Here is a 68809-nt window from a genome sequence, read left to right as displayed (position 1 = left end):
TTTTGTTGTTCTGGGACGTAAAACGTTGCACCAGCAGGTCTATCATGGCCTCGTTGGCGCAGTAGGTAGCGCGTCAGTCTCATACTCTGAAGGTCGTGAGCTCGACCCTCACACGGGCACTTCTTTTGACACTATGCTGACGTCCAGTGAGGTTATTGTAGCTTGTTATTTGTGGGTGGTAGCCTCTGACAGTTATGACCTATACAAGCTCCCCTTAGTTTTACTTCATGTTGCTTTTAACTTTAAAATTGATCACAAAATCAAATAGCACAAGTCTTTACTCACTACAGAGACCATGGCTCATGATCCAGATAACTGTCAAACATAGTGCTTGTTTCAAATTAAACACATACCAAGTCTTGCGACTTATGGGACATATTTTTGTGATAAATGGCCAAAGCTTCTCACTCTATGTTCCCATCATTTCCATTTTCAGCCAAACTATCATGATTCTGGAGATTGTGCATTATGGTCTCAATTCATTGCTCACATAGGGCCAGTGGCGCAATGGATAAGGCGTCTCACTACAGATCAGAAGATTCTAGGTTCAACTCCTGGCTGGCTCGATGTACCCTATGGTGACTCCTGCTTACCATAGCTGGTTCAATGCAAGCCTGACATTGCATTGTAACTTCAAACCATTGTTGTGGTCTTGACTGGAAGCTGTTTTTGTTCATGGAAATGCTTCATTCTTTCAATTTTTAAAATAATTACTCTTTTGTTTTTGACTGTCTAGAAAAATGCAAATGAAAGCCAAATACAAAGCTGAAAGATTGCATCGTAGCCTAGAGACATTGGGTCGGGATGTGTTTCACTGACTTTTGGAAATAACCAGTAACGTGATCACAAGAAGCCCACCCAGGCACATTGAACGATGCATAATATTTTGTTGTTCTGGGACGTAAAACGTTGCACCAGCAGGTCTATCCTGGCCTCGTTGGCGCAGTAGGTAGCGCGTCAGTCTCATAATCTGAAGGTCGTGAGTTCGATCCTCACACGGGGCACTTCTTTTGACACTATGCTGACGTCCAGTGAGGTTATTGTAGCTTGTTATTTGTGGGTGGTAGCCTCTGACAGTTATGACCTATACAAGCTCCCCTTAGTTTTACTTCATGTTGCTTTTAACTTTAAAATTGATCACAAAATCAAATAGCACAAGTCTTTACTCACTACAGAGACCATGGCTCATGATCCAGATAACTGTCAAACATAGTGCTTGTTTCAAATTAAACACATACCAAGTCTTGTGACTTATGGGACATCTTTTTGTGATAAATGGCCAAAGCTTCTCACTCTATGTTCCCATCATTTCCATTTTCAACCAAACTATCATGATTCTGGAGACTGTGCATTATGGTCTCAATGGATTGCTGACATAGGGCCAGTGGCGCAATGGATAACGCGTCTGACTACGGATCAGAAGATTCTAGGTTCAACTCCTGGCTGGCTCGATGTAACCTATATTGACTCCGTCTTACCATAGCTGGTTTAATTCAAGCCTGACATTGCATTGTAGCTTCAAACCATTGTTGTGGTCTTGACTGGAAGCCGCTTTTGTATTTGTTCATGGAAATCCTTCATTCTTTCAATTTTCAAAAGAATTACTCTTTTGTTTTTGACTGTCTAGAAAAACGCAAATGAAAGCCAAATACAAAGCTGAAAGATTGCATCGTAGCCTAGAGACCTTGGGTCGGGATGTGTTTCACTGACTTTTGGAAATAACCAGTAACGTGATCACAAGAAGCCCACCCAGGCACATTGAACGATGCATAATATTTTGTTGTTCTGGGACGTAAAACGTTGCACCAGCAGGTCTATCATGGCCTCGTTGGCGCAGTAGGTAGCGCGTCAGTCTCATACTCTGAAGGTCGTGAGCTCGACCCTCACACGGGCACTTCTTTTGACACTATGCTGACGTCCAGTGAGGTTATTGTAGCTTGTTATTTGTGGGTGGTAGCCTCTGACAGTTATGACCTATACAAGCTCCCCTTAGTTTTACTTCATGTTGCTTTTAACTTTAAAATTGATCACAAAATCAAATAGCACAAGTCTTTACTCACTACAGAGACCATGGCTCATGATCCAGATAACTGTCAAACATAGTGCTTGTTTCAAATTAAACACATACCAAGTCTTGCGACTTATGGGACATATTTTTGTGATAAATGGCCAAAGCTTCTCACTCTATGTTCCCATCATTTCCATTTTCAGCCAAACTATCATGATTCTGGAGATTGTGCATTATGGTCTCAATTCATTGCTCACATAGGGCCAGTGGCGCAATGGATAAGGCGTCTGACTACAGATCAGAAGATTCTAGGTTCAACTCCTGGCTGGCTCGATGTACCCTATGGTGACTCCTGCTTACCATAGCTGGTTCAATGCAAGCCTGACATTGCATTGTAACTTCAAACCATTGTTGTGGTCTTGACTGGAAGCTATTTTTGTTCATGGAAATGCTTCATTCTTTCAATTTTTAAAATAATTACTCTTTTGTTTTTGACTGTCTAGAAAAATGCAAATGAAAGCCAAATACAAAGCTGAAAGATTGCATCGTAGCCTAGAGACATTGGGTCGGGATGTGTTTCACTGACTTTTGGAAATAACCAGTAACGTGATCACAAGAAGCCCACCCAGGCACATTGAACGATGCATAATATTTTGTTGTTCTGGGACGTAAAACGTTGCACCAGCAGGTCTATCCTGGCCTCGTTGGCGCAGTAGGTAGCGCGTCAGTCTCATAATCTGAAGGTCGTGAGTTCGACCCTCACACGGGGCACTTCTTTTGACACTATGCTGACGTCCAGTGAGGTTATTGTAGCTTGTTATTTGTGGGTGGTAGCCTCTGACAGTTATGACCTATACAAGCTCCCCTTATTTTTACTTCATGTTGCTTTTAACTTTAAAATTGATCACAAAATCAAATAGCACAAGTCTTTACTCACTACAGAGACCATGGCTCATGATCCAGATAACTGTCAAACATAGTGCTTGTTTCAAATTAAACACATACCAAGTCTTGTGACTTATGGGACATCTTTTTGTGATAAATGGCCAAAGCTTCTCACTCTATGTTCCCATCATTTCCATTTTCAACCAAACTATCATGATTCTGGAGACTGTGCATTATGGTCTCAATTGATTGCTCACATAGGGCCAGTGGCGCAATGGATAACGCGTCTGACTACGGATCAGAAGATTCTAGGTTAAACTCCTGGCTGGCTCGATGTAACCTATATTGACTCCGTCTTACCATAGCTGGTTCAATTCAAGCCTGACATTGCATCGTAACTTCAAACCATTGTTGTGGTCTTGACTGGAAGCCGCTTTTGTTTTTGTTCATGGAAATCCTTCATTCTTTCAATTTTTAAAAGAATTACTCTTTTGTTTTTGACTGTCTAGAAAAATGCAAATGAAAGCCAAATACAAAGCTGAAAGATTGCATCGTAGCCTAGAGACATTGGGTCGGGATGTGTTTCACTGACTTTTGGAAATAACCAGTAACGTGATCACAAGAAGCCCACCCAGGCACATTGAACGTTGCATAATATTTTGTTGTTCTGGGACGTAAAACGTTGCACCAGCAGGTCTATCCTGGCCTCGTTGGCGCAGTAGGTGGCGCGTCAGTCTCATAATCTGAAGGTCGTGAGTTCGACCCTCACACGGGGCACTTCTTTTGACACTATGCTGACGTCCAGTGAGGTTATTGTAGCTTGTTATTTGTGGGTGGTAGCCTCTGACAGTTATGACCTATACAAGCTCCCCTTAATTTTACTTCATGTTGCTTTTAACTTTAAAATTGATCACAAAATCAAATAGCACAAGTCTTTACTCACTACAGAGACCATGGCCCATGATCCAGATAACTGTCAAACATAGTGCTTGTTTCAAATTAAACACATACCAAGTCTTGTGACTTATGGGACATCTTTTTGTGATAAATGGCCAAGGCTTCTCACTCTATGTTCCCATCATTTCCATTTTCAACCAAACTATCATGATTCTGGAGACTGTGCATTATGGTCTCAATGGATTGCTGACATAGGGCCAGTGGCGCAATGGATAACGCGTCTGACTACGGATCAGAAGATTCTAGGTTCAACTCCTGGCTGGCTCAATGTAACCTATATTGACTCCGTCTTACCATAGCTGGTTTAATTCAAGCCTGACATTGCATTGTAGCTTCAAACCATTGTTGTGGTCTTGACTGGAAGCCGCTTTTGTTTTTGTTCATGGAAATCCTTCATTCTTTCAATTTTCAAAAGAATTACTCTTTTGTTTTTGACTGTCTAGAAAAACACAAATGAAAGCCAAATACAAAGCTGAAAGATTGCATCGTAGCCTAGAGACATTGGGTCGGGATGTGTTTCACTGACTTTTGGAAATAACCAGTAACGTGATCACAAGAAGCCCACCCAGGCACATTGAACGATGCATAATATTTTGTTGTTCTGGGACGTAAAACGTTGCACCAGCAGGTCTATCCTGGCCTCGTTGGCGCAGTAGGTAGCGCGTCAGTCTCATAGTCTGAAGGTCGTGAGCTCGACCCTCACACGGGCACTTCTTTTGACACTATGCTGACGTCCAGTGAGGTTATTGTAGCTTGTTATTTGTGGGTGGTAGCCTCTGACAGTTATGACCTATACAAGCTCCCCTTAGTTTTACTTCATGTTGCTTTTAACTTTAAAATTGATCACAAAATCAAATAGCACAAGTCTTTACTCACTACAGAGACCATGGCTCATGATCCAGATAACTGTCAAACATAGTGCTTGTTTCAAATTAAACACATACCAAGTCTTGCGACTTATGGGACATATTTTTGTGATAAATGGCCAAAGCTTCTCACTCTATGTTCCCATCATTTCCATTTTCAGCCAAACTATCATGATTCTGGAGATTGTGCATTATGGTCTCAATTGATTGCTCACATAGGGCCAGTGGCGCAATGGATAACGCGTCAGAAAATTCTAGGTTCAACTCCTGGCTGGCTCGATGTAACCTATGGTGACTCTGTCTTACCATAGCTGGTTCAATGCAAGCCTGACATTGCATTGTAACTTCAAACCATTGTTGTGGTCTTGACTGGAGGCCGCTTTTGTTCATGGAAATGCTTCATTCTTTCAATTTTTAAAAGAATTACTCTTTTGTTTTTGACTGTCTAGAAAAATGCAAATGAAAGCCAAATACAAAGCTGAAAGATTGCATCGTAGCCTAGAGACATTGGGTCGGGATGTGTTTCACTGACTTTTGGAAATAACCAGTAACGTGATCACAAGAAGCCCACCCAGGCACATTGAACGATGCATAATATTTTGTTGTTCTGGGACGTAAAACGTTGCACCAGCAGGTCTATCCTGGCCTCGTTGGCGCAGTAGGTAGCGCGTCAGTCTCATAATCTGAAGGTCGTGAGTTTGACCCTCACACGGGGCACTTCTTTTGACACTATGCTGACGTCCAGTGAGGTTATTGTAGCTTGTTATTTGTGGGTGGTAGCCTCTGACAGTTATGACCTATACAAGCTCCCCTTATTTTTACTTCATGTTGCTTTTAACTTTAAAATTGATCACAAAATCAAATAGCACAAGTCTTTACTCACTACAGAGACCATGGCTCATGATCCAGATAACTGTCAAACATAGTGCTTGTTTCAAATTAAACATATACCAAGTCTTGTGACTTATGGAACATCTTTTTGTGATAAATGGCCAAAGCTTCTCACTCTATGTTCCCATCATTTCCATTTTCAACCAAACTATCATGATTCTGGAGACTGTGCATTATGGTCTCAATTGATTGCTCACATAGGGCCAGTGGCGCAATGGATAACGTGTCTGACTACGGATCAGAAGATTCTAGGTTCAACTCCTGGCTGGCTCCATATAACCTATATTGACTCCGTCTTACCAAAGCTGGTTCAATTCAAGCCTGACATTGCATTGTAACTTCAAACCTTTGTTGTGGTCTTGACTGGAAGCCGCTTTTGTTTTTGTTCATGGAAATCCTTCATTCTTTCAATTTTCAAAAGAATTACTCTTTTGTTTTTGACTGTCTAGAAAAATGCAAATGAAAGCCAAATACAAAGCTGAAAGATTGCATCGTAGCCTAGAGACATTGGGTCGGGATGTGTTTCACTGACTTTTGGAAATAACCAGTAACGTGATCACAAGAAGCCCACCCAGGCACATTGAACGATGCATAATATTTTGTTGTTCTGGGACGTAAAACGTTGCACCAGCAGCTCTATCCTGGCCTCGTTGGCGCAGTAGGTAGCGCGTCAGTCTCATAATCTGAAGGTCGTGAGTTCGACCCTCACACGGGGCACTTCTTTTGACACTATGCTGATGTCCAGTGAGGTTATTGTAGCTTGTTATTTGTGGGTTGTAGCCTCTGACAGTTATGACCTATACAAGCTCCCCTTAGTTTTACTTCATGTTGCTTTTAACTTTAAAATTGATCACAAAATCAAATAGCACAAGTCTTTACTCACTACAGAGACCATGGCTCATGATCCAGATAACTGTCAAACATAGTGCTTGTTTCAAATTAAACACATACCAAGTCTTGTGACTTATGGGACATCTTTTTGTGATAAATGGCCAAAGCTTCTCACTCTATGTTCCCATCATTTCCATTTTCAACCAAACTATCATGATTCTGGAGACTGTGCATTATGGTCTCAATTGATTGCTCACATAGGGCCAGTGGCGCAATGGATAACGCGTCTGACTACGGATCAGAAGATTCTAGGTTAACTCCTGGCTGGCTCGATGTATCCTATGGTGACTCTGTCTTACCATAGCTGGTTCAATGCAAGCCTGACAATGAATTGTAACTTCAAACCATTGTTGTGGTCTTGACTGGAAGCCGCTTTTGTTTTTTTTCTTGGAAATCCTTCATTCTTTCAATTTTCAAAAGAATTACTCTTTTGTTTTTGACTGTCTAGAAAAATGCAAATGAAAGCCAAATACAAAGCTGAAAGATTGCATCGTAGCCTAGAGACATTGGGTCGGGATGTGTTTCACTGACTTTTGGAAATAACCAGTAACGTGATCACAAGAAGCCCACCCAGGCACATTGAACGATGCATAAAATTTTGTTGTTCTGGGACGTAAAACGTTGCACCAGCAGGTCTATCCTGGCCTCGGTGGCGCAGTAGGTAGCCCGTCAGTCTCATAATCTGAAGGTCGTGAGTTCGACCCTCACACGGGGCACTTCTTTTGACACTATGCTGATGTCCAGTGAGGTTATTGTAGCTTGTTATTTGTGGGTGGTAGCCTCTGACAGTTATGACCTATACAAGCTCCCCTTAGTTTTACTTCATGTTGCTTTTAACTTTAAAATTGATCACAAAATCAAATAGCACAAGCCTTTACTCACTACAGAGACCATGGCTCATGATCCAGATAACTGTCAAACATAGTGCTTGTTTCAAATTAAACACATACCAAGTCTTGTGACTTATGGGACATCTTTTTGTGATAAATGTCCAAAGCTTCTCACTCTATGTTCCCATCATTTCCATTTTCAACCAAACTATCATGATTCTGGAGACTGTGCATTATGGTCTCAATTGATTGCTCACATAGGGCCAGTGGCGCAATGTATAATGCATCTGACTACAGATCAGAAGATTCTAGGTTCAACTCCTGGCTGGCTCGATGTAACCTATGGTGACTTTGTCTTACCATAGCTGGTTCAATGCAAGCCTTATATTGCATTGTAACTTCAAAACCATTGTTGTGGTCTTGACTGGAAGCTGTTTTTGTTCATGGAAATGCTTCATTCTTTCAATTTTTAAAAGAATTACTCTTTTGTTTTTGACTGTCTAGAAAAATGCAAATGAAAGCCAAATACAAAGCTGAAAGATTGCATCGTAGCCTAGAGACATTGGGTCGGGATGTGTTTCACTGACTTTTGGAAATAACCAGTAACGTGGTCACAAGAAGCCCACCCAGGCACACTGAATGATGCATAATATTTTGTTATTCTGGGACGTAAAACGTTGCACCAGCAGGTCTATCCTGGCCAATGGATAACGCGTCTGACTACAGATCAGAAGATTCTAGGTTCAACTCCTGGCTGGCTTGATGTAACCTATGGTGATCCCGTCGTATCATAGCTGGTTCAATGCAAGCCTGACTTTGCATGGTAACTTCAAACAAATGTTGTGGTCTTGACTGGAAGCTGCTTTTGTTTTTGTTCATGGAAATCCTTCATTCTTTCAATTTTTAAAAGAATTACTCTTTTGTTTTTGGCTGTCTAGAAAAATGCAAATGAAAGCCAAATACAAAGCTGAAAGATTGCATCGTAGCCTAGAGACATTGGGTCGGGATGTGTTTCACTGACTTTTGGAAATAACCAGTAACGTGATCACAAGAAGCCCACCCAGGCACACTGAACGATGCATAATATTTTGTTGTTCTGGGACGTAAAACGTTGCACCGGCAGGTCTATCCTGCCCTCGTTGGCGCAGTAGGTAGCGCGTCAGTCTCATAATCTGAAGGTCGTGAGTTCGACCCTCACACGGGGCACTTCTTTTGACACTATGCTGATGTCCAGTGAGGTTATTGTACGTTGTTATTTGTGGGTGGTAGCCTCTGACAGTTATGACCTATACAAGCCCCCCTTATTTTTACTTCATGTTGCATTTAACTTTAAAATTGATCACAAAATCAAATAGCACAAGTCTTTACTCACTACAGAGACCATGGCTTATGATCCAGATAACTGTCAAACATAGGCTGTGTCTCAATTCAGGGTCTGCATCCTTCGAAGGACCCAGCCTACTCGGCCGACGTGGGCTGGATCCTCCGTCGGCCGGGTAGACCGGATGTTAACAGCTGTGAATTTGGACAGGCCTAGCCTTCATGAATTCCCGCCTCTCCCTCGGCGAACGTTCCGTTGCCTAGCAACCGTGGAACCGCTGAGCAGAAGGGAGAAGGAACTTTAAACGATGGAGCTCGAAGTTTTATTTAGATCTTTAATCATTTCCTTGACTGTTGGAGAGCTAATTCGGAGAAAATACTTTCGACAAGCTGAGCCTGAGCAAAGATGTGATAATAGTTTTTAATACTTTCTAAGGGTCTTTATTTGACCAAAACCGATTTATTACCTTTTAAGACTTTTCAGACCCAGCGGGATACCCTCTAGTAAACAATTTTCATTTGTAAACCAAAATAAAATTCAAGAGTTTAATGCAGAACTGATTTTATTTAGATATTTCTTTTATATGTACATGTTTAATCTTTATTAACCATTTCTTTATAGCAAAGTAAAAAGCTGTCAAAGGTCTCCCTTCTCTCCTGTGCCCTCTGCTGCTCTGCCTCCCTCTGCAGCCTCATGTCCTCCCTGATCAGCTCCAGAAGCTAGTCATCGCTGTCACCTTCCCCTGGATGCCCATTTTCTCCGGAATACAAACATGTAAGAAAAGAAACAGAGAAAAGAGGACAACGGGTTATTCCTTTCATGTTTTCGCAGAAAAAAAAAACTCAAACGAGTTTTTAAAACATGAGATGTTATTGTACCTCCATGCCACAGCCGCCGAATACTTTGCTCCAGTGATCATGTGGTCCATCTCCGCCCTAAGCTTAATAAATTCCCTGGTTTTCTCTTGTACCTAAAATACAAACTTCTATTAAAATCAGGGGGAAAACGTAGCGGGAGAAGTGCGACACCGAGCGGCCGAACATACGAGCCGAGACCGCAATACAAGCACTTTTACTGTAACATTTCTAACTAAAATAACGTTCATGTATCACCAAAAGTCCTTAACCTAACAGTTTTCAAGTTTATACTGACATTTATATGCGCAATCCTCTCCGCCAGCTCCCGCTTCACTGTCTGCCGTTTTTCTGCCGGCCGGCCCGCAAGGCATCTTGGGAAATGCTACCCATTGAAGGATACACCGGACCCATCCATTCAGGCGAAAAGAAGGCCGCATTCGTCGACCGCATTTGAAGGAGTCTTCGAATTTGGACAGGCCTAGTTGCGGCGCTGTGACGTAACCGGCCGACGAATCCGGCCGACGTAGGATGCAGACCCTGAATTGAGACACAGCCATAGTGCTTGTTTCAAATTAAACACATACCAGGTCTTGTGACTTATGGGACATCTTTTTGTGATAAATGGCCAAAGCTTCTCACTCTATGTTCCCATCATTTCCATTTTCAACCAAACTATCATGATTCTGGAGATTGTGCATTATGGTCTCAATTAATTGCACACATAGGGCCAGTGGCGTAATGGATAACGCGTCTGACTACGGATCAGAAGTTTCTAGGTTCATCTCCTGGCTGGCTCGATGTAACCTATGGTGACTCCGTCTTACTGGTTCAATGCAAGCCTGACATTGCATTTTAACTTCAAACCATTGTTGTGGTCTTGACTGGAAGCCACCTTTGTTTTTGTTCATTGAAATGCTTCATTCTTTCAATTTTGAAAAGAATTACTCTTTTGTTTTTGACTGTCTAGAAAAAAGCAAATGAAAGCTGTTGGGTAATTTCTATATTTCTCCCAAATTACCTCAGAAAAGTCAGAGCATAAACAGAGGGATTCGATCTTTGGAAATTGTAATCATCAAACTACAATCAATAAACGAACTTTGCAAAGGGTGAAAAACATACACACCAGAGCCAGAGGCTTTTTGTTCTCACCCAGAATTAAAGCTGCGGAGAGCTTTTATTAGGAACCACACCAAGTCAGAGATAACCACACCTACACATCACAGAAGACAACAGGAATTCTTCAAAGAGGTCATCATAGCAGGATGCTACAGACACAGACCAAGGAGTCTCATAAGCCCCCTTCAGACAGGCCATGAAAAACGGAAATGTTCCGGACTCTGTCCGTAAGACCTTTGTGTCTGAATACAAACATCCGGATAACGTGTTCCGGAATTTAACCGGACGAAGCCCCTAGTAACAGGTCCGGACTTGTTACAGACAGGGTGGCTGCTTCAGACTGGTGAGATAGTGTTCCGGACAAGGGGGAGGGGGAGGGGGAGGAGGAGGGGACCGGGGGACGCCGTGCGCACCTAGATAGCCAGCTGCTGTAGCATTCGGCAAACCACGGCAGCTCGCCTCCTACTGTACCGCCTAGACGCGCGACGGAGAGCTTCACACCGCTTCAGTGATTCCTTTAACCATTGAGCTTCATCATCCAGGTCTCTTATGCGTCTTCGTGTGCGCAGAATTATCCTTAAGTGCCTCGTGATTTTTATCTTGAGAGGCGCTATAGAAATGATATTTTCTTCTTCTTCTTCTTCTTCTTAACATAAGTCCGATTCTAATTGAGTCTGAATGGGCCCTGTTCTGTGCCACCATTGTTGAGGTGGCCGACCAGAGTTGTGGCCACAGGATCGTCGATGCCTGTCGTGGTGGCAACCCCCGACCCAGCAGTTAGGGATGCTGTCAAGCTGAAGAAAGAGTTCTATCAGGTCTTTTTGGCCCGTGGGACTCCAGAGGCAGCTGATAGATACTGGCAGTCCAAGTGGAATGTGGCTTGGGTGGTCGCGGAGGCAAAAACCTGGGTGTGGGAGGAGTCCCGTGAAACCATTGAGCAAGACTTCCGTACAACTTTGAGGAAATTCTGGTCCACCATCCAGCACCTCAGGAAGGGACAGCAGTGTACTACCAACACTATTTATTTTGGGGACAGTGTGCTGCTGACCTCTACTCAGGACATTGTGGATCGGTGGGCAGAATACTTCGAAGACCTCCTCAATTCCACCAGCACGTCTTCCAGTGAGGAAGCAGAGTCTGGGGACTTTGAGTTGGGCTCTCAAATCTCTGGTGCTGAAGTCATTGAGGTGGTCAAAAAGCTCCTCTGTGGCAAGGCTCCAGGGGTAGATGAAATCCTTAAGGCTCTGGATGTTGTGGGGCTGTGTTGGCTGACGCGGCTCTGCAATATCACGTGGACATCGGGGGCAGTCCCACTGGACCGGCAGCCCGGAGTGGGGGTTCCCCTATTTAAAAAGGGGGACCACAGGTTGTCTTCCAACTACAGAGGGGATCACACTCCTGAGCCTCCCTGGTAAGGTCTATTCAGGGGTTCTGGAGAGGAGGGTCCATCGGATTGTCAAACCTCAGATTTAGGAGGAACAATGTGGTTTTCGTCTTGGCCGTGGAACAGTGGACCAGCTATATACCCTCAGGGGGATCTTGGAGGGTGCGTGGGAATTCACCCAATCAATCTACATGTGTTTTGTGGATTTGGAGATGACGTTTGACCAAATCCCTCTGGGGGCCCTGTGGGGGGTGCTCCAGTAGTATAGGGTACCAGGCCCTCTGATACGGGCTGTTAGGTCCCAGGGCCTGAAATTCACTTCTAAAAACAGGGGGGAATTCCCCCTTCACATATGTCTGTACAGGGGGAATTTATATATATGGGGGGGGGGGGGTGATTACCAAATGTGCAGTCTTATGTTGTACTAATCATACCTTACATCACGTTTATAAGCAGCTTTCATTGGACTCCTGCAGCATTCTCATCTTCGTTGCTCTTGTCCCTTTCTTTGTTTCATCTCCTCTGCCTGATTTCTTTCCTCACACAGAAGTTAAAAAAATAAATATAAACTTTCCAGGAACTACTTGTGGGATTAACAACAGGCCTTAACATTGTTGTATTCTTACCTCAGATTGATGCATTTATTAACTTTTTTTAATCTTGCTTAGTGGTCCTCATAGCTGCATCTGTGGCCTTCTTTTCTTTTGTCCGAATGTTGTCTTTTTCTTGGCCTCTAACACTGCATCTTTCTCCATTGTAATAACTTTGAAGTATAAAAATCAAATAAAAATGCTCCTTTTTGCTGCACTGGTATTAGAAATTATCTTAACAATTTTCATTGCTGAAGTTTGTTGTCCAACTCTCTGGGCTGCATCTTTGCTCTTGTTTGTGCTTCTTTATCTGTTGTCTCCATCTTCGCTTCTTACTCTGATTTCTTTCTCTGAATTCCTCTATCTCAAACTGATGAATTTTCATTAACTTAACTTTTAACACAAACAGTTTCGTTGATGTGGCATCAAACACGATTGCAACTATGTACATTAATGTATCTGTTAGCTCACAGTACTAATTAGTTTTGGAGCGGGGTTCTCCCACGCTCCGCTTGGTCCTCTGTCCTCTCTGTCTTCTGTCTCCTCTGCTTCATCTCTTTCCATTTGATGAAAGCTCTGTTGAAATCAAACTGCTCTTGCGGAGGGCCAAGCTCTGAAATCAGCATCAGATTGGTGAGGTTTGCGTTATTCAGAGAATTTCTGAATCTTGTTTTTATCCTGTTTTGTGTGCTGAATCCGCGTTCACATGACATCACTGGCAATTGGGATGACTAAAGCGATCTTAATGAGCTTCTCCATTTCAGTGAACACACCCCGATGGCCACTCAAAACAGCCTCTGCAAACTGCTGGAAGGTCAATGAGGCGTACGAGTCACTGGAAACCATAGTTTGCTTCAGCAAGGCAAACTCCGAGCGTCCATCCACTGCACTTACATAGTTTGAGAAGTGTGCAAGAAGGTTGTCGAGTTTTTCAAGGCCATAATGAGAAAAGTTATCGGACTTTTTTGCCATAATGGCTTTTTTTGGCTCCAAAATCGTAAACCATGACAGAACATCCAGTGTCTCACAGGGGAATCTTCTCTCAATCTCTGTCATTAAAGATCCCACGTACCTGCTCTTCATGTCATCAAAGGCTGGTTTTTGGGTGTGGCAGTCAAAAATTTTGTCTCCTTTAAACTTGTTTCCATCAAGAGAGCTGAAGAATTCAGTTTCTGCAGGGCCAGGGTGGACGATTATTTCCTTCAGGGCTTCTTTGGTACTTTCAACCATTGGCTGTGCTGTGGAGAAGTCCAGATCTTCTCTTTGAAAATGTTTTGAGAGAAGGACTACATGCATCAGTACGTCCTTCATCATGTGACAAAGAGCCACAAAGTTAAACTGTCTCACAGCTAGTAGCAGACCTTTAGCTTTGTCAGCATCTTGTGCATTAGAGGAAGCCATGTGCTCCAGGACATCTCTCAGGGATTTCAGTGATCTACACACTACCGACACTGCATTGTGAATTGACAGCCACCTTACTGCATGCGGCTGGGTGAACTTCAGTTGGGGTTCATCCAGCTGTTTCTGCAATTCATGCAGCTTGTTGCTTCTGACAGCAGAATTACTGAAAAAAATAAAAATTGATCTCAAATCCTGCTGAAACCGTTTCACCTGTGGCACAGAGTTGGCTGCATCACTGGCAGCAAGTGCGAGAGGATGAGCCGTACAGTGGATTCCTACCAGGTCTGGATTGTATAGCTCTCTGAGCTTTTTAATAACTCCTTGTCTGCATCCTGTCATTACAGCAGCTCCATCAGTGCAAACTGCAGCAAGTTTTTTTCCATCCAGTTTTTTTTCTGTCAATAGCTGTTTTACATCTTCAACAATAGTGTCTGCTCTTCCATCAGCAATTTCAGAATTCCTTATCAGTTTTGTTTTGACGTTGTTGTCATCTATGAACCTGACATAGATAATCAGTCGTTTGGTGTTACTAATGTCAGTAGATTCATCCAATATTAATGAAAACACGGGACTTCTTTCAACAGCTTTGTCAATATCTTCCACAAGTGTGCTTGCAATAGCTTGCTGCATTTCTGACAGTCCTTTTTCATTGATGTAGCTACCATAGCTTGATGTTTCTGTAAGTTTTTTGAAAGCAGGACACTCCATTTCTTTCAGGAATTTAACCACATGGCAAAATTTAGCTTTTGCCATTTCATTTTTTGCAATAAAATATGCAGTTTTCAGGAGCCCCTTCATTTCTGCAGCAGACTGTAAATGTGCATCTTCGATAGCTTTGGTCATTACACTTTTAGCTGAATCCGCCTCACGTTTTCTTTTTATTGCTGCAGTGTGAGACACACCATCAGCGTGACGACGTAAAGTTGATGTTTTGTAGCATCGACTTGCAAAAGGCACAGCGCCGTACATTTTACAAATGGAGCAGTTCATTTCACCATTGTTATTTTCAAGCCAGGGATACAGTCTGAGCCAGTTAGCCTGAAACTTATCTTTAGGCTGCTTGCTAACGTTACGTTCAGTGGCACTACCTTTTTGAAAGTCCGGAGGATCCGTCTCATTCACAGCATCGCTGGAATCGGCGCTGCCACCCGCCCTGCCTCCAACGCCTCCTCCCTCGCTGCCTTCCGTGCTGGGGATTTCTTGTACAGTTTTTTTGGGAGCAGGTTCCCCTTCGTTGTTAGATTTCCGTTTTAACCAGCGGTCCATGTCTGCATGCAGGCGTTAAATCCGCCAACCGAAGCACTGCTTTGCTGCTAGCAAGGGACTGAGCTCGTATTTTGATAAGTGGGGAGAAAAAAAAATCCAGCGCGCCGCCAATCACCAAGATGAAGAACGGGTTCGATGTTGTGGGATTTTAATGGCTCCGATACAAACGTCCACATTCGCTGCAGGCTGTGCGGGACTTTCCCGCATTATAAAACTGGATTTGCGAGAAGCAACTATATAACGCGCAATACCCGCAATCCTGCAGTGAATTTCAGGCCCTGGGTCCCTATATGACCAGTGTCAGAGCTTGGTCCGCATTGCCGGCAGTAAGTTGGGCTCATTCCCAGTGAGAGTTGGACTCTGCCAAGGCTGCCCTTTGTCACCGATTCTGTTCATAACCTTTATGGACAGGATTTCTAGGTCCAGCCAAGGTGTTGAGGGCATCCGTTTTGGTGGCCTGAGGATCAGGTCTCTGCTTTTTGCAGATGATGTGGTCCTGTTGGCTTCATCAGAACGTGATCTTCGGCTATCGCTGGAGCGGTTTGCAGTCGAGTGTGAAGCAGCTGGGATGAAGATCAGCTCCTCTAAATCTGAGACCATGGTCTTGATTCAGAAAAGGGTAGAAGGCCTTCTGCAGGTCAGGGATGAGGTCCTGCCCCAAGTAAAGGAGTTTAACTATCTCAGGGTCTTGTTCTCGAGTGAGGGAAAGCTGGAGCGCAAGATCGATAGGCGGATTTGTGCTGCATCTGCAGTGATGTGGGCGTTGTACCCGTCTGTCGTGGTGAAGAGAAAGCTGAGCTAGAAGGCGAAGCTCTTGATTTACCGGGTGAAAATGAAGAAAATGGATGGATAGATGGATTTTCCCCCCAAAAAGTCAAAGATGTAGTATGTAGAGCAGGTAAGTGTTGATCAGCAGACATGATTTTGTGTCAATAGAGTTTATAGTGTAGAAGCTATTGAAATGACAAAGTTTTATAAATTCGTGAAAAATCAGAGAAGTTTTTTTTTCTTCAAAAAAGTAAGCCCCCACTCTCTGCACTTCCGCCCCTGACTCTGGGTGTGTATGTGGCCCCTGCCCTGCCCCCGCTAGCCCCCCTCTCTGCACTCAGTTCTGTGGAACAAACTGACTGGGTCCAACGGAACCAAGATGCCAAAGGTGTGAATGTGTGAGATGCCAAAGGTGTGAAGGTGTGAAACCAGAGCATGAGGTCCAAAAAAGGACTGCATGTGTGACAAAAACAGAAAAAGAAGATGGGGCCATGCGCATGAAAGGGAGGACAGGAAACCACAAAAAGTCACACTGCAGAAGAATGAGCCTGCAAGAGATGCGAGGAGCTGCAAAAATAAAGATGTGACTCTTTTCCTCTCAACAGGTGTTTAAAAACTTGACCTTTGATTCTAGACAGTAATAAAACAAGAAACAGCCCGGAAGAATGAAAAAATATCGTAATGCATGACGGTGGGAGGGGTTAAATAAAAAGTGTTGGCTGGGTATGATTGGGAGTTGGGTTGTGGGTTGATTTTTGGAAGTTGTTGGTGGTAGAGAAGTGTGTTGACACAAAGATCTGTTTTTCTCCTCAGATCTGCTAGAATCTCGGGTTTTTAATAAGAGCTTTTCCTATTTAGCCTACGCTATTGTTCCTTATTTGGAGTACCTTTTTTCCTTTTTGTGTGTGGAATAAGCATTTCCCTCTTACGGGAAGGAATTAAAAAAACAACATGTGGGGGCCTCCTTCTCTGGCACAGCAAAAGGCGAGTTTGCTGGTTGCTTCATTCCATCCCAAGTTTGTTACATCAGCGTTCTCCTGTTAAGGGGGAAGGCTGACCAGGGTCTGTGATTGAGCCTGTATAAGCTCATGCAGTGTGTTTTGGTACAGCAGAGTCTTCCTACAGCAAAATAAAGGTAATTTTACCAGATTTAAAGCCTAGGAATACACAAGGTTGCACATCTCTCCACAGAATAAGGGTGTTTCATCAAGAGGGGTCAGAGGTCAAGCCCACCATCCAGTACCATGAGTCAGGGCCTTAAGACTTAACACCTAGAGCTAGCCCGGTGGCCTGACTCACGACACAGTGTATGAGCTATTGAAAAATCTAAGTTTGAAAGATTCACCCAACATTGGAGAAGTAAAAAAACTAAAGGTGTAGTATGTAGATTAAGGTAAGTGGTAATGTGTTGGTGTCAATTTGGTGTCACTAGATGTTTCAGTGTAGTACGATCGGCATCCAATGATAATTTGCTGTGTGAATTTTGTGTCACCACGATTCAAAATGGACATTTCTAAATTTACATCATTTAAATTTTCACCCAAAGTAAAAAATGTGTTACTGGGTTAAACTAACCAGTGTAGTTTGAACAACACTGTGTAGTGCTATATTTTGTAAGTTTGGTGACACTGCAGCGTTCAGGTGTGCTGTTTTTTTTTAAAGATCTGATTATGAGTCGTTTCTGGTTATTCTATTTTCACACGGTCCCTGATCGCTCAAGGTTCATAGGCTCACAGGGCACAATTTAGCTGATGACGTTTAAAAAAACATATTTTTCACTACCTTGCCACGACTCCAACGATGTATATTATGTTTCGAAATATTAATCTGTTCAGAAGTTATTGAGCCGCAAAAGTCGAATCTGTGAATATCTTGCTAACTTTACTGAAGTGACATAATACAGGTTACGAGGAAGCACCGTCAGGTACTCTGGAAAACTGTCAGAGTGGGAGCTCTTCGTAGTACACGTGATCTTTTCGCCTACCGGTTGGAGCTGTTGGGAGCAGCTGGCTAACCACTGAGCTACCCCCTCTTCCGTCTCCCTGAAGGCAGCTGAACGGAGCCGTGAACGAACCCCGCACATTCATGCCTCTCCCGTGGCCCCGGTGGCAGCGACATAGACGGTCTGAGCTTTAGCTGTTAGCCATGGAGCTAGTGTGTAGATGTTAGTGTGGTTCATCCTCTTTAGCCGTAGCTAGCTCTTTTTCTGTCCTAGACAAGACGGCCCCCTTTCTCGTCGCCACAGGAGGATGCTGAAGCTGTTTGGTTCGCTTGTCATCCTCGGACTGGTCCTGGCTGGTATCGCCTCCTGGATGCTGGATAGGTATGACACCACTTGGCATCCGAAACGCAGCGTTCGGAACCCGGTTGTCGGCGATGGAGGTGGATTAAGGGGGAGTACACCACCATTTCCCGGCGGCGAGTTGAACAACGTATTCTGGTTTATACAGGTGCGCTGTCATTCTGCACTTCTAGCTGTATATTGAGCTAGAGGAGTATAACATGATTATAGCAACCAATGTAGCCTGTGTGTAACGTAGTAATCATTGGCTTTAGAGTTTGGGGAACTGGATGAATGATTGACAGAAAAGGGTCACTGTTATATGCAGGTTGCAGACAGATCGTGCTCAAGTGTTTTACAGCCCTCACACTGCTGCATTGTTTGTTTTATACGTGTAATTGAAGGTATCTGACATTCACATAAGTCGATTTCACGACCCAAAGCGGATTCCAGACTTTGAGAAGTTCTGCACCGACACCATCCAGGTGATCAACCCAGCTCTTGTGCTGGCAACAGGTACAGTCGAGTTATTTCAAATCTGACCAAATAAAGTGTTAAGGCAGGATGCCAGTGTTTTAAATATCAGATCCAAGTTGAAGGCAATTTGTGTCATTTTGAAAAAGAAATACAGAATATATTCATTCTGAAATGTGTATCATTTAGATTTGTGAACACCCATGGTTTACTGATTATTAGTTTTATTGAATGAATGTGTTGCTCTTCTTCTTCAGCCCCTTGAAGCTCATCAAGGGTCTTGGACCACTGTTTTCTATCTACGTGCTTCCTTCATGCTCCATTTTTAGAAAGATTCACTCCTCAGTTCATTCTCAGATCGATTTTTAGTCAAAAGTGCAATGATTCTCTCTTACTGAAACCACAGCCACGCTGAGGTTAAAGCTTCCTATTGGTTTCAGTGCGTCAAAGTACCCCTCGGCAGCTGTGGCTACATTTCAGCTCATCACCATCAATCTGTGAATGTGTGTGGGAATGGACGAATGATACACTTTAGTATAAAAGCACTTTGGAGTTCTCTGACTCTGAAAGGTGTTATACAAGTGCTGGTCATTTATCCTTTTATTGTTCAGTTTTACTGTTGACCAATAATGAGCTACTCTCTCAGTATCTGTCAGGAAAAGTCACATAAAAGAAATGTAAGCACATAATAACTAAAGCTCTGATTAAAGCCGCATCCTGACATTTTGTGAGTCCATCAATATTTGGAATCAGGTTAAAGCTGTGGATGTGCTCCACAATAGATATGTCCTGTTTTGATTTTGTTTCCTGATTGAATTGTTTTTCTCGACAGGTGACTTAACAGATGCAAAAACAGAGAGTAAGGTAGGTTCCCTTCAGCACGAGGTGGAGTGGCAAGCCTACCACAACGTCCTGAAGAGGTCACGGGTGATGGAGCGCACCAAATGGATTGACATTCGAGGAAATCATGGTAATCAATTTTGCCATGTTGAAGCACAAAAACGCCGAAGTTCGGTCGTTTTCCGACAGTGTCCTTCTGAGGATTTTTGAGTCAGTTAACGTCACACAGGAAGTGGTCACACCTTTCCTTTTCTGCTTTGCAGTTGGTCTTTGTCAGATGACATATTGGGTGCTGTAGCGCATTGCATGATGGGATAGCTGAGTGTATAAACAACAGAAGTATCGGTCGCTTTGTGTGTTGTAAGCTTATAAACCTGCAGAAAATGGTACACCCCTGTTGTGTGAAGAGCTGCCATGCTGTCTTCACAAGAAGGCAAAAAGAGTTAAATTTATTTTGATGGCCGTTGGTCATTTTGACAGACTACAGTTACCCTGACACATGCAGGTGTGCAGACATTTTAAACATTACGCACAGAAGACATTGCGGAGGTAACAAAATCCATTCAAAAATGATTCCCATCAGAACATCTGAGCATTTTCTCAGACTAGGACACCATGCTCGGTGCAGCTCGCTATGGGTCACAGGCCAGCAGCAGAACCAGAACACAGCAGGTGAAATGTTCCTACTTGAGGTGAAATTGTTCAACAATAATATGTTGCTGGACATGCTGGTCAGCTTGTTTAGACTAAATATTAATGAAAATTAAATAGTGAGATTTTATTTATTATTATCTGATAAATGAAAATCACAACAAAATGTCCAGCGTAACCTCTGAATGTAGGTATTGTTTTTGTACCTACTTGTAACTTATATTGATAATTATTTTTTTCAAACATTAACAATTAAAAATAAAGTCTTCGTCTTCGTTCGTCTTCGTCTTCCTCCGCTTATCCGGGTCCGGGTCGCGGGGTGTGATCCCCCTATAGTTGGAACACACCCTCAGGTCACCCTTCTTAAAGATGGGGACCACCACCCCGGTCTGCCACTCCCTAGGAACTGCCCCCGATGACCACGCAATGTTGTAGAGACGTGTCAACCATGACAGCCCTACAACATCCAGAGCCTTGAGATACCCAGGACGAACCTCATCCGCCCCCGGGACTCCGCCGCTGTGTAGTTGTTTGACTACCTCAGCAACTTCTGCCCCCGAGATCGGACAGTCCATCCCCAGGCCTCCCAGCTCTGGTTCCTCCTCGGAATGCGCATTGGTGGGATTGAGGAGCTCCTCAAAGTATTCCTTCCACCGTCTGACTATAGCCTCAGTTGACGTCAGCAGCTCCCCATCCCCACTGTAAACAGTGTGAGCGAGTTGCTTCCTTCCTCTCCTGAGGCGCCGGACAGTTTGCCAGAACCTCTTTGGAGCCGATCGATAGTCTTTCTCCATGGCCTCACCAAACTCCTCCCACGCCCGAGATTTTGCCTCGGCAACTGCCACTGCTGCACCCCGCTTGGCTATCCGGTACCTGTCTGCTGCCTCCGGAGACCCACAGACCAGCCACGCCCTGTAGGCCTCCTTCTTCAGCCTGACGGCTCCCCGAACCTCTGGTGTCCACCAGCGGGTACGGGGGTTGCCACCACGACTGGCACCGGCCACCTTACGATAAAAATAATAAAGTAAATAAGATAATTTGTAACACTCAACATTGTTTGAAACGGAGGTAGGTTGAAGTATGCACTTTTAAGGCCCTACCCCCTTTAAATATTTAATGTTTCAAAAGAGATAAAAATAAATCCAGTTTAAACTAAGAGTATCCATTCATTTTAACAAATTTACACCTTTTAAAAAAAAAAACATGGAAAGGAAAAAAGAAATGCAACAAAGTCACTGTTGCAACTTTGCGGCCCAACAAAACAAGGCTCTCATCTATACAGTATCAATAATTTATAAACTTTTCTAGGTTTTTACTGCTCTTCATTTCTATATGAATTAAAAGTTTGTTCTTTGAATTTTCTTTTGAATTGGCTGATGTGTTTACTTTGCTTTATGTCATCTGTCAGACCGTTCCTTATTTGAAAACCTGCCACTGAGATGCACCAGCTTTTAATGTTGTTCTGAAAGACTGTGTTTTAAAATTCAAATGGGCTCTTAGGTTGTACCCTCCATCCTTGACATGAAACAGTTTCATTGTTATTTTTAGGTGAAGTTGGTTGTTTTTTTTTGCCTTATATTTGTGCTGTTTTAAATTGAACCAGATCTGGAAATGTCAGTAGTCCGGTCTCTAATAATGACTTGTTTATTTAAGGCCCATCCAGAAAAGAAAACCTGGCCTGTGTTAGTGGAGTAATGTTATTTTTATTTTTACTTGATTATAAATATGTTGAAGTTGTGCTACGTGATATATTTTCGGCGATAATGAAACATCTGAGTTCTATTTGTTTGCTTTGAGGTCGTAAGGATCTACGCTGTCGATTGTAGGCCATTTATGAAAATATCGATCCTACCTCACTTCAGAAGTTTATCACTGTAAGGGATTAAAGATTAAAGTCCCATAGTTGTCACACACACACACACACACACACACACACACACACACACACACACTGGTGGTGTATGGTGAAAATTGTCTTCCACATTTGACCCATCCCTGTGGGGAGCGGTGAGCTGCAGCAGTGGCTGCGCTCGGGAACTTTTTGGTTGTTTAACCCCCCCCAATCCAACCTCTTAAAGCTGAGTGTCAAGCATTGGGTCCCATTTTTAGAAAGTCTTTTGTATGACCTGACCGGGATTTTTCACCTCGATCTCTCAGGGCGTACACTCTACCACTAGGCCGGTTAGATTCGTCCCTGTTGTTTTTAACCATCCTTTTCACTCGTGTGCTGCTTGACCTTTGGCCACGGCTTATCCTAGCAACGCGAGTCTTACACCCAAGGTGGCGCTAAGGGGTTGTGGTTGACATGCAGGTCGTGTGTCTGGCAAAGACCAATTGAATCCAAATGATTTTGCTGTTCACATTTATCTACAATCATCCATTAATTTTATTAATAAGGCTGCACTGTAACACCAGTTTTATAATAATTCATGTAATCCTCCTATGTTCCTAATGAAATCTTTTTATTGATTCAATGGATGACTTGGTCTCACTGTTTCATGTTTCCATCAGATGCTTTCAACATAATTTCACTGGACAGCATCAACAATTATTACAGGTCAGTATCCAGATAAAGAGTATGCTCAAGGATTCAGAGTTCTGCTCTTTTGAAACTGGAGTTGTGACTGGTTTGGAGAGAAAAGTTGGCAAAAGCTTCACAAAGACCAGAACAGAAGTTGGATCTCTGCTGTTCTTTGTCTGATAGAATATTTATAATATTTTAATTAATCCTCTAATTTTCTCAGTGCTGTCTCTAGGGTTCTCTAGCATTCATTTATATATCGAAGTATCTTCACTCCAGACAAGACCAGTGTATTGTGTCCTGCTGCTCTGATTGACATTTACTCTTTGCTTTGTTCCTTTTTTATTTTTTTAGAAAATATTCAGCTAATCAGAAAGTTGGATCTTTCCACTATGTTCACAAAACTCCATTTGGAAACTACTCGTTCGTCTGCGTCGATGCCACCCTGACCCCGGGACCAAAGAGACCGTATAACTTTGTTGGTATTCTCGATCAGGTAAATTCCAGTTTTGTGAGTCTCTGTCAGACTTAAGAGCTACAACCTACCAAGTTTATGGCATTAAACTGATATGTACAGTTGTTTGGATATGATAAAAATCAATCATAATAATTTGTTCAATGTTGAAATCAATATGGCCGCATGGTGGCTCAGTTGGTAGTCTCACAGTGAGAAGGTTGCAGGTTTAAATCCTGACTGTGGTTCAGATAATGGATGGATGGACTGAAATCGGTCTCACCGAGCTAGGAAATGCCATCCAGAGTTCACGTTTTAAGGAGAGTGCTGGCACGTCTTTGTGTCAGCAGGTGGCAGAGTTGAGCTTTTTAGCAGGGATTATAATTTATGAGTATAAATTATGAAACCAAAATTTATTGGAAACTGAAGTTTTTTTAAGTTAAGTTTAATATATTTCAAAAGTGGTTAAAGTTTAGGTGTTTTAGCTGCAAGGCAGCATCTGAAAGTTTTACATAATTGGAAATGCATATGTAAACTGTTCTGCATGTAATTTTCCAATCACAGCTCTTTGCATTTGTTGTCTAAAAATTGGCCAGATGACCTAAGAATCATCTTATTTAATCATAAATTTACTCATTTATTTGTTTATTTTATATTTTAGAGCCAGATGGAATTGCTGGACACATTCAGAGCTGAGAGTCTGAGGAGCAACCAGTCGATCTGGTTTGGCCACTACACCACCTCTACTATTGTCTCCCCATCTCCAGGAGTCAGAGACGCGATGAGGTGCTAAATGTTGTACCAGTTTTTAAACAATCAAATAATGCAAACGGTTATTTTCTCCAACTGGTTTTGTTGCAGACATTTTGCTTATATACGTGTCTGGGCTTTTATTTTGAAGGTCTGCAGCTGCGTATCTGTGTGGCCACCTGCACACACTCGGTGGCTTGATGCCCGTCCTTCACAGCCGACATCCACAAGGCACCTTAGAGTTGGAGCTGGGTGACTGGATGGAAAACCGGAGGTGTGTAAGATTCTCCTCCCTCTCCTGACTTTGTTTGTTTAGTAACATCTCCTCCCATCTTTGCGCAGGTACAGAGTCTTGGCTTTTGACCATGACCTGTTGAGCTTCTCTGACCTGCGGTTTGAGCAGTGGCCTGCAGTTCTCATCACAAACCCGAAGGACGCCCAGTACCTCCACCCCGGGGTTGAACCGTTAGGGCGGATAAGGAAATCGACACACGTCAGGTATCTGTGCAGACTCCTCCTTATTGTTTTAGATGTATTTCCCCCGGTTGCACTTGTACTGATGTTTTATTTCCACCATGCAACCTCCTGAAGGATCTTAGCCTTCTCAGAAGTCCCGATCACTGTTGTGCACGTGAGCATCGACGGGGAAGCTCTGGGGAATGGCCACTCTGCTGGAGGCCCTCTTTATGTCCTGCAGTGGGATCCATCTCTGTACCTCACTGGGCTGCACACAATCAGAGTTAAAGTGGAGGTCAGTGATTTCATTTTAAATAATCATGGATCTTATTAGTACTGTTGCTTCTGTAATTATTTTGATAAAATTATAATTGAAGTTTTGTTCTACTGTTGCACCTGTTGCCATTTATCTTCTGGTATCCACTTTTGGATCAGGACTCTGCCGGCCGCTCATTGGTGCGAGAGCAGCACTTTACTCTGGAGGATGGTCTGACTCCCAGTTTTGGTTTTGCACAGTCCTTCATCCTCCTCACAGACCACTACATTCTGGGCCGAGTCCTCTTTATATCCGCTGTGCTGCTGAATGTCAGTGTGCTGCTCGCCTCCAGGTTCCTACAACTTCCTTCTGGCAGAGGTGAGAGGTGTTGCTTTCTGAGGGGCACCTGGATAATAACTTCATCCCAGTGAGCTGCAGACAGACGTATGGCTGTGAACAAACCTGAAACTATGGCGTAAACAGAGAATGTTTGGATTTGTTTTATTTTACAGGACATTTCTCCACGGCGTGTACGTCTCTTCACCTGATTAGTAAAATGAACACCTTCTACTACTCTCTGCTGCTGTTCAACCTGTACACGGCTTTAGGTAGGGGAACTTCTGTCCTCTATTTTGAACCTTAAAAGGCCTCTATCATGCTAATATTCACCTTCCAGAACACGTGTCAGTCACAAGGCCCTGGCCCGCGAGAGCTTCAAGTGTCTAAAATAGGCTGTGCCCTTCAAAGCATACATTGACTATAAACTACATTTCCCATAATGCATCGCGATCATATTCCCAGTGCAGTGGCAGTATTTCACCACTAGGTCGCAGTGTATCCAAATTTGTGTTTACTTAATGCAACGAGTGAAAATAATTATCCCAGGGTACCCGCGGGTCTTTCAAATGTCTTAAATTTGCTTTTCCAAATTTAAGGCCTTAAAATGGCAAATGATCCTTAAATACAGTTTCCAATGGTCTTGAATGACCAAAGACCCAATTATTTCTATAAAATTTCATGAATTTCTAGTTAGTGTGCAGCATTTTTTGTGTATGATATTGGCATATGCTGAACTGTACACATTCAGTTGCTTGTGAAAGGGGGCTATTTTTAGATGAGCACATTAGCTGGTTAAGCTAGTGGGAGCTTGTGCCATGGGGAAGTGCAAGTTTAATGGTAACTGGATGGTTAACCCCACGTTCGCGACGTGGTTAGCACCGGTTCCAGGCAATAGCTGGAAATTATAGCTTAAATTTAATTTTAAAAAATTGCTTAAATTTGGTCTAAGTGGCCTTAGAAAAGGTTTTCAAAAGTCTTAAATTTGGCTCCCTTAAACCTGCAGTTACCCTGTATCCACAAATTATCCCAAAATGTCCAGGAAGAGAAAGACTGATGCAGAAGGAAGGGAGTTTCAACAAAGATGGAACATGTTTATGCTTCAAAGGGAAAAACCGGTATCTTTACAGTCATTAGCACCCATGCTACTTTTATCGGCGTCTGCAGCGGTACCGTCCTTTGCATCGGCCAAACTGAAAACACTCCTCTTACTCAGCGCTGAGTTTAATCAGCAATTTGCAGACTTTGAAGCCCAGAAATGGATTTTAACCGCTCAGTAATCTGTTTGCTGCTGACAGAAAGCACACCGACCTTCCACATCGAGATGATTTAATGACACTCAAGTCAGTATGACTCTATGACTGCTGCAGTGTTTGTCTTTCCACGCTGACACAACTGCGTGGTCCAGCTGCTCAGATTCTCTCCATGTTCAGCAGCACAAACTTATGTGAGCAACTGTTGTCTGTCATGAAGATGAACTAGACAACACAGGAGTCTCACTGATGAACTCCTTCCTCAGCTCAGAGCCAACCCCAGAGATGCAGGTGTTTCTGGCTGGAACAGGTGAGCATCACGGTAAATTAGACTGGAGCGAACTGAGCTTGCATTATTTTGATTGTATGCACTTTTTCTGCTCCAAAGCATGAACGGTAATAGGTGAGATTACATTTTCATTTAAAAGAATTACTATTATTTATTTTTGTTGTTGGCCTGGGAAAAAAGACTTCACCTACTTTAAAACAGGAGCTGGAAACATTACAGATGGAAGAATAGAATGTAAATAAATAGAAAATCCCTTTATTGTCCCACAGTGGGGAAAGCTTGGTGTCGCAGCAGCAATAATGTTCATTAAAAGGAGCTACAAAGGAGAGGGAAAAATAAGAATAAACAAGAAAATATAAAATAGAAATACTTAAAAGATTCAAAAATAAAAAATTCTGAGTGTGTACACATTTTAAGGAATAAAAATATTTAAAAGAATTGAGACATAATAAGTAACAAATACCACCGACGTGCTTTAGTTAAAATCGATTTGCTCGTGTGTAATTAATTCCAGATTCAGCGTTACTGCAAAAATAAGTTTGTTTCCAAATGAAAAGGTTCAGCCATACATAGCTGTAGATAAGGGAAAATGTGCACATTGCCGTTACTTTTAAAAAAATATTGAGTTTGGCCCGCGACTTCGTCCCAGTGGGAATTTGAGTTTGACACCCTTGATCTGAAGCAACCGCAGGCACAATATATGATAAAATATTACTGTTGGCTCCATTAAGATCTCTTTGTTTAGTCCTGAGCTATAACTTCTGCCCAAAACTAAGATGCTTGGATTTGATGACCCCCCCCCCCCCCCAATGTCACTTCCATTGGTTGCAGGCCCGGAGACCGCAGATTCCTGCTTGATGCAGATTCACGTCGACGTGTCTTACTGAAAAAGTAGATTTTGCTTGATATAGGACCTTTAACACTGTAGATGCAGACTAAAACAAAATGCTTCAACATAAAGAATCTGCATACCTGTCGTGGTTCAGGTCCGTGGTTCATAGGAGAGCTGGTCGACGGCCACAGTGGCGCCTGCTTTGCCTACGGGGTCTTCATCAATGGACATTTCCTGGAGGGCAGTCTCACTTACATTGTTGGAGTCATTCAAGTAAGATGGTTTTTCCCAATACTTTCATTACTGTAATAAACTGCCTAATAAATATTTCCATTCAGTAGCAGCAGAAGCCATTAGCTGGTCTGATTGTGCTTTTAGAAGCTGGTTATTGTCATCAAGTTTAGGCCACTGTTGTTTTTAAAATGCTTTCCTTTAGTAAGTGATTCATATTCTCTGAATAATAAAAAAATTTTCCTTCTGCCAGATGGTCTTCTTCAACATACCCCTCACCTCTTACCTCTGCTGGAGCCTCCACCACCGATGTCACGGCAATAGCTTACGATCACACTTTGTGCAGCCGGGTCGCCGCTGGCCGCCCCTGGCAGTCCACTTCCTGATGCTGCTGCTCCTCACCTGGCAGGCCTACTCCTGTTGCTTTCTGCTGGAGACCTACGGCCTCATGGCCTTTTTCCTGTCTCCCGTCCGCACGTGGGCATTAGTGCTCAGTCTGCTCTTGATCCACCGTGCTTGGACAGGCCCCACCCCTTTTTGTTCATAACAACAAGAGGGTCTCTCCTTCTTGACAGTAACTGCACTGTTGCTCTTGAGCCTGACTCTTTGGTATATTTTGCCATTTCCATTCACCCATCAAGCAGCAGCAGTCCTTTCTTTTCTCTTCCATCCAGAGCCTCATTCTAATACTCACTATTCCCTTTCCAGATTGTATTGTTTACTTGATATGCACGTTATTGTAAAGCACCAGTGAGCACATTTCCGACCATACTCATAGCGATGTGTAGAGCAACATCATGGATGCATAAAGGGGTAAAACAGCTCATGTGAGCAGCGCGAGGACTGGTCCACCTTCTGCTGCGTGTCGTATCAGAGCCGCTCTCTGCTGTGGCTCAAAAGGACTTATTTACTTGAGATTTAGCACTTTTTTGGGGACATGTTGCCTTGGCCAAATGCCACCTCACCACTGCCAAAGGATGAACAGGAAAGATTTTACATTTTAATCCCTCAGGGATTAATAAAGTATCTTTGAATTGAATTGAATTGAATTATTTTTCCATCTGAATCACAGGTTTAGTTTTTAGATGAAGGCTGGTTGTGCCAAACCAAACGTCGGGTGTACCTTTCAGCTACAAACATGCAGACAGGGAAAGGTTATGCTACATTTTAAACTCTCTCGTGAGGTATCGCTCCACCCTGTACCGGGTACGACAGCTGTAGTTTTTATTAGCAGGAATGACAAATGCAACCTTGACCCATCATGATTTTATTTTACACAACAGAGAATCTAAAGACCTCAATTAATGCAATGGCAAATCTGCAAAACAAAAGCTAGCTCTTAAACACAAACGCAGCCACATATCTTTCACCCCTCCCATCAGCTGTCATCCCTGGGCCATGTCTGCCTGATATGGGAACGCGCATCGCCACAGTTAGAGATATTGTTTCTCAGTCCAAACATTTTTTGTTGTCTGACTTCAAATTATGTTTTTCTTTTTGGGACTCTAGTAGTTTGTCCTAAAGTGGTCGCAGCTGGCTGTTTCTCCTTCTCTGATATTATTAAGAGATCCTCTCACACCAGTGGTGTTCTGTTGCTAAATATGCGAGTGTGTAATGAATGAAGGACCCAGGTAAGTGCAGAAGTGCTGTGGTCCAGTCGTTGGTTTCGGACAGAGCTGTGTTATTGGCAATGGTTTTTAGACAAATGTGACAAAACCACTTCATTATTTTTTCTCAATCTTTTTTTTATCCCCACAAAATATTCATAGCTATAACATGTCATGACGTTAAGAAGCATGAATAAATGTCCTAAGCTAGCTTGTTCTGCAGATTTGCCATTAGCATTAGCTTTAGGTCCTGTAGTTGTGATAACTAGTATTTTATGATTAATTGTCTTTTAATTGAATTAATTCCACTGCAAACAACTGCCAACATGAACTCAGTGCTCATATATGTATATTTAGAACAAAAACAAAGGCCAGTCTTTACCAAAACACAGAATCTGACTGAACTTTTCACCGGAAAGCAGCTGTTTGTGTCTCAGGAATGTGAACGCTCAAGCTTGAGTCCAGTACCGGTAGTATTTCACAACATTTTATACATAATAACAATTCAGTGTACTACAACCATGTTAAACCATCCAGATGTTCGAAGGCTTGAAAAACAAAATGAATGTTTTATGATCAAAAGACACAACTATGTTTTGTTTTGTTTTTTTTCATTAATTTTGATCATATAATGTGATGTGATTGGAAGAAAGTATGTTTCAGCTCCATTTGGAGCTCAGCTGGGCATTTAGAAAGCATTTCCTGCATTGGGAGTGAAAGCTGACAATAAGAGTTCTGTGTGAATTGTTTGTTTTGTCCTTGTTCAGAATGTGACTTCCCTTTTTTGTGAAAAGTCTGAGTGATGCGCTTAAATTCAAACCTTTCTAGGTGGATGTTGCAATTCTTTGATTTTTACAAGAGTTTATGAATGATACATTAATCATGGTGAAAATGACATGCACACAATGTTTTAATATGTAAAATGTTCGAATCAAGAGGCAGTTGTTTTAGATTTGCCCAGCATGACTGCATTTTCTGTTCCCCTTCAGAGAATTTTGAATGATTTGCACTTTTGGAGAAAAAAAAAACTTTATCCTATTTGAATTCATGCTCTTTTTGTCACTTTTCCAGCTATCATCTATCTGTCCACAAGGTGGCAGTATTTAATCACTTTGAATGGTAATGAGAACTTCATGTCTTGCACCTTAAAGTAATGCACGGCCCTTTTTTTCCCCCACAAAAAAAAAAAAAAAGCACTGAAACTTTACCTGGTCAAGGCAGGTTTGACAGTTTATTGTCACTTACTGAGTAACTGGACGTGATAAGTTTGAACTGTTCACTGACCAGACTGCTGAAAGAATTGCTCGTTTCAACTCCACCGACACACTGCACCACAATGAGGGGAAACCCAAAGCAGTCTTTGGTTTTTTGTCCCCCTCTTCTGCATCCAAACTCCGAAGCTTCAGAGCGAGTGGATGGTAATTTTACACCTGCCACATATTTTTTTTCTTGTGACAACTAAACTTTAAACTACAGCTGTATTTTATGACTGGTTTCTAGTGCTGTGGAATAAAAGGAAAATGTCCATTACTGTCATTTCAGTTTGTCTGTCTCACATTTGTCTTCTATCAATATTCCAGTGAACGTCACCAAGGAAACTCATTCCTCATAGTTTGACGCCATGTGTTTTTTGGGATGTGTTTTCAAAATGACGTGGAGAAGTTTTTATTGGAAGTTGTTAGGAAGGTAGTGCGCAGACAGGCCTATAACATCAGATTTAGCTATTTTTGTCACACTTGAATGATCCAGATCAGTTAATGTCAGAATCAGACAAGGATAACCTTGGGCATCATCAGTAAATTTCTGACTAGCAGAGATTTTGGTCCTGGAACTCTTTCATGGTGTCATTTTTGCACCTCTTCCCTTTCTTGATGTTGAATTATGACCTCTAACCTCAACCTCATTAGACCTCATGTGTGCTGTGTTGCTTTTTTGAGACGTTTAGCGTACTTCCTGCTACCAAACAGCTTCTATTGAAGTGACACTTTATTTCTACGGGATTTGGGTTTGGCAAGTGGAACTCTCATATTTTGGTTAATAATTATGTCATGATTTAATAAGAGGGGCAATTATTTTTTTCACATGGCATTCAGTTTGTTTGGGTAGATTGTTTTACTTGATAAATAAAATCATTTGAAAACTGTATTTTGTGACAATGATCTTTTTTGCTGATCTTAAACATTGTGCATTAATACAGTACAGAAAGTATTCAGACCCCCGACAAATTTTCCACTCTGTTATATTGTAGCCATTTGCTAAAATAGAATTAAATGAACTGTTTTCCTCAACACAGCACCTCATATTAACAGAAAAACAGAATTTTCTGCAGATTTATTAAAAAAGAAAGTGAAATATCACATGGCCCTAAGTATTCAGACTCTTTGCTGCGACACTCATATTTAACTCAGGTGCTTTCCATTTCTTCTGCTCATCCTTGAGATGGTCCTAGCCTTCACTGAAGTCCAGCTGTGTTTGATTATACTGATTGGACTTGATTAGGAAAGTCACACATCTGTCTATATAAGACCTTACAGCTCACCATGCAGGTCAGAGCAAATGAGGTCGAAGGAACTGCCTGAAGAGCTCATAGACAGAACTGAGGCAACGCACAGATCTGTTCTGGCCAAGGTTACAAAAACATCTCTGCTGCACTTAAGGTTCCTAAGAGCACAGTGGCCTCCATAATCCATATGTGGAAGACGTTTGGGATGACCCTAACCTTTCCTGGAGCAGGCCATCCAGCCAAACTGAGCTACTGGGGGAGAAGAGCCTCAGTGAGAGAGGTAAAGAAGAACCCAGAGATCACTGTGGCTGAACTCCAGAGATGCAGTCAGGAGATGGGAGAAAGTTGTAGAAAGTCAACCATCACTGCAGCCCTCCACCAGTCAGGGCGTTATGGCAGAGTGGCCCATCAGAAGCCTCTCCTCAGTGCAAGACACATGAAAGCCTGCATGGAGTTTGGTACAAGACACCTGAAGGACCCCAAGATGGTGAGAAATAAGATTCTCTAGTCTGATGAGACCAAGATAGAACTTTGTGGCCTTAATTCTAAGCGGTCTGTGTGGAGAAAACCAGGCACTGCTCATCACTTGTCCAATACAGTCCCCACAGTGAAGCATGACGGTGGCAGCATCATGCTGTGGGGGAGTTTTTCAGCTACAGGATAACTATTTGCATACCCAGAACCTTCTCCAGGGTGCTCAGGACCTCAGACTGGGCCAAACGTTTACCTTCCAACATGACAATGACCCTAAGCACACCGCTAAAATGAAGGAGTAGTTTCACAGCAACTGACTGTTTTTGAATGGCCCAGCCAGCACCCTGACTTAAACCCAATTGAGCATCTCTAGAGAGATCTAAAGATGGCTGTCCACCAACGTTCACCATCCAACCTGACAGAACAGGAGGAATGGCAGAGGATCCCCACATCCAGGTGTTAGAAACTTGTTGCATCTTTACTAAGAAGACTCCTGGCTGTATCAGCTCAAAAGGGTGCTTCTACTAAATACTGAGCAAAGGGTCTGAATACTTAAGACCATGTGATACTTCAGTTTGTCTTTAATAAATCTGTGTACATTTCTAAAATTCGGTGTGTACATTAATGAGGGAAAATCTAATTGATTTTTAGCAAATGGCTGCAATATAAAGTGAGTGAAAAACTGATGGGAGTCTGAATGCTTTCCATATCCACTGTAATTCACCTTAAATCTCTACAAAAACTATTAATTCATTAATGTTGTCTCTTAAATCTAAAAATGACCAACCAGCTTTGCTGCCAAAACACATTTTAAACTAAAACCTGCATGCATCTGGCTTTACCTTGCTCATTGCTGCTTTCCATTTCTAGTTCACTTCCTAACATCTTGACTTCAGTTAATCAAATTATTACAAGAGTTCATTATAACAGCAGCAGAAAAGGACACTTGGGGGATAATTTAGCCAATTAGCAGGTGCAGCTCTTGTGGAAAGCGACTGATTTTCTTCATTCTGAAATTTTGACGATTTGCTTGCCAATGTTGCTGCCTTTCATCATAGAGCAAAATGCAACTGTAAAGAATAAAAACAAAATGATAAAAATATTGAGGGTAAAGAAGTCAGAAAAAATATTTTTACATAGTACCTACCTCCCATGTTTTCTATCCCATTCACCACAGTTTCTAGCACCTGCAGACAAGAAGCAGATTTCCAGTAAGCTGAAGGAGAGGCTAGTTTTTTGGAACTACTCAGACATCAGGTGCATTTCATCAGTACCTTGATCTGAGATGATTTGATCATCTGACTGAGCTCAAAGAGAGCAGCTTCTGACTTATTCATGTAGTCAAGCACCAGAAATCTCTCCCGAGTGATGTTCTGACTCTGCAGGATTTCTTGTGTCTTCTCACTGAGGGGCGGAGGGTATGGTACATCCTTGTTGTACTGTGAGATCTGCCCACATAGGATAACATGGCTGCCTTTGTTCATCTGGAGGTTAAAAGTGATTGGAGTGAATGTAGAATCTTGCAAAAAATAAAACCACAGGTACAAAATATTCATCTAGCAAAGCTCTCTCCAGTTAAAGATGACACTGATGCAAACCTGTGCCAGAACAGTGTCACTTATTGCACCTCCCACATTGTCAAAGTAAACATCTATGCCATCAGGACAGCTCTTCTTCAGCTGTGCTGAGACATCTTCTTTGCGATAGTTGATGGCTGCACTGAAGCTCAGGTCTTCAACTAAAACTTTGCACTTCTCGTCGGAACCGCAGATCCCGACCACCCTTACACAGCCATCTAGTCTGCCAATCTAGACAAAGCAAAAATATCAGATGGTTTGATTGTTTCTTCACTCTTACAAAATTCTTCTTTTGACCATCCGTCCCTTGCTGTATTTACCTGTCCTGCTAAGGAGCCGCATGCACCAGCTGCACCACTTACTACCATCGTCTGATTGGCTCCTTTGGTCACATGCCCCTTCTCCCTGACTCCCAACAGTGCAGTGAGACCTGGCATACCAACAGCACCCAGAAAGTAGGACAAATGCCCATCAGTCAACTGTAGGTCAACCTGCAATGAAAGACAGATGTTTAACAGTCAGACATAACAGTCTGACACTCAGCTATATGCCATACCTTCTGCAAGCCACTTCCTTTCATTATTGCATGGGTTTGCCAAGGCCAGTTGAATGAAGTGACCACATCTCCCTCACTGCAGGTGCTGCAGTGGCTGGTTTCCACCACGCCAATGCCTCCTCCGTCCAAACATTCAGACAGCTGCCATGGAGCTAGGTAGTCAGAGCCGCTGTCTTCATTCAGTCTGCATCTCTAAAAGCAATGATCAGAGGGAGAGATGGAGATGTGAGAGCATTTCCTGTGATGCGTTCACTGTCTTGTAGTGATGGTGTCCTTTTAAGTAGCTAATTATAATTCAAAGAGTTTAAAATTTTTTTAACCAAAATGCAAATTATAGGTTAAACAACTACAATGGGATAACATAGTTACAGCTGGAGACCATGGGTAAAGGCTGATACCATGTAAGGGTCGACTGAGAGGTAAAGCGTCCGAACAATAACTTCCCCATCATTCAAGTCAGACACCAAACTTGTCTCTTCCAGGCGGAAATGTTCAGGAGTTGGTTCGCCGTTTTTACCTGTATGAGCAAAATGTTTCAGAAAACGCCAAGAACACATGGAATAAACATTTTAGAACACAGTTATTACACATTTGTGGTGCGGGAAAAAAAATAGGTCACTCACCTGGTCGTGAGTTGAGAACGACTCTTTGTATATGCATGTCTGTGAAGTAACGTAGGCACTTCGAGTGGTGTTTGGGGTCTACAACGAATAACGAACTTAACAAATTAAGATAAAAGTGGAGATAGCGTTACAACAAAGCGTTAAACTATTCCCAAACCGATGTTTAAAGCGCTGTTTTGGTGTGTGTTTTGTATGCTAACAGAAAGTGAAGCGTATTGAGACCAGCAAAACAAGATATTTCCCTGCCAGCAGCTTCCGGTATTGTCAAAATTCTTTTAGAACGTTTGGTTTAAGTGTATATGATTAACTTTTATTAACACTATACTCTACATTTGGTTAATTTCACGAATTTTCCATATTAATTATTTGCTAATAATTGAAAAAAAAAATTTTTGATTCGGCCTGGAAACCGACACAATCCGGCGGCAGGGTGTTATCTTTTCTAGTCAAAGAGTTGCGGGTGCCAGCGCTGAGCGGTTAAGGGAACCAATTTGCAGACAGAAACGGTATGCACCCTCTGGGACATATTTTATTATTCGTTATCAGCTCTGCAGCATGCGAAGCCGTTAATTAAACACAGTTTTGTTGCTATTACCCACGTTACCATCAAAGGTTGTAAACGCGTTTAACGTGCTTGTGTTAGTGCTAGCTAGTGGCTAAAGTGAGTAAAACTGGTGACGCCTTGTGGAGGAATCTGAAAAAAATGGAGCGGTTTATAAAGACAGCAAGTCGCTGCTGTGTCAGAAGCAAACCGTCATCTTTAGCTGCAGCAATGCATCGTGAAAACAGCTTGAGGGAAGCTACTATTTAACGTAAGTAGCGTCCTTGCACGGCTGTGTTTGCGTGCGCGCGCGCGCGCGCGTGTGTGTGTCAGCTAATGCTAGTTGGTAGTAACCATCGACATTAATATAGGTGGTAACGGATCTGAAGCCCCTCCGTTCGCCGACAACCCTCGCTGCCGTTAATGCTGAGTTGCAATCAGCTGAAATCTGAATTTGAATTATTCCCTGCATGTTTTTAAAATACAGAGAGTTTATTTATATTGAATAGAACGTGGCCCGGTGACGGGGGATGTGTGCAATTTTGTCTAAACGTCCGATTGTTAAAACCATAGACTGTACATACATTGGTTAAAACCAATAAAACCACTGATACATAAAAGCAATCCTGCTGGGTAGCCTACTTCAAAATAAAAGCCGGTATTTAATCCTATCCAGTCATTGCTCATGTAGGAGTCCTATAATTAGCATGTTTAAATTGATAATTAACCTTATTTTGACATGTGTAAGACTCTTATTTTTGAAAATACATTTTTTGATTATGGACATTTTTCAGGACCGTCTTCAACATGCATGCATTTAACCTGGTAAGGAGCAAGGTTTTCCATTTGTCAGAAGTTTTTGGTGATAGTTTGAAATTATAGTAAATGTTTGATTAGATTATAGGAGATGCATTCTGCACAGTCAATAACTCACATATCACTAATGAACCACTAATGAAGAGTTTTTCAGACCTCTTCACTTGAAGTCATAAACCTTAATAATGCCTCAGGCCTAGTAATAAAACCAAGACATGGCATGAGACTCAAGTTTTTCTTTTTCCATTTTTACTCTTGATAGAGAATACGGTGAGGTTTTAACATGCACATCACTTGTTTGACTGTGGCTTTATCCGTGCAAAAATGTGGCTGATTATTGGTCCCCATCTGAGAATTTCTTGAGCCAAGCAAAATATGGATATGGTGAGATAAGGTAATGATGCAATCTGGTTTCTGATTCCTATGAGCTGTCTGAGTTCACAGACTGGGGGCAATAATATATTTTAATTTATTATCTAAGGTATTCATTCAATATATATGTATAGTTGCATGGACATAGTTTTGACTTTAGATGGGGGGGGGGGGTCAACCGGCATGAGGACGTGGTAAATATACAAAAAATATGTATAAAACTACAGCCTAGAGGCTCTTTATTTAATGTCAGGAATGCAGGACTGTCAAGTACACAGGTGGCAGGAACGGCCAATCACATGTTGGCAAGTATCAGCAGAGCCAATGGATGAGGTTGTGGACGGTTCCAATGGGAAACAGGCTTCAACACAAGTGGTTGTTTTCTGCTTGGTGCTAGTGCTCAACCAGTGTCTGTTTAATATAGCATAATATTGTTTTTGGATGGTAAAAAGTACAGGGGACAAAATTGACTTTGGATAAGGTGGGGGGACATCCCCCCCACCCCACCCCACCCCCAATAGAAATACTATGTCCATGTATAGTTGTTTTGTTGGTATTTTAAATCTATGAATAGGACAGAAATCTCCCAAGACTTTTTGATTTTTGTGTCTAATGGTTTAAGTATGTCTCTGTTTCCTAGAATTATCTGGAAAAAGTGAAATCACTCTACATTGCGTCGTGTTTTTTTTTCATGGCAACATTCCAAATATTCCCAGAACTTGTATTTTTTAAAGGAAACCGAGTGTGAGTGAAGCCGGGTGAGTCCGCCCCTTGTGTGTCGGAATTTCCCGCTTGGACTGACGGATCTGTTACGGCCACGGCGCGTGGCTTGTTAGAGGAAGCTCCTAAATTGGGTATGGGAGGAAGTGGGCGGGGTTTGAGACCTGACGGCGGCCGAGCAGCAGAAGGGAGGTGGGAATCACAAGACAGGCAGATCGAAACCGAGACTCGATGTACAGCAGCAGGCCGCGGTACCAGTGTTTTAGTGCAATCTTAGTGCAGAAATGTGCAACAAACAGCGGGTTTGCGCTGTCTGTGCACATTAGCGCGCCTGTTTTCCTGCCTCTTCTTAGTTGGATTGTGATTACCTTGCGAGCCCGTGTTTCTCCTCTCTTGGAGGGGTGCTGAAGCAGCAGCAGAAGAAGACAACAACAAATGCGTTAGGTCAGCAGCGAAGCATGAGTCAACCTCGGGGATGTGTGCGGTTATGATCGCGGGGCTGCTGGCCGCGCAGAGCTGCCAGTGCGCCGCCGTCAGCAGCCGCTTTCTTCCTAAACACCGTGAGTATCGGTGTGGACACCAACTTTTGTTTACCTCATTATTCGGGCTCGTCGCTAGCTCTGGACGGGACGTGTTTACCTTCTGACAGCCGAGCAGTGGCTCGCTCCAGACAGCCCTGCTGGTTGGGATAATCTCCTTTCTGCAACAAAGGGCTTCTCGTAAATAGCGCTGAGCTGGCTGCTGGCCTCAGAAAGAAAGTGATGTCCGCGGAGGGCTTGGGTTGGCCAGGAAGAGTCCTGAAGAGAGCATGGGATGTTTTAAATTAGAAGATGGAGATGGATTTAGCCCGGCTAATGGTGCTTGACATTTATTTTAAGCCAATTGACCGTGTTATGGGCTAAACCCTATGATTGTGTAAGGTTGCACTTGTGATGCGTCATGATGATCCTTCACCTCAAGAGATGTGTGTTTGTGTGTGCACGCGCGTGCTCGCACTGCTCTGTAATCTGCAGAACTGTGCACCTCTTCATCCCCACATGCCTGTGAGCTGGAGGGGACCATCACATGGGTGCTGCTGCGTTTGTTGGTCATTGCTTTTCTCTGTCAGTAGTGCCCCTGAGCCAGTGCAGGATCTGAACAGCTGCACGTGTCTATTTTAAGAAGCCAGGGTTTCACCAGGCCACCAAAGTAAAGGGTGACAATCATCGTGTGCTTCCTACGCTGTTATGAGTGGGTCATTTAGTGTTCATTTATGTAACCATCCTGTCAGATTGTTTCTTTGCAAGTGAGACAAACAATCTTTATGGCTTTTGTCTTTAGATTGCTGCTCTGAAGGTTTTCACAGATGGAATAATTGAAATTTGACCGTCTGCATGGTGCCAAAATCTGCTTGAAAACCTGGCTGTTATATAACACCCTATCAGCCTGGGTTGCCACGGTAATTTTCAAGATCCTCTGTAAGTCCTGTGAGGCCATTTTGACTTTTTTCACTTGCAGTCTCTTTGCACAGATCACTGCACCATGACTCATGTTTGCTCACTTTCAGTTGCCCTTCCTTTTTTGAGATGCCAGCCATAGTTCAAAGGGCAATGGTCCCTCTTTTTTTTTTTGCCTCTGATGAGTCACAAGGTAGTGAAAAGAAAAAAATAGGTTTGTCTCATGTTTGGTTTACTGCGTCTGTGTGGGCTGTTTGGCGGGGAAAAAAACACCTGATACTTTCCCTCACAGGTTGTGTGAGACGTGAAGGGTGTTAGAGTTGTAATCAGGCCAGTTAGTAAGGAGCTGTTTGTAAGTGTGTGTTTGTTTCTCATTGTATTGACATTTCCAGTAAGTATTGATTCAGCCCTTGGTGAGTTTCCACTAATAAACTAAGTTCAGGTCATATACTGTACTTATTTTCCTGTATGGTTGGGATCTATCTGTCATGTGAGCCAGCAAATAGACAGGTCCCTCCCCTGCATTGTTCACAGCCGATACCTTTTCAGCGGAGGTCTATTGTTGACAAAGCAAACAGCAGGTTTTTGCACGGCCGATGCTAATGAAGCCATTCTCTTTAGGGACCCCTCAGGTCTGATTGCCCAACCCTTGACCCCTGTCTCTTTCTCTCTTTGCAGGGTGTTGCTCGTGAATGAGGACTTCTTCAGATCTGATGCGCCCTGGCTGGAGACCTCCGACTAGGTCACAAAGAACTTCAGTGGGAGTTGAGGATAATCTCAGTTGAGCTGGATCCTGCGTGCACGGGTGTCAGCCAAGTCACACAGCTTCGTTTAGCGGATATATTTATGTTGATTGAGTTCAGTAAAGTACTCCGATTGATAAAGACTCGGAGTATTCATGCCCGTCATGAGTGTACCAGCCCAGCAGAAAGTGAGCAACAAAAGAACAGGCAAACGGATCACATTTTTTAATGATCATAGTGGAGACTCAATGAAGGAAGCTTCTCAACACCCAGATGGGACTTATTACGTCCCGAGTGGAACCGCCTCTGATCCTGGACAAAGTGAGGCAGCAAGCACGGTGACCTCCAATCCAGAGGCTCCACACATGTACCTCAACTCTGTGATCTTCAGCCCAGATAAGGGGGACCAGAACAGGGGTCACTATCAGCAGACTGTGCCCATGAAGTGGGCTCACCCGGAGCCCAGTCAGCAGCAGCCGTCGCTGTCCCAGCAGCAGAGAGCTGCCTCGTGGACCATACCTAACTGGGGCCCGCCATTTGCAAGCTACCCACGAGCTCAGAACACATTTTTGAAGTCAATACACGAGACGTCGGGCTTACAGCCACACCAACAGCCAACCAACAGGGAGGCAGCCAACACTCCAGCGCTGGACTGGGAGCAGCAGCAGCAGACTCAGGTCTTTCAGGAGACTCTGAAACCTGGAGTTCTGAATGCTCAGCAGCAGAGTGCATCCCACCCAGGGGGGAGCTCAGTCCTACAGTCCTTCCAGCTGGCCTTTGGTCAGCCCAAACAGCACCTACCAGCTTACTACCAGAACTTCCAAGGGAACAGGACCACACTGCCCAACCCACCTAACTACCCTGGGCCTAATGCTAAACCCTCGCATCACCTGCAGCCGCTACAGAATCCAGAGCAGATCCGCCAGCAACAACACCCCGTCATCCAGCAGCAGCTCCAGCACCATTCGATCATTCAGCACCAACACGTGGACCTACAGCAACAAAAGATGCACCAACAGCTTCAGATTCAGCCGCAAATGCAGCATCAGCAGTTGCAACAACAAAACCCCCGTGTGCTTAACTTTTACTCTGGTGGACAAAATGCACACCCCCATCCACAGGCTGTGGTCGTGCTCTCCCAGGAGTCCTCTGCACCAGCTCCCCCAAAGATTCAGGAACCCATCATCCAGGACATCACACCAGAACCCCAGCAGCCGTCCGATCCGTTCCAGGCTCCAATGCAGTCCGAGGCTGCATCGCAGCCTCAAACGCAGCTCCTGTCCCAAACTCAGCTTCGCAGATCCAGACGGCTTTCCAAGGAAGGTGGCGCACCCTCTGAGAACCCTTTTCTCCAAGTGACCTCGGATCAGACTGAGACAGGGATGCTCGGGTCAGAAAACGGGGCCCATGACGTCCAGGCGGCACCTACGGGTGTGATCCAAAGCACGCACAGGAAACGCCGCGTGTCCCAGGAGGTCAACCTGGAGATGCTCGCTCAGGAGGCCTCAGAAAGGAAGTCTCCGGCTCACGACAAGGTAAAGGCAAGCTCTTAAACCCAAAGTTATTGTAGCTTTTGCTCATTATTTTACTCTCAGCTGCTTTCTGTTCACCATCAGGAACAGAAAAGCTTGTAAACAAAAGAACTGGATGTTCTTAGTCCCAGTGCTGCAGAGTGGATTTCAGCTTCTCGCAGCACCTACTCCACACGAAGACTCTTAATTGCAAAAATTCCTGCAACAGTTTTGGGGGTGGTTAAGGAAATCTATTTCCTTGCGTTATCCTGGGGTGTAATTGCTGTGAGACTTCAACTCCCAGAACAGGAGTGTAAAGTGGAACAAACGGCCTGCTTGACTGCCAGAGAGAAGTGTGCCAAAGCTCGTGTTGTTTGTGATTAGCGTGTTGCTGGAAGAGAAGGAGAGCGTAATCAGCACTGGTGGGGAGAATCTGCTCCTCACATTTATAGCTCTTCATCTTTAACCAGGCTGCGTTAACCAGGCTGCGTGAAGTCGATCTGTTTTTATGTGTTGCTGCACGGGGTTGTGCAACAGGTCCTGTTGCCAAACAGCGGTTAGTCACTGTGTTTGTAGAGCAGCATGGCCATGCCTCATGGGTAGCAGATCATACAAGCTTGCATACCTCCCTGAGTGAGTGAGTGAGTGAGTGAGTGAGTGAGTGAGTGAGTGAGTGAGTGAGTGAGAGAGTGAGTGAGTGAGTGAGTGAGTGAGTGAGTGAGTGAGTGAGTGAGTGAGTGAGTGAGTGAGTGAGTGAGTGAGTGAGTGAGTGAGTGAGTGAGTGAGTGAGTGAGTGAGTGAGTGAGTGAGTGAGAGAGAGAGAGAGAGAGAGAGAGAGAGAGAGAGAGAGAGAGAGAGAGAGAGAGAGAGAGAGAGAGAGAGAGAGAGAGAGAGAGAGAGAGAGAGAGAGAGAGAGAGAGAGAGAGAGAGAGAGAGAGAGAGAGAGAGAGTGTGAGTTTAGAGCTGCCTGGCCTGCAGTGCTCAGCAGAATCTCTCTCCACAGCTCTGGTGTAAAGGCTGGAGTTTTCCACTAACAATAAAAAGCCAGTGTAGCCACCATGCTTCACGCCTCTCTGCCCGTGATGATGCAGCGTGCAGAGGGGCGTCGAGCATCTGCCTTAAAGTGTCTGGTAATGTGGCGGGTTTTGAAGCTGCTCCAGTCCGGAGCCGACAGTGGTTCTTAAGAGCACAAGCTGCTGATGCTCGCTCGATGTGGTTTTGCAAAAGAAAATGTGAAGAATGCAAAAAGGAGGAGGCGGTTCATTTGATGTCTGCGTAAAGTTTATGCTCTCTGTCATTTAAAAATGATGGTGCAACCATGCATTCTGTTTGGAAGAACGTCCACGAAGGCTAAGATGCTGCCCTGTGAATGTGTAATTACCTAATGAGACATTTTATCTGTTTTTGTGTTTGAATGCAAATTTACTCCACTCATTACAGTTAGGCGGCCTGCTTAAGCTGAATAACAGCTATCACGGTAAATGTATGTCTAAGTAAATGTATGGTTTTGTGCTCCGCTGGAGCTCCAAGCTGCAATTACGTTGTTGTTGGGGTGACATTCCTCCTGCTGTGTGATTCATGTCGAGTGATTTTCTTTGTGTGAGGATTCAAAAATGTGTCACCAGGAACTCTTACTGTGCCGATCAGGTTCTGAGCTGGTGTGTGTCTTCTGTATGCAAACGCTGGGTTAGAAGTAGAGTCACAACCTTTGGGTTTGCTGTTCAGGAGCCCCGCCGGCCGTGGAGTCCCACCGAGCCAGACGCCATGAAGCAGCCTCGAGACGACAGCTTCCTCCCGCTGGTCATCCCCGTGTCGGTTCCAGTCCGACGACAAGAGCCCTCGTCTCCCGTCCGAGACGACGCTGCGCTGGGCTCGACCTGGCCCCGCCGGCCACACAACGCCCCGGACCTCGGCCTCGCCGACCACAAGCCCTCGGTGATCGTCAACCGCAGACGCTCGCTCAGGAACTTCTCCTCAGACAGTTTGGAGCAGGTGGGCTCTCCGGTTTGTTGCTTGTGTCTTTGTTAAAGTAAATCAATGTTTCTGTTTGTTTACGGAACCGTTTACGAAGTTCTGCAGAAATCTGGGAGCTGATCAGTTGGGTTTTTACACGTTCCAGTTATGAATCCTTGATTTGCTTGATTCCCCCCTCCGATCTTCTGCTGTGCCCTTATCCACTGATGTGGAGGATTTGGTGAACTGGTTGCCCTGTCCCAGATCAGACAGATTAGCAGATTGTGGACATTGTGTCCCACACGGAAGGGGGGTGGGGTGGGGGGGGTCCCTTTTCCTTTTATCCAGTGTCTTTTAGTAAGATTAATGATGTAAAATATTATTTCACCACGAGATATTCTCACGACCAAATCATTACTTTTGCCTTCCAGAATGACAGCGCAGAGGGCGAGAGGGACGACGACGGCAAGAAGTCCAAACGACGCCCCCGACCAGAGCCGCTCTTCATCCCTCCGCCCAAACCCAGTGTATTCATCGCCCCGCCTGTTTATTCCAGCATCACACCTTACCAGAGCCACCTGCGCTCTCCTGTTCGCCTCGCTGACAACGCCGTCATGGTGCCCCCCTACACACCGCCGCCAATCCTCAGCCCCGTGCGAGAGGGCTCCGGCCTTTACTTCTCTACCTTCCTGTCGTCTGCTGCAGCAGGCGGCCCTGGCCTGCCGCCGCCTGCAACGCCCAAATCAGCCACACGCAGTTTGTTACGCTCTAGTGAGTACAGACAGGACCTTCTGCTAATCCCAAATGTCTTTACATCAGAACATAAGACCAGTTTAGGGGTGAATCAGGATGCATGATGGGTAAGTAACGGAACGTCTTCACACCGCCAGTTGTAACTTTCATTGTTTCATGTTTTTCCAGACAGCTGTGACATCACGCCGCCAGTTTTATCTGCTATGAACGAGACAACTCCAGTCAGCATTGAGCCGTGAGTGTTTTCCTTTGAGCTACGACCTCCAGTCGGGGTTGAATCAGTCGTCTTGAATTGGAACACATTTGAAGTTCAAAACCTGAGTATTTGGTTTGACCGTACGCGCGGCCACCTCGCCACTGGAGTCTGCTTTATCTTTCCTGTTCCTGTCACGCACAGCTAGACGAGTAAAAGTTATTTTTTTATTCTTTTTTATCCAATCAGAAAAAGGGGTTCTCCGGTTAACAAGCGGACTCTCACCTGTCAGAAACGGTTCTCCTGAGTTGCTGCTGGCTGTAATCAAAGTTTCATTTTTGGAGAACTCTGAAGCTCCGGCTCTGCAGTAGCTGGTAGAAATGAAAATCTGTGGCGTGAGCTGATGCTTGGACACCATAAAAGAAATTCCTAAAACGATTTCACCAAAACACTTTTCCTTCTTTTTTCAAACGGCCTTATCTTACGTTTGGGTTGATGGTTGCAGTTCTGACGTTTTCAGCTCCTGCCTGTATAGACCAGTTCTCCCTAACGCTGCTCCCCGAGGCCCGCTGTCCTGCGTGTTTCAGATGTTTTCCCGCTCCGAGTCCCCTGATTTAAACTCACGAGTCATTTTTTAGGCCTTTGCCGAACCCGACGACAAGCCGATGGAGCAATTCACTCCTCTGAATAAGGTGTGTTGTTACAGGGAGACGTCTAGAGCACGCAGGGCGGTGTGAAGGAAACCTGAGTGGCCGTTATGAAAGAATGATGCAATCCTGTATCAACATAAGAAATAACCCTGAAGACATCGCAGCTTCGTTTTCCTTAAACCAAAGTCGGGGCACTTTTCCTTGACACCAGAGCGTGGTGGTGCAGGCGGGAACTCGGCACGTGTAGAACCCGTTTTAACCAACAGGAAACACTCAAGAGGGGACAGAACAGCTACGACGACTCCAGCGGACTTGTTGGGACAGAAACAGGAGCAGCCGTGCCTCAGAAACTCTTTCAGTCTGATACTTTATTCTTTGCAGACATTTAGCAAAAGTGGATTTTTCCCCTGAAAGGCTGCTTTGGTCTGTCTATTTAATTCAATTCAGTTTATTTACATGGCACCAAGTCACACCCTCTACACCGTTCCTCTTGCTTTGTGTGATGAGATGGAGAGACGACATCTTGTTGAAATTACAAACTTATTCACCATTAAATATGTCGATTTATGCAAAAAAAAACATACTTCAAAAAAGAACGGTGGTTTTTAGTGTGAAGGGCAATCTGTGTAGACACTGATGCAGATCTCTTCCCATACAGACGGATAAATATTGGGTCGCGGTACCAGGCAGAGGTGCCGGAGCTGAGGCAGCGGTCTGCGGTCCAGTTGGATCATCATCCCGCTGAGCTGGTTTTCGCTCCTCTGAATGAGCAAGAGTTAAAACCAGACTTTCACAAAAAAGGTAACCTGAAAACAAAACAAAAAAATAAATGGACAGCATGAGTAGATTTTATTCTAATTTTCCAACCCTGGTCCCCTTTCAGTGGAAGACCTCATGCACCTGGCCTGCTCCAGTGTTTTGTGTGGAGGAGGCACCAACCAGGAGTTGGCCTGCCATTGTCTGCACGAGTGCAAAGGGGACATCGTGGTGAGTGCGGCGGAACAATCTGTATTTTTTCTGTATTATTCCTTTGAATAACAGGGAAGAGTAGTTGTGTTTTCCTGCTGCAACACACACGACGCATGCTTTCACTCATAAAAATCACTTTCATTTACTCTGATGATGCGTTCACAGATCAGGATGATTCACATTTTTTTATTTCATTGTTTCTTAGCAATAATGAGTTTGAAAATCAGATGCTTGAGTTGCAGATGAAGCCAGCTGTGCTGAGTATTGTCTGATTTAGGTTTTCGGGTGAATCTGTAGTTTTTTTCTCCATATTTTTGTCCAACCCTGTCTTCATGTGTGGAGCTCATCTGTGTTCTCGAGCCAAATTAAACAAGACGGTTGCTAAGCTTTCCCTTGTGCACACGTAGAACAAAAAAAGGCCATTTCAGGATGTTTGGTGTTGAGAAAAAGCCATTCATTCTTGGTGCTGGAGCACTCGGCAGCTCGGACCAACACGGGTTAAAAACAGAGGCGCAGCTTTATTAGACTTTCATGCTTTCTGGGGCAAAATTAAAAGATAACATGCAGTTAAACAAACATCCTTACACTTTTTGCAGACTGCCAATCAGAAATGTTTTATTATTTACTCAAAATAATATTGCATTGAAATTTGTAGGTCATAGTTAAAATTACGGCGCTCAGCATAAACGAGTGCACCCCACGACATTTGTCAGAAAACCTTTAGTTTCCTGTCAGAATCAACATTTTCTATGAGATACCGAACTACAAATTTACTGTTGATTGCAAACATTTGTTCATTTGCACACACACACACAAAAGTGATTTTCCTAACAAATCCGTTCAAAATGAGTATTATAGTCTCAGTAGAAAAGCCATACGTGAGACTACAAAATTCATAATAACAGGAATTCAACCACAGGTGAGTCTAATGATTCATTTAAGAGGTGTCCAGCAGGCAGGTGACTATAAAGAGCATTCCTTAATAAAGAAAAGTCCTTCCCTGTTCATGCCGTCAGCGACGGCTCCGCATGGAAGAGGAATGTCACAAAATCTGAGAACGGAAACTATTTCTTTACACAAAGAAGGCGAGGGCTACAAGAAGATCAGCAAAACTTAACATATCTGTCAGAATACTGAAGCAAAAGTGATCCAAACGTTTAAGAAACCATCTCACAGAGACGTCCAGGCCCTTCGCAGAAGTGAACATCTCGTCAGGAGCTTCTTCTACTTCCATTTTTGGTTCTTTTTAAAACACAGATGAGGTTTTTCTTTACCTTGCGTCTTCTGATGAGAAGGGTTGAAGAAAATTCGCTAAAGCAGTAGAAACCAAACTGGAGTGACCGTTTCCCGTGACACCATACGTCTGCAGAGGAGTAGCATGCATGGGTATCGTACACGAAGGAAGCCTCTCCTAAAGCCCATGCACAACAAAAGCACGCCTAGAATTTACCCATGATGAAAGAGCTTAAGACTACGGGGACTCTGGAGGGATGAGACAAAGATCACTGTTTTTGGAACCAATACTCTTTTATGTTGAGCGCTGTACATCTCCATAAATGTGAGATTTGGTGATTCTGCACATTTGCTCACCAAACGTTTCTTACACGTTTATATACCCCCTTTTAATCCCCCCGCGTGCGTGCGGACATGCAGGCATCAGTCGTCTCCGGTGTATCTGGACAATTATTAAACGGAAATGACTGATTTACACATTTTCACTTTGGCTTCGTACTGAAGCTCTGTGGCGGACTGAGATGAATGTGATAATAACACTGGTTGGTTGTTTAGCCTCGGGCAGAACAATGCTGCTGTTTGCAGGAGTTGCAACAATAAGCCAGTTGGTTCCACTTTTCATGAATTTCCTCTGAAATATTAGCGTTTCGTTGTTTGTGCTCAGAAACTGAGAATGTTTCCACATCTAACGTTTCCAGGCTTCACTCAAAAGCAGCTTAACGGTTAAATAAAAAGGCAACCAAGCTGTAAATCTGCAGATCAGAAGAAGCCCTCAATGTTAATATCCTCTCAGGCGTTTGGGAGTGATTCATGCTCCACCGATCTGACTGGACAGATCAGCGCTCCACCCGGGTTGCAGCAATAAAATATCCTGTGCTGCGTATCTGTTGCAGCACGGCTCAAATGCCGATGACATCAGAGCTTAACTTAAGACAGCTGCAAAGAAAAACTCAACAGGAGTCAATAAAAACAAGCAGCTTGGTGCTCCGTGTGCTGTCGACAGGGAGGTCGTTGGAAAGTGAGTGGACATCGCGGGGTTCCCTTCTGACTGGTTCTGAATCAGCTGCAGATCACCGAGACTCTAAATCCTGATGATGTGTGAGCAGACGTCCGATGCTGTGCTTCACTTTTCCGCTGATGGAGACTTCTATCTCTGGCGACCAGCGCCGGGCCTGCGTTGTCTAGGAAACAATGAGGGGGTGGGACGGGGGCTGTCAGCACCCACTCTCTGCAGCAGGCTTCCTACATCCGTGCAGCGTCAGATGGAGAGGAGAGTTGTGTCTTACGAAGACGCTGAAGCGGTCTTATTTTTCAGGAGAGATGAAGATGATTCATTTCTCATTTCCTGCCTGCAGCCGGTTCATTGTTTGGGCCCGAGTGTGAAAGCGTGTTGGTTATGTGTTCATTTCTCCTGCAGGCTGCTCTGTCCCTGCTGATGCTGAGGGACCCCATCTTCCCCAAGTCTAATCACCTGTCCAACTACCACTACTCAGGTAATTCAGGCATGACACAATGAGCTCCGAGTCATCCCTTAGAGCAGCTGCAGCAGCGAGAGTGGTGCCGGTCTGTAGAGGATTGTGGGGGGGGGGGGGGATGGGGGGCTACAGCATGTGCTTAATCCCAAGCTGAAGACAGGAGAGCCTTTGTTCGTCTAGTGATTTTTAAGTGTGGTTTTAAATGGGGGATGGGACGGAGCTCGTCTCCACACACAGATTGACGTCTTTATGTTTTGTCTCTCTCCATGTGTCTACCTGTCCTCCTCTGGCCCACAGGGTCTGACAGCTGGACGGCAGCTGAGAGGCGACTGTTCAACAAAGGCATGGCTGCGTACAAAAAGGACTTCTTCATGGTGCAAAAAGAGGTGTGTGTGTGTGTGTGCTTTCAGGCTGAATGGGAAGGAAACTCAACTTGTGCGGTGGAGTGAAAATGCCACGGAGGTTGTGTGAGCTGACAAACCCACAATGGTATCGCTCGCCCTCTGCGAGTGGGCGAAGGAAAGGGAAAGACGGTCGCTGTGGAACGGTGTTTCCGTTTCCAGTTTCATTAGACCCGTCGTCGGGTTGTCCCCCCCCCCCCCCAAGCATGGTTTGAATCAGGGTCAGAAGGTCTGGGTGCTTCATGTAGCATACACACACGCTGCAGTTTGACTTTTCATATTTTGTCACTTTAAATATTACAAATAAGGATTCAACACGATAAAAATACTGTGGTACAGAAAGTATTCAGACAGTTATATTGCAGCCATTTGCTAAAATCTGTTAAAGTAATTGTTTTCCTCACTAATGTACACACAGCACCTCATGTTGACAGAAAAACCCTGAATTTTAGAAATTTTCTGCAGATTTATTAAAAAAGAAAGTGAAATATCACATGGCCCTAAGTATTCAGACTCTTTGCTGCGACACTCATATTTAACTCAGGCACTTTCCATTTCTTCTGCTCATCCTTGAGATGGTCCTAGCCTTCACTGAAGTCCAGCTGTGTTTGATTATACTGATTGGACTTGATTAGGAAAGTCACACATCTGTCTATATAAGACCTTACAGCTCACCATGCAGGTCAGAGCAAATGAGGTCAAAGGAACTGCCTGAAGTAGCCTGGCAAGCCAGACTAAATAAATGTATTATTTAGTCTGGCCATGCTCAATTGACGGCTCTCGGTTGTGGGGCGGGTTCTACCGTTGTCTTTCAAATGATCTCCGCATTCCACTGGACAATGAATGTGACATACTCTTGTTTCACTCTGTTGCATCATCCCACCCACCAGGCATATAGAGTGCCCTGATTGGCCCACAAAGCGGATAAAGCTCTGTGATTTGTTCACTAAGCAGATAGAGCATGATTGGCCCACCATTATGGACCAATCACAGCTCTTTATGTGTTTGAAACCCCTCTAGAGAGCTGTGATTGGCAAGCCAGAGTCCTGGTAGGAGCTGCTGAGGTTCCAATGGAGCATGCCTAGACCATTCTTTGCAATGCAAGAATTTGGTCTAGTTCACTAGGCTATGCCTGAAGAGCTCAGAGACAGAACTGAGGCAACGCACAGATCTGTTCTGGCCAAGGTTACAAAAACATCTCTGCTGCACTTAAGGTTCCTAAGAGCACAGTGGCCTCCATAATGCCTAAATGGAGGACATTTGGGATGACCCTAACCTTTCCTAGAGCAGACTATCTGGCCAAACTGAGCTACTGGGGGAGAAAAGTCTTGGTGAGAGAGGTAAAGAAGAACCCAGAGATCACTGTGGCTGAACTCCAGAGATGCAGTCAAGAGATGGGAGAAAGTTGTAGAAAGTCAACCATCACTGCAGCCCTCCACCAGTCAGGGCATTATGGCAGGGTGGCCCATCAGAAGCCTCTCCTCAGTGCAAGACACATGAAAGCCTGCATGGAGTTTGGTACAAGACACCTGAAGGACCCCAAGATGGTGAGAAATAAGATTTGTTGATCTGAGACCAAGATAGAACTTTGTGTCCTTAATTCTAAGTGGTCTGTGTGGAGAAAACCAGGCACTGCTCATCACTTGTCCAATACAGTCCCCACAGTGAAGCATGGCGGTGGCAGCATCATGCTGTGGGGGTGTTTCAGCTGCAGGGACAGGATAACTATTTGCATACCCAGAACCTTCTCCAGAGTGTTCAGGACCTCAGACTGGGCCAAACGTTTACCTTCCAACATGACAATGACCCTAAGCACACCGCTAAAATGAAGGTGTGGTTTCACAGCAACTCTGTGACTGTTCTTGAATGGCCCAGCCAGCGCCCTGACTTAAACCCAATTGAGCATCTCTGGAGAGACCTGAAGATGGCTGTCCACCAACGTTCACCATCCAACCTGACAGGAGAACATCTGCAAGGAGGAATGGCAGAGGATCCCCACATCCTGGTGTTAGAAACTTGTTGCATCTTTACCAAGAAGGCTCATGGCTGTATCAGCTCAAAAGGGTGCTTCTACTAAATACTGAGCAAAGGGTCTGAATACTTAGGACCATGTGATACTTAATTTATTAAAAAATAAAAACTGTGCAGAAATGTAAAATTCTGTGTTTTCTGATCAACATGGGGTGATGTGTGTACAATAATGAGGAAAAATGAACTTAATTGATTTTAGCTGCAATAATACAGAGTCAAAAACTGACAGGGGTGTGAATACTTTCTGTAAAAAACAAAACAAAAAGATGTTTCTCGATATTAAAGCTAATATTCTAAAATGACATAATTTATTTTCTTATATTTAAAAAAACTGTATTTTGCTCCTAATAGTATTAATACTTGAATAATATATCTAATCACATATTTATTTATTTTACTTTTGATACAAATTGAGAAGGATAGGAAACAATATCGGCAGTTATTCTGTATAAATCACTTAATTTCATGTTCCGACGACAGATTTTATTTCTATTTGTCATCATTTTGTAACGACTTCTGTGGTGGACCATGAAACACCAGCTGGTGTTCCTTAGGTCTTCTCAAATCACCTCAATCCTTATAATGAAGGATCGTTGATAACACATTTAGTCTAAGATGGTAAAACGGTTGTAAGAAGATAAAAATGGCTGAAGAGATAAACGTCTACATTCATATTTGAGCACATTAGCAGAGAAAACCTGAGCCAGGAGTCTATGGGAGTCGACTTTATGCCTTGGTCCCGCCCCGGTTGCCTAGGAGATACATCATCAGGAACCGCCAAGGCGTGTTCTGATCATGTTCTATGGAGGCGTCTGTCCTCCCTTTGTTAGCCGTTAGCTAGGATACACTGGAGCTGTTTTGTAGCCTAGCCTTGATCAAACATCCCAGAATACAGTGCAGCATTTTTAAAGGGATGGCGCATCAGGAGCCAGCAGCTACTTTTGGGGCCAATTTCCTGCTTAAATGTAAGTCAACTAATTGTAGCTATCAGACTGATATCTAAAATGTTTTTTAGATCCACAGCAGTTAGCTACGCTTGGTTAGATGCTAGTAGTTGCAGCTTCAGTGGCTAGCAGGTAGTAACTCGCCTACATATTTAATTTAACCAATATATACACAATTTAAAAAGTTTAAGGCTCGTTATATATTTATATTGAAACTTATATGTATAAAATATAACTTTACCTCATGTCACATGACATGACGAGACCGCCATGGGAGCCGCGGTTGCGTGATGCAAGTCTGTTCCATTTAATCGTTTTCTTTGACCAAGGAAGGCCAGTGTCCTCCTGAGCTAAGCGCCTGACCTAACAAGACATCGCCTTGCTAGGCCAGGTGCCTTGACATTAAGAAACATCCTCTGACTTTTACTTTGTGGCTCTGCAGGTGAGAACCTGAGGAACCGCGAAGCCACATATTTTGGCCATTTTGAAGTGTGTATGTGTGTAAATGTTATAATCACTAGCTAACCTTGTAGATGGCTCCCTGAACAGCCTCTGTTTGGAGAAATTGAGTTTATTTCTTTAGGACTGGTTCCTCTGTATGCGGAGAAGCACCGGGTCTACTCCGGGCCCCTCCTGGATGACGGATCTTCTCACCAAGAAACTAATCTCGGCCACTTGTATCCGCAGTCTTGTTCCTTCGGTAACTACCCAAAGCTCGTGACTGTAGGTGAGGGCAGGAACGAAGATCAACCAGTAAATTGAGAGCTTTGCCTTCCAGCTCAGATCTTTCTCCACCGCGACAGATCGGTACAACCCCGGCATCTCTGCAGACGCAGCACCAATCCGCCTGTCGATCTCGAGTTACATTAATAGTATTTTTCTAAACCGAAGCTGTTCAGCAGTCAATTTGCAGCAAGTGAGAAGTTGCAGGGGGAGCAGGAATCGGCTCTCTGGCATCTCATCAAAATTCATTTTGAGCGATAAGAGCGTAGTGGTTTTGGCAGCGTGAGAGTCCAAAACTAATCAGGACTATAACGGCTCTTCTCCTGGCTTACAGGTGACCACTAAAACCGTGGCGCAGTGCGTGGAGTTCTACTACACGTACAAAAAACACGTGAAGATCGGCCGCAGCGGAACACTGATTTACGGCGAGACGGAGCCTTTGGAGAGCCGGGTGGCTGAGGAGGAGCTGGACCATAAGGTCAGTCACATGACTGCTTCAGGATCTCTGACAGAAGAAGAAGAAGAAGAAGAAGCTTTTCTTGTAACTGCTCCCTTTGGCTAACAGGGCTCTCAGAGACTGGAGCCACAGCAGGAGGAGGACAGCAGGAAGTGGGAAGGCTCAGCTGACAGGAAACAGGATGTTTGTCCCATCAGGGTGACACACACGCTGCCGTCCACGGAGAATGTGAGTGTGAGATTAACCCTGCATGATGCAGATTTAACCCTATTTAGTGTTTTTCTTAATACAACATAAAGTCTTTGCCTCCCCGTCCGCATAAACAAAACAAATTCACAAACAGGAACTCAACTGCCAAAATAAAAGCATAAAGCAGCAATAAAAACAAAAAGCTATTGTTAATTGTCCTCATCTCTGCAGCCAGACGACGTGTGCTTTTTGTGTTTTACGGTACTGTTGGTGCAGAGTTCAGCCACATAAATATGTGATAAAACTCAGGAACTGATCCATTCTTCCTAAGAATTATTGATTGTTTTTAAGAAAGTTTGTAGTGTATGCAGCCGGGTTATTTCTCAGAGCCTGGGCAGTGTTATGTCACATACAGTAGGACATTTCCCTTTTCATCTATTCTTTTACATCCATTTATTGCACATAAGTGTTTATTTTTAAACCGTTTTAAATAGGAAACATTAAGAAATTTGCTTTTAAAACATTTTTTTTCTTTGGCTTTTCAAATGTGTGCAAACTTTGCACATCCTCCAGCTGCAGAATATCTGTGGATAAAAGCACATTTTGTCCCCAAATCCTCCTCACTCCTGGTTTAGAACTCTGGTTTTAGGTTTTGTCCTTTTAAACTCCAGACTTGGTGGATAGGTGTGCTGCCCCCTGCTGGGCACTTTGAAGAACAGAATTTGTTTTGACTCCATCATGCCTGAAACGAAACAATGACTCAGCAAATTAAAAACAACTGTTGTTCATATCATATTGCATGCTGTTGTCACTGTTCATGAAAGCTGCTGGTATATTGCCTCCAGACTAGTTACCTCCCACTCACTACCCCCAAGACTTAATGACACACGTGTGTTTCGTTTGTCCCGCAGACGGTCCTGATCATGAAGAGCCATGATGACATCGGGAGGGAGCAGCCATTGTCCCGGGTCATCCACCAGCCGCCTCCTCCCAGCTCCAAACCCCGCTTCGACGGCAGCACGCGCAAGACGAGCCCCTCGACGGGCAACAAGACCTCCGTGGCTCAGGAGGGGGAGTTCCCCTGCAAGAAATGTGGCAGGTTAGCAAACCGAAAACAAGATTCTGCTGTTTGTCCCACTTGGAGTAGGATTTAGTAAACGGAAGCGTCTCCTGGTGTCTGCTTGGAGGAATGAACCATCCTGTCGTGCTTTGGTTGGATAACAGCTTGTCCCCCGGCAACACCGGCCTGTTATTGCCAGCTGTGTCCTAGCAACAGAGTAGATAAGGCCAATCACGTCGCTCACCGATTCAGAAGAGCTGCTTTTGCTCTTTAACTGCTGAAGCAGCTCAGAGGTTTTAATATCCGTCATTATTTCTTACAAAGAGTGGAAAGCTCCTGCTGGTTGAGGCCTTCCAGGAGGAATCAAATCTGATTTAGAAAGTGTTAAAGGAGCTAAAAGTCTGTTTAGGAGCCTTTTGAGTTCTAATCTGTCAGATAAACTCAGAAAAAACTTTTTTCTCTCCATGCTGCAGGATCTTCTACAAGGTGAAGAGCCGCAGCGCCCACATGAAAAGCCACGCCGAGCAGGAGAAGAAGGCGGCGGCGCTGAGACAAAAGGAGGCAGAGGAACGAGCGGCAGCAAAGGCAGCCGCCGAGGCTGCTGCCATCCTCGCCGCGCGGCAGCACAGTGGGACGCGGCAGCTGGGCGGCGACAGCACCAACGACGACTCGTCGGATGGAGAGGATGAGGACTGGCGGCATTAGGAGGCACCAAACAGGAAGAAGAATTTTTCATTTAAAAATGATCCCTTCAGTGAGTTTTCTGCAGATTTTTTGTGGAACTGAAAACTGTGCTGCCTTCAGGGACACGTGGACACCCCGCCGTGGTTTAAGGTGTCCGAACTCCCGGCCCCATCCTTTATACTCGGCTTGTAAAGCTTTCCATGAGTAACCTCTGCTCACAGGGCTCAGTGAAATCAAAGCCATGCTGCCACTCGACGTCGTCCTGTTTCGTCTCCGCCGCGGCCTTCCTCAGCACTTTCAGTCTGCTCTCACCAGCAGGTGTGGGACTCCCTTTTGTTTTGTTTTTATTGACCGGCACGCTTCTGAACCTCCTTCCCAACCGCCGAGCGTCAGCTGAAGTCTGGACCCTGACGGGCCGGTGGACACCGCTCTGCACTAACAGCTGCCAAGCATGAAAAAGGTTCTGGGCCGCAGTCACCTGACACCGCCATCACCTTATAGCGGCTCCGTTTGTTCCTCACTGTCGATGCCTTGGATGTTGAGATGGTTTTTATTTCAGAATGACAATCAACTTTACACTGTGGATTTTCTTTTTGATGAATAAGTGTAAATATAACCTTTACTTTGTAGCTGCATTGCATATGGTAATTGTTGTTTTTCTGTGAATATCGTTGGTGATGATTAATATTATTATTATTATTATTATAACTTGGTTTTGGCTGCAGTTTTATTAAGCGCTTTTTTATGTCCTATTTTTATTGTTTTCATTTAATTTAAGCAGAAAAAAAACTCGAATTTCTCCTGGCTGCCTGTTAGAACTGTGATTTATCTTATTTTTTGTTTTTTGGGAGCCAGAAATGAAGAAAAAGCAGAAACGTATGTGCAATAGAACAAGTCGACCCCCAAATTTTTATTTAATATTTTTATCCGAGTGGTCACAACCCCCCCCCGCCTATGTGTTAAGCAGCTGCCTCCCTGTCAGCCCTGGCTGTAACTGATGGGAGGCAGACGGTAGCACTCCACAGATACAGAAACGCAAAACAACACTTTTCTGTTATTTGTTACTTTTGCAGGTGTAAACAAACCCCACTCCTGTGATGTGTCAATAAAAGACTAACTTTGTTCTGCAGGCTTTTAGAGAAGCTGAACCAGACGTTTAAAACCCAGATTTAGACGAAAGCTCCTACCTCAGAGTTGTAGCCCTCCTGTTTTCCAGACTGTTATGTTAGAAACCGAGTTCAAAAGATTGTTTACACCCTCCTAAAGCCTGTTGGTGACGGTGAGTAATTTACCCACAGATTCTTATTCCTGCGCTAAAAACACAATTTCTTATTTATTTTCAAATGACAAGAAAACTGGATCTTTGCTATGAAAGTGTGCAGATTGTCACAGCCTTGAAACCTGGGCTAGAGAAGGGTGGCGTGACACCGGAACTGATTTTATTTTGAAAGGCCAGTATGAAGTCCTGGTCCCTCCAGGCTTCCGTACTGCTTTCACCCCGTTCATCTTGTTGCTGAGTTGGACCGTTCAAGTGGCATTTTCTGATCTGTCTGTTGCTACGTACCTGCGTGTTGAAAGGCCTTCTGGTGCCAGTTTCTGTTGCCACGGCAACAAACAGGTTAAAGGGTTGTTTTCCTTTTAAGGTCAAACTGCAGGTGGGGCGCTAAAGGGATGAGGGGGGGATTGGCTCCAGTTACTCCCCAAATTAAACCTGGGTCTATGCACAAACTGTATGTGTGTGTGTGAGTGTGTGTGTGGTAAAGTCGATTGTTTAACTCTACCAGAGAAAAAAGGTTCAGCAGACTGTTCTCCTGTTGATGTTAATTTAATTTCCTTTTATTCAGACGTGTTTTGAGGGTTGTTTCATTTATTTCTGAGGCGGAACTTTTATTGTGTCACAAAAAGTGTTAAAAGCAGAACCGCTGATGAAATCGAAGCCACTTCCATTTCATCCAGTCGGTTAAGGGAAAACATTTATTTAGCTAAAAGATTAGAAATATATGAACGGAGTTCTATGTTTGCATACTTTCTATGCTATTTTCTTATAGGGTTCACACTAACGATGAAATCTGAATAGAATCTCAAGTGCTTTTTACTACGGCGTAACTTATTTGTTCTGATTTTGATTTTTACCACCTGTGTTTTTAGTAAGGATTTATCCAAGCACTGTCTATTAAAGGTTTAAAGCATCCAGCAGGATCTGACTGATTTTTCTTTTTTTAACCTTTTTTTTAACTCGTTTTAAATGGTCATGTTTTTGTTTGCCTTATAAAACAGGCATTATAAATTCAATGCATTATCATCATCAAAGCAAATGTTTAATTATTCAGTGGTAGGTGCAACTCCACAGTGAGCCACAAGAGGGCGCGATTGCAGCAGCAGGGGAACAAAAGCAGCTGTAAAGACTCATAATTTGGGGTTTCATGGAGCAGTTTTACCTTAATGAAGATCTGCTCTAATGAAAAGTATAAATCTTGAAAACAACTTATTCATAAAGCATGTTATGTTAAAAGTTATATATGATCACAAAAAAGAATAAAGCTTAAATGTATATTGAAAGATTTGATTTAGAAATGTTCTGAGTCATGAATTTGGGTTTAAATGCTTTAAGGTAAAAAAAAAACAATCATTTATATAATAATGTAGCGTGATCATTTGTAAATCTTATTCAAACATCCTCATTATTTTGTGGAGTTAAGTGGCTCTATCAAATACAGGTCATTTAATATAACTATGTTTGTCCAACATAAATAAAAATAAAGCTTACTTCTCTTCATAATTAACATCTATGATAATAATCTGAGAGCCCATTCAGTTACACAAAATTAGATCAAGTTAGATTTTTAAAAGGATTTTTACATTAAAACAAGTAAAAGACATAAAAGATGGTATTCGTTTCATGCTTGTTGAGTTTTATTAGCATACACTTCATTTCTCATGTGAAATCAGATCTTTAGGTGATTTTTTAGGAGCATCCTGAAAGTACTGGATGATAACAAGTTTTCCGATGATCAAAGCTCAAACTAAAGATCATATCATGAACTGTTTTCCCAGCGCATGGAAACAGGAATCAGGTTTGTTTATCTCAGTTCTGGTTGCACCCTCCTCCCACTCTTAACGCTTCTGCTTCATCCTCCTCTTTTTTTTTCAAATTTGGGGTTTTCTCTAGCAGTCTTGTCCATCTCATTTGCAGGATGATTTGATGACGAAGTGCTACAGAAATACTGCAGATAAAAAGATGAGAGGAGGCTGGGCTGATCTCAGCAGCACCACGACGAGCAGCAGGGCAGTCTGGGAAAGGCCAACCAGAACAGCATGAGGCTCAGATGTGACCTTGTGTTCCCTCTTTGCCTCTTCCAGCTCGGAGGCGGAGGAGAAAGAAGACAAATCGGAGGCAAGGTTTCCTTGTACAAAATCTTTTCATGAAAAACGTCAGAAAATTGCAAAACAGTCGATGACACTCCATACATTTTACATTTCCATGACACTTTGGATAACTTCTGCACTCACATTGCTGTGCAGCAATCACACAACACAGAGAAGGTTTTTTTCCAAGAGTTTTAATTTCCCTCAAGGCTCAGGCAACATGTTGCAGGAAACCCAACACTTGCAGCCAGGTGCTGTCCCCGAGAGTGTGTGAACAAACGTGTGTGGGAGTTCAAAGAGAGAAAGTGAACGAGAACGAGTCTGTTTGGCTGTGAGATCGGATGCTTTATGTAGGAATCTTACCTGTCGACTGCTGCGACCCCAAAGAATATTGATGAATTAATGTTTAATGTTCAAACATGTCATGGATTTGTTCAAAGCTTGTTTAAATATTAAAAATAACAACTTTTTTCAATGAAATATGGCAAAGAAGACCATTTTTATGCATTATATCAAATGAATGATCACTTTAAAGTCCTAAACATGTATGAAATCAGGTGCATGTGCTCAACAGGAAGTCAGTCACATTGCTTTTAGTACATTTTCTAACTCCTATGGCTTCGAGCTTGGACAGTAAACTCAACTCGAAGTATTTATTTAAAAATTTAAATGCTTATTTTCCTTTTTTAACAGAAACAAATAATTTCTGCAGCTATGTTGCATCTCTTATCATAAATGAGTCCACGAGGCCTCCTTTATCAGTTCATGTTGACGTGTCAGAAGTGCGTTTAGGTCAGCATGGTGCTTATGACTCTACCTCACTGAATACAGAACACAGAACACGCTCTCTGTCTCTGTCTCGCTCCTTCTCTGAGAAAAGCACATAGCTGTGATGTAACTTTATCACAAGCACTGATGCATTCTCATAAGACGACTGAAACCAACCCATCTCTGAGCCGATACAGCACGAACCGTTTCCTTTTATGCTTGAAAATGAAACAGTTCAATAAATCAAGATAACTTTTAATTTAAAAAAAATGATCCACATGCTTTACAAAGAGGCTGTTGGTCCTCTTTATCGATCTCCTGCTTGGCTGCTGATAGAAAAATATAATTTTATGATGCAAATTTGAAGTTGTGCTGCACAGCGTGGCGATCTGGGGGATTAGGAGAAAGTAAAATAGGAGATTAAACAGAAAGGGTAGCAACACTGTGCCACACCTCTAAAATATGCCTGAAACGTGTGGGAGGTGATCCAGGAAGCATACGGTCTGCCAAGCGGAAAAAAGAAAGAAAAGGTAGAAAATTCTGAAGAAAACATTCATTAATGTTAAAATCTTAATTTCCACTTTAGTTTGTATGTTCGGATCCTTTGCCATAGTTACTCATGTGATTTTCTATGGGAAATGGTTCAATAAAGTTTTTTGAACATAATGTGTTTTTGAACAAAACGTGTGTTTGGATGGTTCAGTATCTGTACCCATGGATACTTCAACATGTGGTCCACCGGGCCTGGGGTCTGGGGTTGAACCGCTCACCCTCCTATCACTGAACTGAGCTCTTCATTGAGCGGGAGTCCCTTTTGTTCCTGAACTTGGTTATTCGAAGACAAGAAGCAGACTTGAGTGCATGTCAGCTTTCACACATCTGATACAGTTTAAAGTATTTGCTGCTCTGTGCTGGGTTACAAAACATTCACCAATTCCCTTTAGACAGTGGGGTGTGAACTCTAAAGTTGCAAAGAAACGCTCGACTAATATCTCATCGCTAAAACACGAACAGCCAGACATGTAATCTATAAGGAAGTCTGTTGATGCCGTTTCATGTTCAAGCTGCATTTAAGTGAGGAATAAATCTTTATTTCTTACAGTTATTACAGCAATGATCCCCAGGATTGGTCATCCACAAGGATGTGTCCCTGGATTCAGCTTATTTCCTTCAGGTAGAAGAGGACGCAGCCTCCAAGGCAGCATGAGACTGAGAGGCTGAGGGGAAAGTTAGTTTTGCTTATCAATGCAGGACCCAGTTAACCCAGTTAGAACCACATCTGCTCTCTTATTTTTACTTTCATAAGGGATGTGAGAACTTCTTTCATGGCTTTAATTGATACAGAAACTATAACAGAGTCAGAGTTTATGGTTCTGGTTTGTCTGAACATCTCAGTCATGGGTACATTAGTGTGTCTGCTGTTATTCATGTTTATTTAACGGAGGTGTGGACTCGAGTCACATGACTTGGACTCGAGTCAGACTAGAGTCATTATTTTAATGACTTCTGACTTGACTTGATAAAATCTATAAAGACTTATGACTTGACTCGGACTTGAACGACAGTGACTTGCGACTTGAATCGACTTGCATCTGTTGACTTGATGATGACTTGAGCATATTTGATATTTTAGCACAAAAGTGACACGATGTGGACAAAAATCATAAATCATTCTTGGTTCTGGGTGTGATCTTGTACTGCTAAATGCAGCAGCACTTTGATTATAATCAGTTTCAGTTGCACTTTCTGCTTGTTCGAGCAAATAAATGAAGCTTTAAGAAGCTTTTTTTCTGTAATTTGTTTATTATTATTGCCATTAAATTGAAGCTGGGCAGATGACTTGATTATGACTTGAAAATTCAAAGTTAAGGACTTGAACTTGACTTGGACTTCCACGTAATTGACTTTGGACCTGACTTGGACTTGGTTGTCTTTGACTTGACAGAAAAGACTTGTGACTTACTTGTGACTTGTAAAGTAGTGACTTGGTCACACCTCTGTTATTTAATGTGAACGACTGCTGACATTCAGCAATAATCATGTTGTACGCTCTAAAATGTGTTTTTTGTGTTTGTTTAGATTTTTTGTTGTGCACATTTAAATACTCATGATTTTAATGGTTTGACCTGGATGTTTAGAGTGTTTACATAAACTGTAAAAGGAAAATAATCTGAAAGCTAAAAGAGCAACAAGATAAATGATCTTGATCTGCTGATCTTCACCCTGATGAAAACAGTGCTGATTATTAATCATTCAGGGGATTTTTTTTGACTGGTTGGACGCTTTTAACCTCTTCTAGTTAAGATCTCTAAAGTCACTGAGGTCACATGGATATAACTGACCAATACGGCTGTTGTGTGGTACCTCAGGATGGTGTCACATGTTGTGGAGGTATTTAGTCATGTGAGTCATGGTAGAACTGAAACGTTTTACATGATTAATACCAAGCAGAAGGCAAGAGGCCGTGAGGAGCCAGACATCTTCACTCACTAGGTTTGTTGTGCTTCGTCTTGTACGCTCTCCTGTTCACATTTAAAACTTCAGAATCTCCAGGAGAGAACCGTAACGCTCCGGGCTCGCACAAATATCTAGAAGGTGTGGGTTTTCCTGCACAAAACGATGTGAGAGGAAAGTTTTCATTGGAATACATTAATGATCAGAGGAGAGATCCACTTGGAAGACTCGAGGCCAAACAGAAGACATAGGAAATGGGTGAAGGCACATTATGACTGCAGCTCTCACATAAAACCCAAGCTCATTTCACTGATTGTTTCCAGAAGAAGTAAAAAAAAAATGCATTCCTTCCAAAACACCAACTGCATGTTCTTATTGTTGTCGAGCATTTTTTTTTTCTGTCACAGGAAGTATCTTTATTGCACAGGAGAGCATGACAGACAAACTGGCTCTTTGTTGGGGCTTGTTTAGCTCAGTTACCATAGCAACTGCTGGACAAAGATAAGAGGAGCCGGGCGCAGCGAGCAGATGGCTGCAGACAGAGATCAGGACGATGAAAGGGGGCGCTTCTGGTGGATCAGCGGAGAGTCGGGGTGGCCTCAGCTGCTCCGAGGTTGTGTCATTACCCACAGTGCAGCTGCACATGTATTCAGGCTTTTATGCAGGGGCAAACAGTTTCAATATGCATCTTTATACTTTGGAATCAGGAATCGTTAAAACATTTTCATGACTGCATAACTTGACTGGCATATCCAGGGTTCGGTTTTTTTAGATGAGTGCTTGTTATCAGACCAGCATCATGAGACTTTTATTGCCTTCTGAGATAAACTTATGTTTCATGAAAATAGCTTAGTTGTACATTTTTGCAAAACAAAGAACTCTAAATTGTTACCATGAAGCCTAATGTTTAAAATAGCACCACTGTGTAGTGGCTTTTTAGTGATAATAGGGATTGAAATTGATTAAGAAACAACTGAAATTTGACTCATTGTTTATTCAGACGACATGTGATCAGAGTGCAAACTCCTCATGGCTAAACTTGGGAATGCAAAATTAAAAATGAAATAAAACAATGCAGTCCAAAAGGTCATAGAATAAAAGTACGTGGACATTTTTCTCTAAATTAAAGCACTAAATGTTTACAGGTTTTATTTGTTAGGTGTGGTTACTTCGATCTTCTTTCCAGAGAACGTGTTCGCTGCGAGGTCCTGATGACAAAAAAAAAAAAAAAAAAAAAATGAATACACGTCATGCAAGTAAAATGTAAATCAGATGAAGTAAAAGCATGAATGTCCTTGTGAAGTGTACCTGTTTATTTGTAGGCATGGCTTTCAGTTCCACCACGTCCAAATCCTGAAACATAACAAATGAGGGAATTCAATTTTAAAAATAACATTTATGAAGATAACTGGAAGGTTTTTTTTTTTACTTTACAGCTGGAAGTTGACAAATATCACAAAGGTTGCCTCAAGGCTGGGCGATATGGCCTAAAATCGATATCGCGATGTATTGAGGATTTCACCTCGATAACGATAAGTTGGACGATAACTACAGGTATGCGCAGAAACAAAAGCTGCCCACTAGATGGGGCTGTCACAGGTATTACATCACATGACTTAAGGTGGTACAGCTTCTTAAAGGGACATGAACGTTGCCAACCTACACACATCTTTGCATTTTTTAATGACATTTATTGACATGGGAAAAATTATCTCGATAAAAGTCGGAAAATTCAAACACCTAAACATACCTCCTCTCACGTTTGATTGAAGCCAACATTTAATGCCAGTGGGGATTTTTCTGACATTTATACACTTTAAGTTTAAATTTGACATGTGTTGTTGGGATTGAGTTACATGAATTATCTGAAGAGATCCGACTCACCCTTAGGTCCAAACATGGCACCATAGCAGGGATTGTGACAGTATGGAGAGCCTTCATGCTGAAAGAGTCGGTTTGTTTAGTTACAAAAATGTTTTAAACATTTCCTTTTGAGAACATCCCTAGTTAAGTGTAAATAAAGGATTAAAGCCGTGTAACAGAATACGTTCATGCTATGCTGCTCAGAGATTTTACCTCTGCGTGAGAGCCAGGAGACAGTGTCTTGTTGCACTTTGCACACTTCAGACATGGTCTGTGCCAGTCCTTCCCCAGTGATGTCACCCTCTCAGCTGCCGAATACACAAAAAGCAGAAGAATGTTTAAAAACCTTCAGGCCGCTGCCACAAAGACAGATACTGTTGTCTGGATGGGTGATGGAAGTCAGGGAGTCACGCTGCAGAGCACACAGCGTCATCGATTTGTGAATTTTAATCACCATCGCTGTTTTACGCCACAGAGATGCACTCACTGCAGAAAATTGTTGGGCGTGGCCGTAGAGAGAGGGGGGGGGAAAGGAGTCTGTCCTCCTGCCTCAAACTCTGATAAACACGTCTTTATCTGTTTTGGTCGATCGAAGCAAACGCCCATCAAGAAGGATTCTCACTGAAATGTTGACCTTAAAAAATCTGCACTAGAAAGATTTTTAGGGAGCTCGTAACCAAGTTCAGAGATGAAGGGGTCTTAAACACGGGAAATACTGAAAATAGTGAGGTCCTAAAGTCAACTTGCTGCATATTTGAACAAGTTCAGCATGACGGTAAAAAAATGGGACACAGATGGATACAGGGTGGTGTTGACGGCCTCCACTCAGATAAAATATCAGCAAAGGATACATTCTTTCTTAAAAATAGCCCCAAAAAGACAGGAAGTAGTGATTTAGTGCAAGGGCGGGTCATCCTTTTGGATCAGAGTTACAAAAACCTCCAACCCATCACTCCAAACCAACTACAGGACTGGGTAAACAGCAGCTTATAAGCTTTATTTGGTGTTTCCACCTGGCAGTGCAACAGCTAACGCAGCGTGAATGATGACAGAGGAGGTAGCTCATCTGCCTCAACTCTTGATGCGTGGCGTGCTGTGGAAACAGTCCAGTGTACATAAACGCACATCCGACTGGAAAAACACTATCAAAGGATGCCGTTGGAGACACTGGGACACTTAGACATGCATAAAAATATAAAAAATAACCAGAAAAGTATCATTATTATTTATTATAAATCAAGTGAAAATATTTGCTTTAAATATTTGATATTTTGAGATAATAAAGATATCCATAAAAACACTTTTTGCAGGAACTCATAGTGGTTTTGCAGGACAGTGCTTCTATTGTTGCCTTCGCTCAACTAACATAGTTTCCTCGGCGCTGGTCTTGCTGCTCAAAGCACGACTGTCTGAGAGTTTCCAGCTTGAGGGAAACGTTTTTCTACTGTTGCTGGACCTCCATCCTTCACACACAGGCAGTGGTAGCCTGATTGTTTCCATCTGAGAGAACATTAAATCAGACCAGCAGCACGCAAAGATGGGGAGAGGCTGAGGTGGATGGAGAGTTTAGACTGCAGAGCAAAGTGGGAAATCGATGTGGACACTTCACGTTAATGATGCAGCTGTGCATCCAGAAAAGTTTTGCTTTTCTGCCACAGAACCTCCCCTGAAAAAAGGCTTAATGGTTTGTTTTGACAGTAGCTAATTGGCATATTTGTTCTAGCCAGGAACTTTATCCACGAAAGTGGAAAAGCAGGCTCCTCTTATCTAACTCTGACAGCCCAAAGCTTTGGCTTTTGGTTCAGGATTTCTCTGGGAAAAATGATCTGCTGCAACACTGAGATGCAGATACATTTCTGTCTAAATGAGTGGGACGGCATCCACATGAGATGAACGGGAAAGGAGGATTTTAAACCTGCTTCCTCTGCTCAGTTTGGTCATCAGTCACGGAGCTCATGACTCAACAGGGAGGAAATTGGCTCCCGATGGGAGCAAAGATCTCAAACAAAGTTATCTGATAACAAGAAGGCTGAAAAGAGAGCAGTGACCTTTGGAGTGTGCCATCATCTGCAGAAAGGATGCATGAACCATTTACTGCTCTCTTCTTCTTTAAGTGTGGATTTGCACATTAAAATTATGTAACACCAGGAGACCACAGCTTCCCCTTTCTCTATAAATACTAAATCTGTAATTAAATAACTATCAGTCAAATCTACGAATCAATGCAAACATAAATAAAACGTTTCCCTCATTTTCTTGTTTTAATATTTTTTAATTGGACGCATTTTGGTACATTTAAAAATATGAACAAATTGTCAATGTTTAAGTTTCTTTTTTCATAACTAAATCCTCTCCAAACTCTATATGCTGGTTAAATTCAGCTTCCTGTTTCCTCGTTTTAGCACAAAACTCAAAACCAGGAAATGCTGACATGTCTGCAGCTGCAGAAAGAAATAAAACTTACCGAAGTAAACCTCCTTCTGACACTTGGGGCACTTCGGCATGTTGCTGCTGGCGCGGCTGCGGAGATGAGAAACGAGTCCCTGTGCGGAGGTAGAAAGACAACAGCCGTGCGGACACCGCCCCACCTGTTAACGCGGACTGACCACGCCTCGTGTGTGTGCAGATGTGCGCTCCTCTTGTATTTATAGCACCGAGGAAATAGTTTTGCGCAAACTTTCTGGTTTTTTATTTATTTATTTATTTGTCACAGTGGGTGGAGAGGCTGGGACGGGTCAGCACGCAAAAAAAAAAAAAAAAAAAAAATATATATATATATATAACTACACGATCGGTCATGACAAAATGAACTTTTTCTTTGAGTAAAATGATAATTTAGAGAGCTTCTTTTATGGAGGAAGATAATCAAAGAAGAAGTGAAAACAGCAGATAAAATTACATCTGTTCTTGTTCTGTTCAAACTTGACATGAAAGGAGCAACAACACACCGTTGGTTTAAGACTTACATGTGACCCATGTTGGATTCAGTTGGGGTGTGGAGGGAGGTGCAGTAGCACGGTTACCTCCAAGGGCGCTCCCAAGGGCCACGATGGCCCTTAATTTGTTTATATATAACTGTTGTTATTTATTTATAAAATGGAATTAAACAGATTATTACATAGTTGTTATAATAACATTAGACAATAAAATAATCAGTTTTGAAATAAAAAAAATCACGCACACAATTGTTATTCTCTGAAAAAAGGACCTGCTGGGTGTTGGTTATAGTCCATTTCCTGTGTGACATCTTATCCTTCTCTGAACAGAATGTTAACTGATGTTATGAACAGTAGCGGTTTTAGGCACGGGCAGACAGGGCAGTTGCCCGGGGCAGCATTTTTTCATGAGACCAAAGGGGCGCACAAGCGCTGAGTAAAAAATAAAAAAGAAATAAATCTGCGCCGCACCGAGGTTTTCTATTCTATCTGTCATATCACAGAGTCTGGATTGGAAACAGCAAGTTGGCGCCCCCTGCAGATGCAGGCGCTCCTGCTGACTGAAGCTTGGTTTATGCTTGAAGCATTCACTTTCCGCTTGGTGATGCGGCTCGCGGATGGAACGCGCTTCACAACTCGCAGCGTTTATGGTTCGTGCGGCTCGTCTCTGCGGTGAGCCAATATTCTCCCAAACTGAACGGGGCAGCATGGAGCTCTACGACATGCACCCAACACTACACCATAGTAGAAGTAGAAATTACTGTTGTTTACAACATGGCATTTCAGCATTTTTAACAGCGTCCTCGTCTTTTCCGACAGTGCGAGCTATTTGTCTCCAAGAATTATTAACAACATGTTGATCACGGTGATCTCTGAGAGCTGAATCATACAAATGTCTGTATTTACGAACCTCTGCCGTACTAGTTCTTGCCGGTCCGCCATGTTTTTCCGCGTCCGTCCGTCCGCGTGGTTAGAAATTTTCCGAGGTGGGCGTTGCAGAAATTCTGGGCCGTGCGGAGGCGCGGTGGAGGGGCGTGGTTGTTAAAATGACGCAAAATGACGCAACTTTTCCGCGCGGAGCCGTGCGGACCTCGCGAACGCGTCAAGCATAAACCAACCTTCAGAGGGTTCAGGTGCACCCTTATGTCGATGGGTGCACCGTGTGTGTACGAAGAACAGGAAGGGGAGGGGTGTGGCGGGGGAATTCACCTCTGGGTCTTTCCCAAATGAAATGAGCGGGTAGGGGCTGAATCAGCTGTATTAACATGGCTAAAGTCAATCACATCTTGATGTTCTTCCATTTAACGCACATTTCATTCATAATATCATAAACACAGGCCTATCATTCTTTCAGGTTTTTCTGAATTGTGTGAACTGGCCACATAAAAAAAGGGGGCCTCGCCCGGGGAGTAATTCCATGTAGAACCGCCACTGGTTATGAAAACAACAAACCAGACAGTAAACACTGTCAGCAGTGATTAAACACTAATGTCGTTCAGCATGAAGGTTTGTGTCTGACTCACAAACTGCATTAACTGGTTGTTGAGTGAGATCTGATCTCCATCTCTGTCAGACACACACATGCTTAAGACGCAAAACACTTTCTATTTGCCTTGATTTAACACCTGTGTAAAAGGACCCGTGTAAAAAACAAAGACATGCAAGTGAAATGTAGCTACAAGTCTGACGAGGTTCTTTGCCCTGTTCATTCCTGATGTGATTTATTATATCTAGACAAACTTTTGCCCTGCACAAATATTTAGGTCATTCTGGGGTTACATTTGGACCGCTTTGGTTGTTATGTTTGAGGAAAGCAGATAAATTTTTTACTAATAGAAGTCATTAATCACAGGGAGCACAGACCTGGACCTGCAAATAGATTCTGGATAAGTGGGAGTTCTGGTGGTATGAAGGTGGAGGAGGAGTGGAGGTCTTACTGTGCTGTTGGGGAGTTGGTACGCGGGGAGGTCCGTGAGATCTGAGGTGGCAGGACCCAAGTGTCCAGTGGGGTCAAGATAAGGGTTCCAGAGAGCGGTGGATGAGTGGTGGTGAACGGGACTGTGGGGAGGAAGATGCAGGCTGAAGAGAGGTCCAGGAGTATGGCTGAAGGTGTGAAGTTGAGCAGGATCCGTGTGGAGTAATCAACCGGTGTTGAACAGTGGTCTCCCTCCTCCTTTTAAGCCAGCAGTGGCTGATGATGAAACTGCTGCAGCTGGTCCCGTTCAGACACCGCTCACCTGAAATGAACGCTAGAGGCTGATCAGAGGATGAGCTCACCTCAGACCACGACAACATGCTTAACTAGTGAATCTAAAGCCCTTTTTAGAAGACACACCATGCTGGCAAATCAGCTCAATACTGTCGCCACGGTTCTGTGTCTTATGAATGCGCCATGGCGGCATGGCGTTGTGGGAATTTAGCGGAATTCGCGCCGCCATGCACACTTGGTAGTAACATTACCGTAATGCCGGACTTGTGAATGCATATTACTTTTGTTAACAGATGTAACTGAAATGATAAACTGGAGTGATGCAGAGCTCCAGGAGCTTCTCTCCATTAGAGCTGGAGGTCAG

General features: G+C 43.4%; 5 protein-coding genes and 10 non-coding genes across 15 annotated transcripts; 12 read left to right on the top strand and 3 right to left on the bottom strand.

The window, feature by feature from the left end:
• Positions 1-931: 931 nt before the first annotated feature.
• On the top strand, positions 932-1004 carry trnam-cau (transfer RNA methionine (anticodon CAU)). The gene has a single exon. It is a non-coding gene; the product is annotated as a tRNA-Met (tRNA).
• A 374-nt stretch (positions 1005-1378) lies between these two features.
• On the top strand, positions 1379-1451 carry trnar-acg (transfer RNA arginine (anticodon ACG)). The gene has a single exon. It is a non-coding gene; the product is annotated as a tRNA-Arg (tRNA).
• A 1255-nt stretch (positions 1452-2706) lies between these two features.
• Positions 2707-2779, top strand: trnam-cau (transfer RNA methionine (anticodon CAU)). The gene has a single exon. It is a non-coding gene; the product is annotated as a tRNA-Met (tRNA).
• A 374-nt stretch (positions 2780-3153) lies between these two features.
• trnar-acg (transfer RNA arginine (anticodon ACG)) lies at positions 3154-3226 on the top strand. Its single transcript has one exon. It is a non-coding gene; the product is annotated as a tRNA-Arg (tRNA).
• Positions 3227-3597: 371 nt separating this feature from the next.
• trnam-cau (transfer RNA methionine (anticodon CAU)) lies at positions 3598-3670 on the top strand. The gene has a single exon. It is a non-coding gene; the product is annotated as a tRNA-Met (tRNA).
• A 374-nt stretch (positions 3671-4044) lies between these two features.
• trnar-acg (transfer RNA arginine (anticodon ACG)) lies at positions 4045-4117 on the top strand. Its single transcript has one exon. It is a non-coding gene; the product is annotated as a tRNA-Arg (tRNA).
• Positions 4118-5360: 1243 nt separating this feature from the next.
• Positions 5361-5433, top strand: trnam-cau (transfer RNA methionine (anticodon CAU)). Its single transcript has one exon. It is a non-coding gene; the product is annotated as a tRNA-Met (tRNA).
• Positions 5434-5807: 374 nt separating this feature from the next.
• On the top strand, positions 5808-5880 carry trnar-acg (transfer RNA arginine (anticodon ACG)). Its single transcript has one exon. It is a non-coding gene; the product is annotated as a tRNA-Arg (tRNA).
• Positions 5881-6251: 371 nt separating this feature from the next.
• On the top strand, positions 6252-6324 carry trnam-cau (transfer RNA methionine (anticodon CAU)). Its single transcript has one exon. It is a non-coding gene; the product is annotated as a tRNA-Met (tRNA).
• Positions 6325-8460: 2136 nt separating this feature from the next.
• Positions 8461-8534, top strand: trnam-cau (transfer RNA methionine (anticodon CAU)). Its single transcript has one exon. It is a non-coding gene; the product is annotated as a tRNA-Met (tRNA).
• A 4764-nt stretch (positions 8535-13298) lies between these two features.
• On the bottom strand, positions 13299-15263 carry LOC139063865 (zinc finger protein 862-like). The gene has a single exon (XM_070546777.1). It carries the CDS (start codon positions 15261-15263, stop codon positions 13299-13301), a length of 1965 nt encoding a protein of 654 aa, XP_070402878.1.
• A 2814-nt stretch (positions 15264-18077) lies between these two features.
• On the top strand, positions 18078-28337 carry tmem62 (transmembrane protein 62). The gene is made up of 13 exons (XM_015969596.3): positions 18078-18481; positions 18717-18828; positions 19619-19756; positions 22789-22834; positions 23153-23294; positions 23914-24038; positions 24154-24276; positions 24345-24500; positions 24594-24753; positions 24894-25092; positions 25227-25322; positions 27579-27697; positions 27909-28337. Exons 1-13 carry the CDS (start codon positions 18281-18283, stop codon positions 28200-28202), a joined length of 1911 nt encoding a protein of 636 aa, XP_015825082.3. The 5' UTR covers positions 18078-18280; the 3' UTR covers positions 28203-28337.
• A 4123-nt stretch (positions 28338-32460) lies between these two features.
• Positions 32461-35248, bottom strand: ptgr2 (prostaglandin reductase 2). Its single transcript, XM_015969597.3, has 8 exons — positions 34996-35248; positions 34771-34889; positions 34373-34564; positions 34137-34307; positions 33838-34047; positions 33514-33723; positions 33387-33426; positions 32461-33309 (listed from the first exon to the last, which is right to left on the bottom strand). Exons 1-8 carry the CDS (start codon positions 35030-35032, stop codon positions 33245-33247), a joined length of 1044 nt encoding a protein of 347 aa, XP_015825083.2. The 5' UTR covers positions 35033-35248; the 3' UTR covers positions 32461-33244.
• A 4323-nt stretch (positions 35249-39571) lies between these two features.
• On the top strand, positions 39572-55065 carry mideasb (mitotic deacetylase associated SANT domain protein b). The gene is made up of 12 exons (XM_070547074.1): positions 39572-41158; positions 42860-43126; positions 43519-43858; positions 44009-44075; positions 45342-45484; positions 45567-45670; positions 48303-48378; positions 48658-48746; positions 52794-52937; positions 53025-53144; positions 54017-54204; positions 54639-55065. Exons 1-12 carry the CDS (start codon positions 39779-39781, stop codon positions 54868-54870), a joined length of 3150 nt encoding a protein of 1049 aa, XP_070403175.1. The 5' UTR covers positions 39572-39778; the 3' UTR covers positions 54871-55065.
• A 7346-nt stretch (positions 55066-62411) lies between these two features.
• Positions 62412-65958, bottom strand: crip1 (cysteine-rich protein 1). The gene is made up of 5 exons (XM_015969591.3): positions 65765-65958; positions 63514-63608; positions 63322-63379; positions 62746-62790; positions 62412-62645 (listed from the first exon to the last, which is right to left on the bottom strand). Exons 1-4 carry the CDS (start codon positions 65802-65804, stop codon positions 62750-62752), a joined length of 234 nt encoding a protein of 77 aa, XP_015825077.1. The 5' UTR covers positions 65805-65958; the 3' UTR covers positions 62412-62645; positions 62746-62749.
• Between the last annotated feature and the right edge of the window lie 2851 nt (positions 65959-68809).

The sequence above is a fragment of the Nothobranchius furzeri genome, chromosome 18 (assembly GCF_043380555.1).
Source record: "Nothobranchius furzeri strain GRZ-AD chromosome 18, NfurGRZ-RIMD1, whole genome shotgun sequence".
Lineage (NCBI taxonomy): Eukaryota > Metazoa > Chordata > Actinopteri > Cyprinodontiformes > Nothobranchiidae > Nothobranchius > Nothobranchius furzeri.
Note: the sequence above shows the minus strand (reverse complement) of the source record. Positions and strands in the feature narration are given on the sequence as shown.

Coding starts and splice junctions, on each gene's coding strand:
- tmem62 (XM_015969596.3), top strand. CDS start 18,281: ATGCTGAAGCTGTTTGGTTCGCTTGTCATCCTCGGACTGGTCCTGGCT. Junction 23,295..23,913: donor TTGTTGGTATTCTCGATCAG/GTAAATTCCAGT, acceptor TTTATATTTTAG/AGCCAGATGGAATTGCTGGA. Junction 25,323..27,578: donor CAACCTGTACACGGCTTTAG/GTAGGGGAACTT, acceptor GTCGTGGTTCAG/GTCCGTGGTTCATAGGAGAG.
- ptgr2 (XM_015969597.3), bottom strand. CDS start 35,032: ATGCATATACAAAGAGTCGTTCTCAACTCACGACCAG. Junction 34,308..34,372: donor AAGGAAGTGGCTTGCAGAAG/GTATGGCATATA, acceptor CTTTCATTGCAG/GTTGACCTACAGTTGACTGA. Junction 34,048..34,136: donor GCGGCTCCTTAGCAGGACAG/GTAAATACAGCA, acceptor TGCTTTGTCTAG/ATTGGCAGACTAGATGGCTG.
- crip1 (XM_015969591.3), bottom strand. CDS start 65,804: ATGCCGAAGTGCCCCAAGTGTCAGAAGGAGGTTTACTTCG. Junction 63,380..63,513: donor CTCCTGGCTCTCACGCAGAG/GTAAAATCTCTG, acceptor CGACTCTTTCAG/CATGAAGGCTCTCCATACTG. Junction 62,791..63,321: donor TGCCATGTTTGGACCTAAGG/GTGAGTCGGATC, acceptor GTTATGTTTCAG/GATTTGGACGTGGTGGAACT.
- mideasb (XM_070547074.1), top strand. CDS start 39,779: ATGCCCGTCATGAGTGTACCAGCCCAGCAGAAAGTGAGCAACAAAAGA. Junction 43,127..43,518: donor CCTCAGACAGTTTGGAGCAG/GTGGGCTCTCCG, acceptor TTTGCCTTCCAG/AATGACAGCGCAGAGGGCGA. Junction 43,859..44,008: donor ACGCAGTTTGTTACGCTCTA/GTGAGTACAGAC, acceptor ATGTTTTTCCAG/ACAGCTGTGACATCACGCCG.
- LOC139063865 (XM_070546777.1), bottom strand. CDS start 15,263: ATGGACCGCTGGTTAAAACGGAAATCTAACAACGAAGGGGAACCTGCT.